This window comes from Lontra canadensis, unplaced genomic scaffold (genome assembly GCF_010015895.1).
Source record: "Lontra canadensis isolate GAN:19392208 unplaced genomic scaffold, GSC_riverotter_1.0 scaffold47, whole genome shotgun sequence".
Classification (NCBI taxonomy): domain Eukaryota; kingdom Metazoa; phylum Chordata; class Mammalia; order Carnivora; family Mustelidae; genus Lontra; species Lontra canadensis.
In genome coordinates, this window is record NW_022631041.1 from 106941 (window position 1) to 179029 (window position 72089).

The 72089-nt window shown below is 40.2% G+C and overlaps 2 protein-coding genes across 3 annotated transcripts in view; both read right to left on the reverse strand.

Moving 5' to 3' along the window:
* Window positions 1-3905, reverse strand: part of IL22RA2 (interleukin 22 receptor subunit alpha 2) — an 18935-nt gene extending 15030 nt beyond the window's left edge. Inside the window, exons 1-3 of one of the 2 annotated variants that reach the window (XM_032873008.1) lie at window positions 3550-3905; window positions 2708-2843; window positions 210-388 (exon numbers count right to left, since the gene is read on the reverse strand). In XM_032873008.1, the coding sequence (XP_032728899.1) occupies window positions 210-388; window positions 2708-2843; window positions 3550-3610 (376 nt within the window). In that variant the 5' untranslated portion in view covers window positions 3611-3905. Of the gene's footprint in view, window positions 1-209; window positions 389-2707; window positions 2978-3549 lie in introns of those variants that run through there. The other variant, XM_032873007.1, reaches the window with a different exon arrangement.
* Window positions 3906-17814: 13909 nt separating this feature from the next.
* IFNGR1 (interferon gamma receptor 1) lies at window positions 17815-39166 on the reverse strand. Its single transcript, XM_032873017.1, has 7 exons — window positions 38996-39166; window positions 28351-28465; window positions 27049-27212; window positions 25350-25519; window positions 23259-23448; window positions 20285-20409; window positions 17815-18588 (listed from the first exon to the last, which is right to left on the reverse strand). Exons 1-7 carry the CDS (start codon window positions 39078-39080, stop codon window positions 18013-18015), a joined length of 1425 nt encoding a protein of 474 aa, XP_032728908.1. The 5' UTR covers window positions 39081-39166; the 3' UTR covers window positions 17815-18012.
* Window positions 39167-72089: the final 32923 nt, after the last annotated feature.

Consider the following 72089-nt stretch of genomic DNA (forward strand, 5'->3'; position numbering starts at 1 on the left):
TACAAGCCATAAGACCGGCCAACCACTGGACCCTCAGTGCCTTGATTTCATGGGCTATAAAACAAGGTTAGTCAAAGCCATCTTCCAGGGATGTTCTGAGAATTAGGTCAAATGACGTGATGCCTAGAGTTCAGCAAAGCACAGAGCCTGCTCCGTGGGGCTACTCAGGGGCAGGAAGAGCAAATGCAAAGAAACTCCACGGAACTCACTTTCCCACCAGGGAGTGAAGCGCCGTGTCATGGTCCAGCCTGAGGGGATCCCAGCAGAGGTGGTCCTCACTCGCCCATAGTAAGGTTCCTGTATATCTGATGTTTCATTGGTAAGGTCGCAAAAGAATTCTAGAATACCCCAACAGTCCTCTTTATTTTTCCATTGTCTCTGTCCGTACCTGCAGAAGGGAAAAGACAAAGATCTGAGGGTTGATGTTGTTGTTGTTGTAGTAGTTGTTTTTCCAACTGAAGGAGTTTTCCATTTTTTCAGTCTATTAATTTTTTAGACCGGTTGGGATTTGTCCTCCAAGGTCAGTACCCCTGTGAAAGCTTCCAGGTTTTCTCCAGTATCTTTAAAAAAGTTTTTATTCTTGTTAATCAAAGCGTTATCCTGCTGAAAGATAAACTGAAGCCTGACATCTTCTGTATCGTAGCAAAAGGGCTTTGGGTTTTTTAAGAGTGAAGTTTTTCTTCTGGTATATGAACCAACTTCCATTTTTGAGTACTAGCTTCCCACATCCTTAATGCTTCTGAGGTTTCAACCCTGTGGTTTTCTTCACTTCTCATCGGTCTGCTGTTGAGTAATGTGGCCAATTCTGAGAAGTCACTACCAATTTTCATCTCAGGTATTGCTTACCCAACACATCTGCTCAATTTTTTCATTGAAAATGGAGTGGGGGTTGTAGTGAGGGAGCCCTGAAATCAGGAACTAGGAGTGAGGGAAGGGAGCCCATGAAAAAAGCCCATAAAGATGCAGATAGGTTGACTCAGCCCAAGAGTATGTGACGGTACAACGGCAGAACGGAAGATGAATGGTTCCCTTCGTTTTCCGTCACAAATCAGAGGACACAATAAATGACGGTGGGAACAGAGTAGAAATGGGAAGGTGGGGCAGAAGTCTTCCCAAAATATTTGTGGAAAGACCTGAAATCTAGCTTTCCAGCCACATAATGAGGAATACTTCCAGTGTCTGGACTTTGTAAATTTTACAGTGGCAGCAGCGGCATTTTATCAAAGGATACCGTTAGAGCAAAACCTGTTACAAGTATTGGGCACAATTTGATGTTTTTAATTGTTATTTATTGTTGATATATGGCCTTTGCTAGCTGAATTTAGCTATAGTGGCTAGTTTCTCTTGGTAATGTGATACCTCATTTTTTGTCCTATCCCAAGTGGGACAGATATTAACAGTAGACCCACATGAAAGGAATAGAATAAAGTGAGAGGCTTCAAAAATATAAATCTGCATTGTGCTCTTGAAAATATCATATAGAGAGGAATGGATCCAAGTAATCTGAATCTCATAAAGTTGAGGAGTCCTCTTTAAGAAGAAGAATTATGAGTATAAAATTCTCCCACAGGGTCCTAAAGTTTAATCTTCATTAAACAACTTCTAATCCACTGTCAACACTGGACCTCCAATAGGCCCTATTTATATTACCTAAAGGGAAAGTATAAAAAAGAACCACCAAGCCTTACATTCTATATGCTGGAATAGCTCCCATTATGCACAGATCTATTTTTAGAACAGAGAAAGCTTTATTATAAAGCTGCATACATTTTACAGTTGCTATGCAAAATATGTTGAGAAAAGCAGCAACAGTTAAAGACTGAAAGACTTCTGGAAATGGTTCTTGTGACATTAACAGGAGGTTAATTAATGGGAAATCTGACCTTGAACCTACTCGCGTCTAGAGAGACATGGATGAGGGTATGGAATAAAAACTGCTATTTCGGTCCACAGCTACATCTGACTTCTGAGCTTTGAATGAAAAATCGTGAATGTGGAACTGTAATATCTGCTGTCTCAGTATCTCTCAGTCAGCATCTCAAACTATGGAAGAGAAGGAGGAGCCCCAGTAACCCCCAGAAATGGATGAGTGGGAAAACCCACCATTAGCAAATCAGGAGCTTCTATCTCCTGGCCTCAATCCTGGAAGGGAACTGATGATATCTGAGTTTTGGCAATGATCCCCCAGAAGCAGCCCACAGAGCACAGGGAGAAGCATGCCACAGCATGTTCTAGGAGCCACTTGTTTTTGAAAAGAATTTTCTAAGTTTTCAAAAGTGACTGTTGAATTAAAAATCTCTTTTGTGCACTCATCCCCATGTGTCCCACAGCGGCTTCTTCAACTGTCAATAGCGTCAGCTTGGTTGAGTACCTACTACGTGCTAAGCACTCTGTGTCCAACATTCACTAGATAAATATGTAGAGACCCCACCATGTGCCAGGCTCCACTTGGAAGTCAGAGGCTCAGCTCCTAAGGTGTCAGTGCTACGTCTCTGAGGGGTGAAGTGTGTCCCCAACAGACTGCTCATCATCAAGACTTTTGTGTCCCCAGGCGGCATTTAAGGAGACAAGATGCTACTGTCCCTACCTCTGCTTCTTCTTAACCCCTCTGAAGCTGAAAAAAAGATCCTAACACTCCACTGTCTTCTAGAGCATATATTCCCAGTGGCCATCTTGATCCCAGCTGGAGGAAGCTCAAATTACTTACGTTTTATACTGCACAAAGTAGATACTGCTGTTGCTGGTGCAAGCCCTCCCAGGCTGCCAGTGCAAAACGTTGTGGAAATTTCGAGACTGGAAATGTACTCTCTGAGGCTTCAGAGACTCATGGGCTGACTGAGTTTCTAAAATAAAAGGAGAAGGAAAAACTTTGAACATGAACACGGGCACAGTTGTTCTTAGCAATACTTTGCAGTGTGATGCCTGCATCAGGATTTCCTAAAGGAGTTGCTGGAAGTGCAGATGGGAGAGGTGGAGCCCAGAAGTCAACTTCTGAAACTGGAGTGTGAAGATTTTTATGCACGCTCAAGTTCTAGAACAACTGTGATCCCGACTATAAAAACTCAAGCGATACCCTCCCATCCCATTGCCGAGCTCCAGAGGGAGCAAATGGCAGTGGAAAAAAAAAAAAAAAAAAAAAGCATCTTCAGTCCCTTCCATGACAGTGATAGAATGTAATGACCAAGATGAAAAGCTCACACCAAGGCCACTCATCTACCTTCCCAGGAGCCATTATATGACTGCTACAATGAGGTGAAATTTTTCCTGGGATCCATTTTGGTTCCAGGCCCTCAGCCCAGGCCTAGGTTTCTCCTTCCTCAGGATATGAAGTTTCTTGAGTGTCTCCCCTTTCGTAGCTACTTATTAAGTCCACCTGGAGTTATGCAGGCTGCAGAGAGAAACTGACTCCATGTCTGTTCTGACCATTTCATGTCAGAAGAAAGCTGAAAATTTGACAAAGCCAGGAAAAGTAGAGCCATTTTCAACAATCCCTTGAGCAGACTCGGATGACAAAGTCTTGAGCAGCTAAAAAAGAAGTGAAGTACTTACCTACAACCCCAGCCGGGAAGAAACAGATGAGGAAGCCTAGAAAGCAAGGCTTGGGCGGCATGGCTGGAGCGCGACTGGTCAGGCAACCAATGGCCCCCTCACTGAGAGTGCAGCTCTGGACAGAAGAGGAAACTGAAGAATCCTCAGGCAGGACATCCCCTCGTGGGTTTAACCATGGTTCCTTGAAGCCACTACGATTTCACTTTGTTAAGACACTATGTTGTTTATTATTCTAGGGTTATTGTAAAAGTATAAAAATCACTTCAAAGAATATTTGCCGTAAGTCACTTCAACATGGAAGCTTGTTTTTGTCGGGACTGGGATTTTGTTAGCTCCGAAAAGGCAGAACACAGAGGATTGGCAGACCGCAGGGCAGGGTAGAGCAGGAATTGTGCAAGGTACTAGATAGAAGGTGAGGGAGTAAAACAGCTCCTGAGGCCCTCAGGGAATGTAGCCCTGGGAGGCTGAGGTGCTGGCTGGCAGACTGATTCTGAGAAATGTACTCGGGAGTTACAGCTACCCGGGCTCCCGGCTGTGGTTCAAGCTGGTAGGGTGTCTGATTGATTCTTCCTTTTCCTCTCTTCTTGGAAGCTCTCTAACTTCCTGGGTATACCTCGTACGCTCCACATCCTCTGGCTCTCCACAGGGCTTCCGGGCCCTACTCATCCCTCTTCCCAGTCCATGGTGGCCCGGGGCCCCGCTCAACTAATGTTCTTCCTTTTCCATTCCCCACCTTCGTTTCCAGCCATCTGAGAAAGATTTTGAGCTGTCAAACTGCAGGAGTCCTTAAAACGTTGAATGGTGGAGGGCAATCGTGTGGCGCTACATTCTCTCTTTTTCATATCTTCTTTGAAATCTGATCGAACTAGGTCATCTGTTCTTTGCCTATGATTCATTATATTCATTTTTCTTACCGATTTTTTAAACCACATGTTTGTAGAGGCATTAAATTGTACATTAGAGCACAAGAAGAAAGTCATGATTTTTTAAATAGATTTTATTTATTTTTTTGACAGACAGAGATCACAAGTAGGCAGAGAGGCAGGCAGAGAGGGGAGGAAGCAGGCTCCCCACTGAGCAGAGACATAATTGTTTTAAGTGAGGATTTTTAGGTCAAAAAGGGAAATACCTGTAGGTCTCTTTTAAATCCTTGGTAGAAAAACCTCTGTAGTAAGTACTAGGTAGGGCTGCTAAGCAGTTCTCACTCATTCCTTCATTCAGTAGCATGCACCAGACATTTACTGCCTGGTCATTCTCAGCGGCAACGGTCCAGCAGCGGTTGAGACAGACATTGCCCCTGCCTCCCAAAGCCTACTTGTACGGGGAAGTAGACATAAGTGCCAGAGCAGTACGGAGGGGTCTGTGAAGATAATGCCAGGCTTTCCAGTGCCTCCATGCTGTGTCCAGCTTTGGAACCAGACCCCGCATCTCCTCCAGGTGGGATTTCCACTGCTTAGAAGCAAACCAAGGCTTTCAAGGAAGAATGCAACAGATCTTAGGCTCCCTTTGTACTCTCTCAGTGCTCCTTGTCCTCTAGGCTTCTCAGCAGCACATAGTTACTCACTGATATTACCCGGTGAGCTGTAGACTGCATTCACCTTGTTTTTTTTTTTTTGTTTTTATTTATTTATTTATTTTTAAGTAGACTCCGTGCCCAGCATGGAGCCCAATGCAGGGCCTGAACTCTCAACTCTGAGATCAAGACTTGAACTGAGATCAAGAGTCAGACACCCAACTGACTGAGCCACCCTGGTGCCCCACATTAACCTAGGCTTATAAGTGGGGGGAGGGAGTGATAACCTGCGCTTGAACTACTGATGTTCCCTATCTTCCACACAAATAGTTCTTGTTTCAAAGCAACCCAATTATCCCAAATTCCAGTTAAGAAAAAAAGAAAAATATTTTAATTCAAAGTTTAATAAGTAGTGCAGCAGTCAATGAAATCCATGTTTCCACTGGGTTACTGATTTTTGTAGAGCAAATAAGGGACAATTAGAGGGGAAAGGAGATCACAGAATATACTAAGTACTGAATTCTCTCAAAGATGTGTGAACTTTTGTGCTATGTCAAATTGCAGAAAACAAGCCAGTCCTGTAAGCATTCAATGAGCTCTCTAGTTGTGTGATATCATAATCTGCCTAAAAGCCAGTTCTGCCACAACACCTCAGGTAGATGAGAAGGTCAAGTTAAATTCAAAATCCTACTAATTTGAAGCAGAAGAATTTGTACAGAAATATTTCCAATGAAAATACATTTGCTTTGGGAAGTAAGAAAATTAGAGATAACAGGAGATGTCTGCTCTACTTTGCTTCAAGCATGGAATGTTGACTTCCAACTCCTCATTACCCATCTTTCCCCGGTACCCTCCTCCCCTCTAACTCATGGGCAGGAAGAGTCCATCTTGACAGTGATAAGGGCACCTCCATCATGCCGGGTCTGGAGAGAACTTGCCTAAGCCCCTGCCTTGGACAGACCTAATTCTCTTCTTTTTCCCTATGGCTTCCCACAAACCAAAAATTTACCTAATTAAGAAAATATTAATTATTTTTAAGTGTAATATGGGATTTTGGTTATCATTATTATTATTGTTATAAATATATATTGAAGTATTACAGATAACATGACATGATGTCTGGGATTTGTTTCAAGATAATCCAAGAGGTCAGGAAGAGGGTGACCAGCTGGCCACAAGCTGATAGTTATTGAAACTGGGTTTTGGGTACAGGGATACTTATTATACTTTTTACTTGTATATGTATTTGAACTTTTTTCATGACAAAAGGAAAAGGACTTTAAAAGTTTATCTACGAGATGCCATCTTTATAAAACTTTTGGTAGTTTAAGTTCCATTTTAGTGTCGGTAACAGGACCTAATAACTATGGAAGACTGTGTTAAATTCTTTTCATGCATTATTTTAGTTAATTTTCAGGACAAGCCCAGGAGGTATTATTATCCTGATATTACAGATGAAGAAAACAAGACATAAGCTCAAAGAACCTAATCAGCTTCATCACATATAGTGACAAAGCAAGGAGTGAAGTCAGGTCTGGCTGACCTAAAGGGTCTATTACAAAATCACTCTGTGTTATTCTTCACCTGTAGCATTTATTCCATAAAGGGATAGAACGACGTCAATGGGGGCGCCTGGATGGCTCAGTGGGTTAAAAGCCTCTGCCTTCGGCTCAGGTCATGATCCCAGGGTCTTGGGATCAAGCCCTGCTTCGGGCTCTCTGCTCAGTGGGGAGCCTGCTTCCTCCTCTCTCTCTGCCTGCTTCTCTGCGTACTTGTGATCTCTGTCAAATAAATAAATAAAATATTAAAAAAAAAAAGAACGATGTTAATGAAGATTTGGCCATTCATTCCTTTCATTGTTGATTCACTCAACTGAATGTTGACTGAGCATGTGCCGTTTCCCGAGGCACTGTGCTAGGCATGAAGTGATGAACAAGAGGGCAGAGCCAGTCCTGATGGCGCCAGCTTCATTTTCTTCAGCCACATCTTATAGTAAAAGGCCACATATTCCTCATGCTCCTTCATAAGTGTTTAAAAATTGCCTCAGTGGTATATATCCAAGATGGACTGGATTTCTGCTCCAGGTTCTTTCCCTCATTCTACGATTTGGTAAGCAGCAGGGCCTCTTTCTAAAGTTGACTTAACAGAGCACAATGGTAACTTGTAATCCACTCTTCTCTTCCTAGGACCTAGAGAGAACCATATACTTGTAATACCAGTAACTGGGAAATAATTTGTTCTCTCTTTTGCACCCTGCCCTCAATAACTCTGAATAATCATGACCTTTAAGCACTTCTGCACTCTGGAAATAATTGGCATGCATTTCAAAACAGTTTATGGACTAGAATCCAGAAAAAAAAAAAAAAGAACTTCATTGTTCAAGTACATGCAATCAACACATGACCAATCTGATTAAGTTTAGTTCTGACTAATTTTCGGACCATGAACACTGATACATTATTTAAAATCTCCCATTCATGTGACTGAGGGCTTCCTTAGGGTAACTTTCTGCTCTTCATGCCTGTTACTGATTTGGTTTTGACTATTCTTGACCAAGGTCTTTTACTGACCCTGAGCACCCTACTGGATATAACCAGTCATTATGCCAATTCCCCTAACATGTGCCTGGGCATTGTTCCAACTCTGGAAAGATTTCCATGGCATAACCAGAATCCACCCCGTTGCCACCCTTTCCACTGCAATCACTTGGGTCCCCCCACTACCATCTGTTGCTCGGGTTGTGGCTGTAGCCTCCTGTCCATTCTCCCTGCTGTTGACACTGTCCTCTGCATCGGCAGGACTGTTTTCTTTAAAAATATTCGATCTGAGCCTTTGCGTAGAACCTTCTAATGTCTTCACATCTCTTTCAAAATAAAAGTCAATATTTTTATACTCACCTATAAGGCTGTGGGCAATCTGGCCCCATTACCCCTAACTTCACCTCCTACACTTCTCCTAACCCATCATGCTCTGGCCCTAATGGGGGCATGCCAGTCTTATCCCCTCACTAAGATCTTTAACTCACTGTCCTCTCTGCTTGCATGCTTTCTGAGATGTTGAGACACACCTGTCACTTTCTTTCTGTGTCTACTCAGATATTACCTTACCAGTGGTTTCTTCCATGACCACCCAACATGGGTGCACTTCTCCCCCCTGGCCCACCATCTGTCTGCGTCTCCTTTGTCTGCTTAATTTTCCTGCATAAATTTTATCATCTTCTGATAGACTGTTTATTTTTTTCTTGCTTTCTATCTTCCCCACTGGAAAGAAACTCCAGGAGTGACCTCCTGACGTTCACGTGTTGTTCGCTGTTTCACTACGGGCCATGCTGGCCACATAGTTAAGTACAAAGGCATAGCTAGTGAACCAGTGAAAAGGAATGTGTATTAGCAGCTGAAAGGAATTTACAAGATTTAAGCCAGAAGAACATGAAGATGCTTCTCTGCTTCTTATAGTTGAGGGTGGGAGTCCTGATGAGATGGGACTGAGATTGTTGGATCTGCGAGGTCACTGTGTTTCTTTAGACACATACAGACAACTCAGGCTCTGTAACACCAGGTGGCACCACTGCCAACTCTCCAGCCTGACCACGTAATCTGTGTGACCCGAGATGTAGCTGCTTCTTGAGGGTTGGAGACATTTCCTTGATTAATCACCTGGGTGCTTCTCTGGGTGAAGAATGGGTGTGTGTGTGTGCGCGCGCGCGCGCAATTCTTTGACAATTTTCTAATTCGAATTCTCCTAATTAGTGTGTACAGATGTTTTATCTCTTTAAGGTAAATTTCTTAAATAAATTTAATAAATTTTTATTAAATTTAATAAATTTAATAAATAAAAATTTTTAATTTTAATTAATAAATAAAAATCTTAAATAAATTTCTCTTTAAGAAAATTATATTTTCTTTAGAAGAATGTCCATTTCATTCATGCTTTTGAATTTATTTGCATGGAGTTATACAAATTATTCGCTAACGATATCCATATTTGATTTCCCTCGTTTCTGCCATTTCTTTTATAATTTCCATTTTGAGAAATGATATTTTCTCCCTTTTCTAAAATTTTATTCTTAGTTAAGTCAGCTAGTTATTTATCTTTAAAAATTTTTCAAGGAACCAGATTTTGTGATTAGTTGTACCTCCTACTTTTTAAAAAAATTTAAAAAAAAATTTCGTGTTTCGTTTGTATCTCCTTTGCCTTTTAAAATTCCTTCCTACTGTCTTCTACTTCATTTGTTGCTTATTTTTATAAGAACTTCTGGAGTCAGATGTTTGTTTCATTTGTTTTATTCTTTTTTTTTCTGAAAGACCCAAAATTTCAATAACAAAACACCTCACTTTTGAATGGGGTTATAAAGGTTTCAGGGAACAATTATGCATGCAATCACTTATTCTGCTTTAAAAGAAAATTTATTATTGAAGTACAATTATATTTGTTCCATTCTTTATTTTACATCAATACAAGTAATTTACACTAGAAATTTACTCTGAACTATATCCCAGGGGTCTTTTGCTGTGAAGTGGGATATTTTCCTCTTTAACAATTCTGCAGTTTAGATAGCTTTTTCTGACTCATGGATAAAACTTTTTAATTCTCATTGTTTTTTCATGATTCTCAGAGAAGAAAATGTTGACTTACGCAACCATGTGCAGTTTGGAAATCCCCTCTTATTGTTTTGTTTTCTGGGAGTTGAAGGGCAGGAGGATGGATTAGTATTCATTCATTATTCACGAACAAAGATAAAATATGGCCACACAACTGCTTAGGCATAATGTCCCTTCAACAAGATGCACACTGAGCTTCTAAACAAAATTTAGAAATCCTCCCGAACCTCAGAGTAAGGAAAGTAACTCTTGCATTTTAAAGTAATGACTTTTTGTCTTATTTTACTGTAGCACTGTAACCAACATAAGTAGCTTATTAGTTTTAGAGTGTATTTCCAGCTGCACCTAAGGCTATTTCTGGAGGGAGCTGCCTGGTTATCAAAATTAAAGCAGGACTTATATTCAAAGACAAATGGAAGGAGCCTGCACTTTGGAGACAGATAAAGCTTGAGTTCGAATCCCTCAAAATAGATCTCTTTCAGTTTCATACACTTGTGATGGGTTTCCCATCCTGGTACTCAAAGGCCTGTGACTTATCCCCCCGAATGCCCAGACAAACCTAAAGGACAGACTAAGTTCATTTGATTTCTGGGATCTCTAGATTCTTTACTGAACGTATTTAAACATCCCATATTCAAAAGATACAAACTTAGGGTTATAAGTCCGGAGGATGTCACCTACAGCATGGTGACTAGAGTTCACGATACTGTACTGTATAAGTGAAAGTTGCTAAGAGAATAGATCTTAAACGTCCTTAGGACAAGAAAAAAAATTTGTAACTATGTGTGGTGATGAATGATAACTAGACTTGTTGTAGTGATTGTTATATAACATGAACAAACATTGAATCATTCTGTTGCATACCTGAAACTGATACAATGTTAAATGTCAATTTCATTTCAATTTTCTAAAATCCTATATTCCCCCAAGGCGGGGTTGGGGGGCTCCTGCAGAGGGTACTTACTTTCTCTCCACCTGTGCTCTTCTATCAGCCAAACACGACTCCAGAAGAGGTTTCTGGGCAAGGCTACAGGCTCCAGATTCCCATGTCACAGCTCTTGGCTGACTCCTTAGCCTTGAGGTGCACCTTTTCCCAGGCTCTGTGGCACCCCACCAACTTCCCTGGCTCCCCAATGCCCCAGTCCTGCCATCCTCCATGTTGTATGTACATTCTGAGTTCCTACTATGTTGTATTCCCTAGATATACCTCTTTGGTTTCTCATTTACCAAAAAACAACCACTTTCCTGTGGCCTTGTTTCCTCACTTGGAAAAAATGTATAATATCTGTCTCACCAGACAGCAAGGAGGGTCAATAAGAGAAATTTGCCAAACATCTGCCTATAGTGGAGCCATGATAAATATTCATCCTCCTTCTAGGTTTGGTGAGTTGGGACAGCTGCCATAATGTTCCCCAAACACTCAGGAAGGAGTCAAGCAGGAATCCTGCTATGCAGAAAGAGAGGATTGGCCACAGGTCTAGAGAGGGAGGGGGTCATATCGGTTTCCATGCTGGCCCTACCTGAGCGCTACAGAAATGATGGCAGCAAACAGTTCTATAGATGGTATAACACAGGTAGACTCATTGAGGTAAAAACAGTTCACTGAATTTGGGAAGCTGTTACAGGACAGGGAGGTTAATACCCTTCAAAATCAAAGAGCTGGGCTTGGGGGGGATTTTGCAGCTTGTCGAATTTTTATCATCCAACTATAATCCCACACCTTTATTTCATTTATTCCATAGATTTGATTGAGTTAGTTCTGGTTTGCAAGAATTTCTGCAATTCTGTACAAGTTTTCAAATTTTCTGGAATGTCAGAAACAGACATATTCTCTATCTCTACACACACACACACACACGCACACACACACACACACACACGCACACACACACACACACACACACTGTTGCAAAAAGAATAACACTGATATGGGCATGACTATATGGGCATGACTATATGGGCATGATATGGGCATGACTATAAGCCAGATAGGAGTGGCTGCATAGAGAATTAGACAATTCTGCGAGTCAGCAAGTGTTACTGAGAACTTGCTCCAGGTCAGGCACTGTCATAAATTCTGGTAATATACGATGGGTTAGGCAAGCTCTGGTTCACATACAGCCCACATTCTAGCATGTGTGTTGGGGGAGGCAGACAGTGAGTAGTTGCAGGACTATTTTGTCAGTGGCGATCAGTGCTGTGGAGACAACACAGGGTGCGGGGACCAAGAAAGCCAGGCAGATGCCTCTGCAGAGGGTGGGTGAGAGAAGGCTTCGCTGACCAGGTGCTATGTAGACTGAGGTCTGAGCTGGGGAGGCAGGGAGCCATGCAGACCTCAGAGAAGCACAGTTTGAGAGAGGGAGCCACAAAGTCCAGATGAAAGAGTGAGAGGCCACACAGTTGGAGGGGAGGGAGCCAGAGGCAGAGTATTTGCGATGCGGTCAGGAACACCCAGCGGGGCCAAAGGCCTTAGGAGCCATGGCAAGGATTCTGGATGCTTTCTGAGAGAAGGGGAAGCCACTGGAACATTTTAGCACAAAACATCTGAAATGAGACTAACAGTAAGATGTCAATGTTGAAGTAGTGGATTGGGAACACGAGATGGGGGAGCTCTGACACCCTATTCTTGTTCCTTGTCAGGGTCAGTGCAACACAAAGCCGTTTATCTTTTGCCTCTGAGTGGCAACACTTCCTGCGGAGAGTCCTGGTTCTGCTAGACAGCACTGCTCAGCTATGAGAATGAGAGGACATTTTGAAATGGGCAAGAAGCTGAATTAAAATACTATCCTTATGTACGTTTAAATATGAAAAAAAAATTTGCAACTCAGGATGCTACATTGTTTCTTAGATGTGGAAGATTCTTCTCCACTAGTTCCCTCTACATCCACCACCCAATTTACACTTAAATGTCACTTACTCAAGAGGCTCATTCCCAATGTCAACGAGGTCTGCTTGTTATGTGGCAACTGCACCCTGGACTTGTCCTTCACTATACTCCTCAGTTTGTTTGTAATTAAGAATGTGATGATCTGATCAGTTTCCTTCCCGCACTTGGGGAGCCGATCTTTATGAAGTCTTGTATTCGGCCCTTGCAAGGACGGCGCTAAGGGCTGCAGGAGCTCATTGCTGTCATCCTCCTGCACCGTAAACGTGAAACCGAGTGACTTGCTCCAAACCACTTGATGAATAGCAGAGCTGGGGCTCTAACACAAGTGTCTGACTTCAGAGCCCCAGATCTTAGCCAACCTCTCCCCAACACACACTTGAGACTAGGGGCTACCGGTGCAGGCCTGGCTCTCAGTAGGTAAAAAAACATTGACCAAAAGAAGACGTTTCTTAGACCAAATCCTCATTTGAAATTGATCCATGTCTGAGATTTGAATTTAGAGTGCCTTTCTAAGTCAGGCCGGGTTAGTGTCAGGGATGCCTGTTGCTCAGGCCCACACACTTCACCCTGCCCACTGTGGGTACCATGCCATTTGTGGCCTCTTCCCAGCAGGAGAGAAGGGCCATTCAACCCTCTCCTCAGTGGGGTTCTAGATTCCCTCTCCTTCCTGGAGACTCTCGTCTGGCAATCTCATGCTCACACTCCTTATTCTGAAAGAAATGGCTTTGTGTGGGATTAGTTATGTGACAAGGAGGTTCCTCTTCCTCTCCAAGCCTTAGTCTCTTCACTTATAAACACGGGTAACATGGGATTTTAGCAATGAAGTGTGCAAGTGAAGTCCTAGGCAGAGTGCCCGGTACACAGTGAGGACTCAGCCAGTAGGAGTTGTTTATGCCTCAGCTCCTAGTTACGGAGGCTTCTAGAGACTCTCAAAGCAACCCACACACTGAAGCATTATTCTTTCGTGGGGAACTCAGTGCAAGCTGGCCACCATTTTACAACCTCGTTGGCACACGTAAGTCATCAGACGTCTATTTCTTTTTTTTTTTTTAAAGATTTTATTTATTTGACAGAGATCACAAGTAGGCAGAGAGAGAGAGAGGAGGAAGCAGGCTCCCTGCTGAGCGGAGAGCCGGATGTGGGACTCGATCCCAGGACCCTGGGATCATGACCTGAGCCGAAGGCAGAGGCTTTAACCCACTGAGCCACCCAGGTGCCCCAGACGTCTATTTCTGACTTGCTTTTCCCCTAGCTGCTTAATTCCTTCTCCGCCCTTTGGTTTTTAATGAGTCTTCTTTTATTGTCTCTTAACACAGCTTAAGCATCCCAGAAAACATCCCCAACTCTAAAATCTCTTTACCACCAAGCTTGCAACAACCACTAGCAGGCAGCTGAGATTTACTGGAAAAAGCATGGGAGACAGAATCTTTTACCTCACCAGTCACTGGGTGTGTCACTAACCGTGCTGTAATGCTTTCTCATTTTAAATGGGGACAGCAATTCCTCCTCACAAGGTGCTGTAAAATGAAATGAGGTGGGGTATTTTTACAAGCAGTTCAATAATAACACATTTGTTCTTTGTTCATTCATTCATTCCTCCCTTCATTCTTGATTAGCAGTTCTAGTTTAAAGTGGGCAAGAGTCCAATTCCAGAATCTAGAGGCAGAGAAGGAGAAATGTAGAGCAAGTATCTCACCTCATAAATGAAGCTACTTAATCACCCTATAAAAGTGGAATTCGTGATCTAAGACATCCTTTCATACACTTCTCAGGTATAAATACCAGTATCTTAATGGGACACAGCCAGTAATCTTAGACACTTTAACTTGGCATGAAATGATGCAATGAGTGTTGGCTAACCAGTAATAATTTAGGAGAAAAATTAATTTAAGAAGCAGAACTGTGTCAGGAAGAAGATCCCTTTATGGGTTAACCTAAGTGGAAAATTACTCTTGGAGCCAAAAGGTGGAATTTAATTCAACTCTCACGAGGCTAAGTAATTTACTCACATTCAGCAGCAGCTTTTGACCTAAAATTTAGTAGGTATATTGCCCTAGGGAAATAGACCCTCCCAATTCATCAAAGTTTGAAGACACGGGAATAAAATACAAAGTACAATATTAGCAGCAAGGCAATATATCCTTGTTTATAGATGAGATAGTTGCATACTGGCACAGCCAACCAACTGAAAACTCAAAAGAAAGAAGTTTAGATGTTGGCTTTATAAAAAATAATCTGTAACAATAGCTTCTAGTTTTTGCTTTTTACAAACAGCCATTTAGAAACCGTAACGTCAAATATCAAGTAATAAACTTGGTAAGAAATGCCCTCCCTCTACCACTCTCATGAGGGATATAAGACTTGAAAACAGAAATATTCCCCATTCTTGTAGAACATTCAACTTTGTAAAATGTAAGATATTCCTAAACTTTGTACAGGGCCAATGCAATGCCAATACAACTCTCAAAAGCCTTCAAAACTTGGGGGAAAACTTGGTGAACATTCTTACAGTTCACCTCGAAGAACAATTGTTGAGGAGAAATATGACCAACAAGCAATGACCTAAAGTACTAAGAAGGGTCTCGGAAGTTAAAATATTCCAGTATAAAGCTCTAACAATTAAAACAGTGGACACAGGGCCACCTGGCTGGTTGGCTGACAGTGTGCAACTGTTGATCTCAGGATTCTAAGTTCGAGCCCCCTGCTGGGTGTAGAGATTTCTTAAAAATAAAATCTTTAAAAAAAGAAAGGGATTAAAAAAGAAAGATAGATAAATAAATAATAGGCTGTAAATAGAAGAAAAAACAATGGAAGTCGCAGAAGTACTGAGAATTTGGCATGATACATGTGATTTTTGAAATCAGCAAAGAATTTAGATGATTTATTTGTACTAGGGCAGCTAATTTGTCATGGTAAATATGAGTTGAATTGTATCCTCCAAGAATATATAAAGTCCTCACCCCTGCTACCTAAGAATGTGATCTTATTTGGAAATAGTGTCTTTGCAGATCTAATTAAATTAAGATGAGGTCATATTGAATTAGACTTCAGGTTTGGGCTCCAATGCAAAGACCAGTGTCTTTATGGAGACAAAAGATTTGGATAGAGACACACAGGAGAGAACACCATGTTACAAGAATCTGAGGCTGGAATGACACAGCTAAAATTCAAGGAAAGCTGAGAGTTGCCAGTTACCACTGGAGGCTAGGAATAGGCGAAGAAGGATCCGTCTAGAGCTTTCCAATATAATGTGGCCCTGCCTCAGAATGGTGAGGGTACATATTTCCATTGTTTTAAGCCATCCGAGTTTGTGCTATTTTATGGCAGCTCTAGAAACCAAAATAATAAAGCTGGATTCCTACTTTCCCACTTGCACAAAAAGAAAAAATCTAGAGGGATAGAAGAATTCAGTGTAGAAATGAAATAAATAATGATCCCCAAATAACATAAGAAAATGTGGGTAGAAGTTTGTATTTTCTAGGGAGTTTCTTTAAAATGGAAGGGAAAGATGAATAAATTGGACTTTATAAACATTTTAAACACATGCAGGGTAAGAGATAAGAAATTATAAAATAAATGTGTAACTCACAGCAGACAAAGGATACAGTCAATAAAAAAAAATAAACAGCCCCCAAAGAAATGCACAAAGATTAGGCAATCTCTTAAGTCTAAATACCTAACACATAAAACATGCTCAACTTTACTAATTATTAAAGAAATGCAAACAGAAGTATTAAAATGGCTACCTATACAGCTGGTAGAAATTAAAACAACTATTATCCTAATTAGCTAGGGCACGAAAACCATGTACACATGTGGCTATAATGTCTATTATTAGCGCAATCCTTTTGGAAAGCAGTAACTTGTCTATTTCAATTTTTCTCATATTTTTGCTTTTTCCTTTTCTAACTCGTACGCTTTTGTCTTAAAGATTTATTTTTTATAATTTTGATACAATAGATTAAATTCTGAAAAGGATATGTATTTTTATGGAATATATATACTCATATATTAGTTAAAAAAGCTGTAAAGACACTGTTCCCCAAATAAGTGAGTATACTAGTTTTACCAAAATCTCACTAGTATTTACTACAACATTTTTTCCCCACTAATAGAATAATGCAGCACCTCATTTTAATCTGTACTTTTAAGTGAAGGGAAATGTTTCTCCCTGGTTAACTTACTCACAGAAGTTATGTTTTAAAAAAATTTTTTTGGTCAATTAATTCATTTGAATCTTTAAATTACTATCCTCTTTGTAATTCCCAAGAATTCCTTGTGTAATATACAAATTAACTCTTGGCTTGCCTCTCTTTGGGGAACTCTCTCTTCACATATGCTTCTCCACCTACTCCAATGGCTTTGACCACTGTCTTTATGCTAGAGGACCCCTCAATCCTCATGCTCTCCAGAAAAATCTGCTTTTTCCCCCTTCCCAAACAGCCTGGAACAGTGTTTTATACAGGGCTAAGTATTAAAATACAGACATAAAAGGACCATTTTTAAACATTACATTATTTTTAGGACTGTTTTAAAGACTAAATATGAATAATTAGAAAATAATTTTATAGTCTTAATGCATGGAAGCGAACAAATGGATAAAAAAATACTAGGTTAACTGCCTGAGTGCTTGAATAAATGAGTACAAAATGAATTTTAAAAATACTTTATTTATAAGTCTCCACATGCAATGTTCCATAAAAAAACATACATGTTTCTATTTACATATTCTTTATTAAGTGTATTGATTTGAATTAGAATTTAAATTCAATTTGGGGAAGCTTTCAGGATTTCTTCTGAAAGTGAGCCTTTAAAAATACTATATATATAAAAAAATACTATATACATAGGGGCGCCTGGATGGCTCAGTCTGTTAAGCATCTGACTCTTGACTTCAGCTTCAGGGTCATGGGATCAAGCCCTGCATCAGATTCTGTGCTGGGTGTGGACCCTGCCTAAGATTCTCCTGCTCTCCCTCTACTTCTCATCACCCCTTACTCTTGCTCTCATGCCCTATTAAAAAAATATATATATATTTATATATATACACAAATACATACACTATATACATAGACTTCCAAAAACAAATATGCTGAGGTACAGAAAAGAAAAAAAATCTATTCTAGATCTTGGAAGTGATTGGAAAGGATCCTAGGCTATCTCACCTACTATCATAGGAAGCAGGGTTCTTAGAGTTTTCACTAACGGCCCACCTAGATAGAAAATTCCAACTGCGACAATGTTTTGTTTTTGTTTTTGTTATTTTTTTCCAAAGCCTCTGCAGTTTTCAGACCAAATATAACAGTGCCAAAGAGGCTCTTGGCACTTTATGTAAACCCAGATATTCTTCTTTGGTCAATATTGATAAAGATAAAATTTCTGAAAGGTGATCTTTCAGGAAATCAAAGCGGAAAACCTGTATGGGAAAAGCCGATCCTTCAAAGTTGGCACATCTTCGTTGATTAGGAAAACTCTTTGGAATCTGCCGTCGGTCTATAACCAATCAAGGACTCCTTACCACCTTCATCCACAAGCAGATCCACTAACACATGCGGCTTATCGTAACCAAAGGAGGTGGTAGTGTTTCTCAGCACTACGGACTCCTGTCCTTCAGTCTTTATTTCAGTTTTATTATTTGGGGGAAATTCTGAGTCAGATAAGAAGCTGTCGGATTCCACAACGCCACTATCGGAACCATTTCTGGAGTGATAGGAGTTTAAGGCGACGACACAGGGTTCAGACTGGTTACTATTTGAATGGACAGAACTCTCTCCCATTCCTGGGGTCAGAGGGCTACCAGGAGCTGTGTCAGGATTATTTTCTTCAGCAGTGACCACTTCGATTTCACTGGAAACATCTTCTCGGTGTTCTGTTTTTCCTAGGCTGTCTTCAGTGGGCATACTTACAATTGTGGCTGGAGACAACTGGTCTTCCCAGACCATCTTCTCATTTTCTGGGACAATTGGCTGGTAGGTGATGGGTGATACACATTTTGGTTCAGACCTTGCCTCTGAAGAGGCATTTTTTACCACAGACAGCTAAGGGAAGAGAAACCAAAGATTAAAAATAATAAATTATTAAACTTAAGTGCATATCCTTAAAAAGATACTGTCTAGAGGTAATTAATGGGCAATGAAATATACCACTAAATGGCAGATTTACGGTAACAATGTAACAGCATCTGGTGGTTGTCTTTTCTTGCTTTTTAATGAAAATATACTATATTAAGAGCAGGGTTTTTTTTAGAATTTTTAAAAAGCCATCCATCATCTAACTATATGTGTTCCTTTTTCTCCATCACCTCCACATGTGTATGCACGTCACATTTGTAATGGGAGTACACCTACTTATATAACATTTCACCATTTGCCTTCATAATTATAATTTTTATTAGAATTTTCACTGCCTCATACAATTTTATACTGATGATCAAAGTAATTTCTCTAACAGTGCATATTGAAGTGTTTCTAATTTTTACTATTTCTAGAACATGTTGAAGTGAATATCTTTACATATCTTTTCATTTAGGAATTTTTTTTTAAAGAATAAATTCTTAAAAGTAGGATTACTAAGTCAAAGGCTGTTGCACTATTTATGGCACTACTACACATTATACCCATTACATGTTTACCTTCCCACCAGAGCTGAATTACTTTTACCAGTATACACCAATTTGACTACTACTGATACTACTGGATATTCAGGTTCATTTTTCCTTCTCTAGTGGGTATAAAACTGCATACTGCAAGGTTGGTTTGTGCTTACCTACTTACTTATTCTTAATTAGTAAGCACAAATACTACAATTCATACATGAGTTACCTACTACTGATAGTTCTTACTCACTTTACATTAAGGTAGTGTTTTCAAAACAAATTGAAATGTGTCCTTTACATGATATAGATATTATTCCTGTCCTATTTGATTCAAATAATTACCATTCTATTAGCTGGAGATGTTCTTTTCATCATACAAAGGCTTTTAGATGTTAGACATTAAAAGGTCAAGCTTCTGGGGTGCCTGGGTGACTCAGTCAGTTAAGCATCCAACTCTTGATTTTGATCAGGTCATGATTTTGGGGTCCTGAGACTAAGCCCAGCATCAGGCTCCACATTCAGTGGAGAATCTGCTTGAGGATTTCTCTCCCCCAGCCCCTGCTCATGCTATCTCCCTCTCAAATACATAAATAAATCTTTTTAAAAAACATCAAACTTCTGGTCTCACTTGTGGCCATCTTTCCTTCTACACTCCAACCATAATGGTGCTTCTGTATTTTAGGATTTTCAAAAGCCACACTTTCTTGATGCTGGGGTTTAGCACAGACTGTCCCTTAATACCTTGATAAATGTCTGTCCCTCAAGATGCTCCAGTATCACTGTCTCTGGAAGGGCCACAATGAAATCCCACCCTCCAATGGTGGGCAAAGTCCTCACTGGCACAGATGAAAACCTTTATGTTTGAACACGGTACACCCATTGAATACTGATCTTCTTCTCCCACTAAACTTTAAGCTCCTTAACAGACTTATCCAATTATGCTCTTGTTCTATGCATAAAAAGTACATGCTGTGTAGTAAAAATTATGTGGGTTTGGATGTGTGGTAGATCAACCAATCTATGACAGATGACATGCTGCTGAACGTCATTCTACTTTAAAAAAATTAAGAAAATTATCAAAAGAGTCCAAATAAATGCTTTAGTATATATAATTAAAGAAAAATATTAAAATATGTTACCAAGGACTTGGGTAACATGATGCTTTCCTTCTTACATGGATTCATCTTCTTAGTGTAACAATATACAAATGCCAGAATAAGTACTAGAAAAAGCAGAATGGTAACAACTGGAACCCAAACAGAATCTAAAAGAAGGGAAAAAACAGCATGTTAGAATTAAGACAGAATACTGCTATATCCATGAAATAGTTATAAAGTCTTACTGCTGTTCTTTAATAGATTTGCCCACTGGGTAATTAATATGGTCAGAATCACAAAGAACCCTTGCCACAGAAGTTGGGCAAGATGAAAAAAGCTTCAGTGCACCTGTCCTAGAAAACTAAAAGGGCTCTTTCCAGCTCTGCAATTTCCTACCTTCTGCACCTACACGACACGAAGTGGCTAACACAGACTTTCATAACAACTTCCTTAAGCCTCCAACATAGGGTGTTTCCCTAGTTACACTTTTCTCTCCATTAAAAAGCAGAAGAAAGTTTAAAAAAATCCATTCCTTCAGAAATAAATTGACAATGTTTATAACTCTTAAAATCATTTAATCCCACTCCTCAGAATTTTGTTTCATTTTATATTTATTTCAAGACTGCAAATACTTGTAAAGGTCACCAGACATACACACAACACACACGGACAGGAAAGCTGCAGGAATTACATGTGTGCCCTTAAACGCAAACCAGAGATTATAATTTAGAATAGGAAAGATCTGTTTCAGAGCACATACATCTATAATCACTACAGTGTGATTAATCACTATAGCTCTAATTTTGCTTTTTATTTTCAAAGCACAATCTTCAGTATTCTATTTTCACAGTCCTCTCTTCCAAATTATCATGTTGGTGTTTAGCCTCCTTACTGGCATTTCATTACCTTTCATTTCTATTCCAAAGTTACTTTTTTGGAATAGTCACTCTGGAAATGATGACTAAATGAGCCCGTGTGTAACAGCTCTTACAGGATGCAGAAAAACATGAAGTTACTGCGACAGTAAAGATACAATCACTGTGATGAGAAGCAGGGTGTGTGGGGGCAGGGAATGCTGCTCCTGAGCCTCAGGGCTGCCACCACGTGGCCACAGAACCAGCCCAGTTTGTAATTCAGACTTGGAAGAAAAAAAAAAAATCTGGGGCATCTGCATAATTTCAAATTTTACGTATTAACTAGGATTTTATTTTTTCAAAATAACCCAATAGCGAGTTGGCATAAAATGCACTGCATTACTTTAAGTCACAAACTATTTGAAACCCTCATAATAACAGCCTAAAAGTTATTAAGTTTTAGGCATTTGGTCTAATTCTTCAGCCTAGATTCCCATTCATCCAGAAGATATTTGTAGGGACGCCTGGGTGGCTCAGTCAACAAAGCATCTGCCTTCAGCTCCGGTCATGATCCCAGTGTCCTGGGACTGAGTCCCAGTCCCTACTCAGCAGGGAGCCTGCTTGTCCTCCTGCTTGCACACTCTCTCTCTCTGGCAAATAAATAAAATCTTTAAAACAAACAAACAAACAAACAAACATAACAAAAAAAAGAAGATATCTGTATCATAAAATTTTGGGAGGCATCTGGGGGGTCCAGTCGGTTAAGGATCCGACTCTTGGTTTTAGCTCAGGTCTCGATCTCAGGGTTAGGAGATAGAGCCCTGCTTCAGGCTCCATGCTCAGCGTGGAGTCTGCTTGAGATTCTCTCTCCCTCTCTGCTACCCCTCCCATTCATGCTCTCATCTCTCTCTCTCTAAAATAAATAAATAAATCTTCAAAATAAACAAAAATAAAATATATTATAAAAACAGCCTAATTGGAAAATATACTATACACAAAGTTATCAACGCATGCTATCATAGAGAAAATCATAAGTAATCTAGAAGTCCCAAATTGGGGAACATTAAATAGAATACAAATTCTACACAATGAAATAGTCTGCAGAGATTAAAAAACAATATTAATAAAGTATATGAATTAAAATGGAAAAATATTTTAAAATATATACTTAAAGCATTACATAAAATTTTATATACTATATAATACGATCATGGCTATGTAGAAAAAGAGAACAGAATGAGGAAAAAAAAAAAAAAACACCAAATTATAACAAGATATTTGGATGGCAAAACTACAGATAATTTTGGTTTCTTTTTTTCTTTTTTTTTAAAGATTTTATTTATTTGACAGATAGAGATTACAAGTAGACAGAGAGGCAAGCAAAGAGAGAGGAGGAAGCAGGCTCCCTCCTGAGCAGAGAGCCCAATGTGGGGGCTCAATCCCAGGACCCTGGGATCATGACCCGAGCTGAAGGCAGAAGCTTTAACCCACTGAACCACCCAGGTGCCCCAATTTTGTTTTCTTCTAGACTTTTATATTTTATAAATTATCTATAATGACATTTAAATTTCGTTAAGTGCCAAGAATAGGTCAAATTTTTGTTAAGGTGCCTGCCACTTGAAAATACCAGTTCTAAAGTTCTATCATATGTACGCACCCCACCACACACACACAAAGAAAAGATAATGAAATAAAAGTATTTTTAAGTGTTATAAAAATGACCCATAACCTATCAACATTTATTTTCAGATACTAATTTCCAGTGTTTGTCCAGTTCACATCACACATGTCAATGAATATTTCTGCTATTCAGTTTTTAAACTCACCACTCCAACAGAGAACATTCTAATGGATACATAACATCTTGCTATACTGAAATAAGTTGCTTTATATCACTATGTGTAATCCTGAAATGCAGACATCTATGCATGGAATTTTAGATATTATGTTTGTTTCTTCTCTGGGTCATGACACAGCTTTCCAAATTGGTTGTTTTAGATCTCTTAATGCCTCAGAAATGAGCTTATTTTTGCTTTTGGAATTCTTTGAGAAATGCAACCACTGAATATTTTTTTAAAGAACAGAGATTTACTGAAACTCTTCTCAATTACTCTAGTTCTGTTAGCCTTCCCTATATTTAGGAAAAAACGGCAGAAACTTGCCTTCTATGTGGTTATCATCAGAAGTGGTAATACAAAGTTCATCAGACATCTCAGTTTTAACAGACCAATCTTTTGAGAACCCTTCTGCTGAAATACAGTAGTCCGAACTCAGAGAGGAACCTGGGATAATGAGGTGGCACTGAGTCTCATTGCAATCATCTTCATTCTCTACTGACATCGGATACGGAATCTGTATGGGGAAAACAACAACAATGAAAATGTATGGCTTCTTTTATTCTGCAAAAACAAAACCAGACCCCAAAAAGCACCATTTTTATCCTGATCAAACACCTGAAGGAAACCTATTGGTCAAAGTTGAAAATGTCTGCAAACAGTGTTGATATCAAATAAGAAGTCAATTTGTTATTTTAACACAGCATTATGCTACATATTCATTAAAATGTGCTTTGTAGGGATTACAGATTTAAAAACTCAAATAGCAGGAATGTTCATTGTTAGTTGTTAAAGCAACCAGTAGTCATTAGTCTTGTTCTAATAGTGCTAGAAACTTAGCTGATGAGAGATAAAAGCACCCGTAAGGAAGAATATGAAAGGGATTCTGCCAAGATCATGGCATCTCCTCGTAGTAGTACACTGAAGGGACAGAGGCAGTCTCTGACAGTTTGTCATTCATCCAACCAGCCAAAGGATATGCATCCTCTGTGCCAGGGAGTGCCTGAACACGTGAAGGTAGGACAGTGGTGCCGGACCTCAAACAACGTCCCCCAGAGCAGAAAGAAATGTGAGCCAGGAGTCCTGCAAGGGGGCTATCACACGGAACTAGGAATGATCAAACCACAGGGGTGCGAAGAGTCTATGGTGTCAGAAGAGAATTCAAAGGGGAGATGAAACGCCTGCTCAATAGAAGAATGAGCAGAAATTTGCCCAAGTTAAGAAGGTGGAGAGGACATTCTGTGAAATAGCATGGTACCTGCAGGGAACAAAGAACCAAAAGCAGCTCACCACAGCATAAATAAAACTTAGGTTGGAAAAAAAGGGGAGAGGAAGCTGAAAGGACACAAGCGGCCTAATCACAACAGTCTGGTAGGCCATGCCATGGAAGGGAATTTAGATATGATTTTGTAGCTCTTAGAGATTTGCGAAAAGATTTTAAGGAGTGAAGGAAGGGTAGATGTGTACCTGAGAAGAATGACTCTGCTAAGCATCCAGAGTGATGTTTTAAAATCTAAGTCAGATGTCGCTCTTCCTGCTAAAATCCTTCCAGAGACCTAACACCTTCATCAGCATAACGTCAAATCTCTCCAGTGCCCCAAGAGATGTGGCCCTGGTGACCTCTGACCTCATCTGTGCCTGCACTCTGCCTAGCATGCTTCTGCCAGATTCTTTGCCTAAAACACTCTCCCCATCTAGATCCATGAAGCTCACTTCCTAGAACCCTCCAGACCTGGCTCCAGTAACACCTTCCTTGCTCTGACCATACTACTGAAGATCACTACTGCCCAAACTCCACTGCCCATTCCCCTCTCTCTGCTCTGTTTTTCTCCATCCCACGAAGCACTGGAGCAGGGTCTGTACTGCTCACTGCTGTCTGCTAGTCCCAGGGACACACAGCGCATGCGCCTGACAAATACTATTTAATAAAGCAACGGCAGCGCTGCGGAGAAGGGATAGATTAGAGTCATTCCAATCCAAGTGTGGTCTGTACATCAGCGCCAGAAGGCAATATATCCCCACAGCAGAACCACTAACTTCTCTTTCAAAAACAAGGATTCCAATTATAGCTTCCTATTATTTTACATCACTACCCATGAGGAAGAAAATATTAAAATCATCTTCGTCTTACCAGTGGAGAAATAGGAATAAACAGATTTAAAATCCTAAAATAGGGCCATGCTGCTAAATGAGGCCAAGGCAAAATTTAAATGTATTCACCTGCCCAACATTAGTAATTAACTCCAACAGCAACTCCCCTCAACATTTATTTATGTGGTTTTTTTCTTACCAAAACTGAAGTCACGTAAGCCTTGCCTGAGTGTTCATAAGCATTTCACTTTAATTATACTATAGATAGAAACAACTTATACTAGCAACAGAAAAACAGAACAGAATAAAGGAAATAGAAACACCTACCTTACTTCCATTTATTCTTAAATACACAGTGTACGTAAACATGTGACAAAGATTTTCATCATATATGGGTACTGGCTCTCTTTCACTTATATTAACTAAAGGGTGAAATATGTCAATGATGATTTGGTTTTCCCTCTTTCTGATACCCACTGCAGGTGGTCCAATGTTCCCTGTGGCGGGGTGGGAGGGACACACAAAAAAAGGAGAATCAGCAGCGCCCTGGAACTTTATAGTACATTACACAAAACTGTCCAAATCAATCAGTTAACATACTCTTTCAGTTGTCCTAAGGCAGTTCCATGTTTAAACCATTCCACAAATATCTAGAAGATATTCTAAATGTCCTTAATAAAGAAATATTAAATTAATCTCAAGCAGGACATATTTTTATCTAATAGAAGCTCTCCTTTAACAGCTTAAATGCACTTCCAGTGCTAAAAGTCAACACTTAGGTCATGAATCCTGTTAAAAAACCTTCACGTAACAGAAGCTCTATTAAGTTTTTCTCCTTTTTCTGTGGGTCTGCTTATTAAAAAGAAAACCTATTTTCTAAAAAATGTTTCAGAAAAGGCATTTCAGTTACCTTTGAACACTCACTGAAACTCTCCACATCACCAATGCTTACGGATGGCTGGCATGAAAGCTCTTAATGAAAGTTTGCTAAATACACTGAATTTTTATGGTGAAAATCAAAACCAGATATTCATTCATTCAACAAATATTTATTATGTGTCACTCATGCTTGAGACTTTGTTGGTGAACTGTTTGCCTATTCTTCACGTTTTTACTGCCCACTACATGCCAGGCAGACCTATTTTTATTTGCTAATTTACCCTCAGAGCTTGGTGTACTTCCAAGCACACAGTATGCCCTTGATAAATCTGTATGGGGAAAAATCCGACATACAGATGGTGCAGTTAACAGATGACAAAGGCATGGACTCGGGCATAAAACTATTTCAAGGGCAAGCAGAGGAAGGGCCTGGAATAGGCAACTATCTGAAGAGCAGGAGAAGCCAGGCTGTGGTGGAAGAAACCACATATGGAGGCTGAACAAGGAAGGAAGTAGAGGTGGATGGCAAGGCACAAGGCCTAGAACAAAAGGGAGGAGTCAAGGGACTAACTGCTTCTTCACCCGGGAGTGAGGCTATGAGGACTACAAGGCAGGATTTCAGTCACAGAAGAACTGGCCATGATGATTTTGGAGCCTGAGGTGATAAATAAGATCAGGTATACTGTAGGAATGCGCTGCTGGCAGGAGAAAGGGCTAAAAAATCACTAGGTTGAGGGGATTATAGAAATCTAAAATTTGTTAATGTATTAAGCTGAGGCCTTCGGGACCAGGCAGAGGGTGGAAGAAGGAGAGCTGTCCTCATTGCGCATAGCTCAGCAGCAAGTGATGGAGCTGACGGGGGAGCGGTGCAAGGGGAAGGCCGGCACAGAGTCCACCTAGGCAGCACCAATCCGTGCTTGTAGGGAGTGGAACTGTAATGGTTTAGAAGGGGCAAAAGTGATGGGCACCTCATAGCCCTACTTTGTGAGGCTCAGCGAAAGAATAAGACACAGAGTCCCTAAATTCCTCCAAAAGTTTCTTGGGCATTGTGATAATTTTTAGCAAGTGCTAATAAAAGCAAACATATACAGAAGATATGTGTAAGTATTTTCCAACTTAAAATTTCAAATTTAAAAGCTCTACTCACCTTGTTTACACAGAATAAATTCTTTTGACTCTACATAGGCTGATTCTTTTTGTCCAAGCCTAGCTTTAATTCTGGCCCAGAGAGAAAGTGATGGATCATTAATTACGGAAAAGATATTACAAAAGTGCTGAGAGGTATTGCAGGCATCAATCCATATTGCTTCCCTACAACGAAGAGGAATAAAGAAGCACAATGGTAACTTTTACCGTTAATGTATAAACTCGAATCATCTCTGTTTCTACTTCACTTTTTTCATTTACAGCATGGGACTGGTAGAAAGAGCTGAACAATAGGCTGGAGAAGCCAGACAAAGTAGGAAGTCCTTACTCTGGTTAGAAGTACTAGAAATTCCTTTACAATAAAGAGGCTCAATTCAAAATACAACACTTGAACAAAGTACATTCCCCATACAATTTTTAAAAATCTGATCTTTAAATAACTCTGGATTCTATTAACATAAATAATCATTACTCGACTGCAGAATTGAACACATTGCAAAGACTCCTGACACTTGTCAGAAATATTTTGAAGATTTTTTCTTTCTACTCAACAATACATTCACTATGGAAAGTAAGAGGACATCATTTTTTTTTTAAAGATTTTGTTTTGGGAGAGAGAGAGTCGGGGTAGGAACAGTGGAAAAAGGACAAGCAAACTCCATGCTGAGCACAGAGCCCAACGTGTGGCTGGATCCCAGGACCCTGAGACCACGACCTGAGCCAAAATGAAGAGTCAGATACCCAACCAACTGAACCATCCAGGCGCCTGGCATCATTACTTTTAATACAGAATTGTAAGCTTTATTTGTCATGCCTTAAAAAAAAAAAAATCTCTAATTCCTGGGCTGCCTGGGTGGCTCCGTCAGTTCAGCATCTGACTCTTGATCTGGATGCAGGTCATGATTTCAGGGTCCTGGGATTGAGTCCCCTGTCGGGCTGCCTGCTCAGTGGGAAGTCGGCTGGAGAATTCTCTTTCTCTCCCCCTCCCTTGATTACCACCCTCCCCCTACCCGCTAGCATACACACATGCACTCTCTCAAATAAACAGATCTTTAAAAGTCTTAAAAGTTAGTGAGACTCCCCTACTTCAATTATGACAGGAAGAAGAACTAAGAGGCAGGAAGTACTCTGAAAATAATTAATTTGCCTCCTCAGCACTTCTGGAAATCTACAAGCAGTTTAAGAAGTCCTGCCACATGGGAAAGGAAAGATGATGGGAAAGGAAAGCAAACTCCACAGAGTTATGGAAAGTAAAGAGACCTAGACAAAAACAGAATAAAAAAGATGAAAGAGTAGAACTTACCCATAGGTCTTTACCTGTACAGTAAAAACAGGGGTCTGTGGCATGGTTGGGTAGTCCCAATATAGGACAGTATTAAAGTTATAGGCCTTAATGTTAATATTGGTTGGTACTGGCACTGTAAGAGATTCAAAAAGTAAAATGGACAATTGTAAGAAACCATCATTAACATTAGAAAACCTTATAAAGAGCTATGTTAGCCAAATATGTATTTTGAAGTAAAATTCAAAGGATGAATAATATAATTATTTAAATTGAGATTTATAAAAGTTAATTTTATTGGAAAATGCATAGCATTCTTATTCATTTTAAATTCCTGAGACAACACTGCGGTATGAGGGAAATACAAGTATAGTAGAGGCAATAAATCTCTTATTATGTTTTAGGAGTTTTTATAAATAAATGCACTGCCCATTGTAATAATAATCCTCAATTCATTTAATAAGCAGAATTTCCTATATCTGATACCACAGATTGCCTTACAAGGCTAGAGGAGAACTGGCTACCCCAGGGATGGTCAATTTCATTCTAAAATACCCTATAAGCTCAAAATACCCTCATAGCCCTTTGCCTGGTTTCATCACACACCTCAGCACCTTTTCTGTAACACAGGAATAGAAACCTAACTTGCCTCCAGGAGCCATCCACCTTGTCAGTTTCATTAACATTGTGCTTTCTGGGGTGTGCAGGGCTTTTTACAAAACAGTCAATATTCTTACCTTTGCTCTTTTAAACCATTTCAGAAAACGTCTACTGAGATGTGAGTCACATGAGCGAATAGGCAGAAGTCACTTTAACATCTTGTAACTAGTTATTAAAAGTAGCCATTTATGCCCCTGCTCAGGGTAAAAGGTTGTTGTCCACCATCCCTTGGAAAACAATCACACACATACATCTCCCTTTCTCTTTTTCTCCCTCCTGTCCTCCCTTCCTTCCCTTCTTTATCAATGAACACGAAGATCAAGAGTTGGCAATATGACCTCAATTTTAAGATTCAATTCTACCTGAAAACCATTACACATAATTTACAATTACAGTTAAGATAAATGAATGAATGGCAATGCGGTCAGGTACAATGGCTTCCAAACATATCATCAGCCTCAAAAACTCCGAGAGAGCCAAAAGTTTATTTATCTATTTTTTTAAAGTTCCCCAGCACAGGACGCCTGGGTGGCTTAGCTGGTTAGGCTTCCAGCTCTTGATTTCAGCTCAGGTCATGATCTTAGGGTCCTGGGATAGAGCCCAGCATTGGACTTCTGCACCCAGCAGGGAATCTGCTTGAGATTCTTTCTCTCCCTCTCAAATAAATATTTTTAAAAATATATAAGTAAAAAATAAAAATCAAAATTCCCCAGCTGATAACCATGATTACTTGGGGGTTATATAAACTGGAACTCTAATAAAAATATTCCCTGGGTTGGACATTAAAAAATGTGGGTTCTTTCCTGGTTATACAACTAGTCACTTCAGATTTCCTAATTTGACACATGAGGTGTTAATTTCATATACCTAAGGTATTTGCTTACTGTTGAAGGAAACACCTACTATATTTTTTTCCCAAAGCAAAAATTCCAATTTTCAAACCCAAACTGGTACATCCTTTTAATTTATAATTATTTTATACTTGTATTATCTTTTTAAGGCAGAACACAGATCCAGAATTACTTAGGTAAAAAATAGGGACGTGGGGACAATTATTCTACTTTTTCCTCCCCTTTCTAGTTACTTTTCTCCTTTGTATCCTTTGTATCTCCTTTATGTCCTTTGTATCAGTGGTTTTCAATAGGAGGTGATTTGTGCCTCGGAGGGGACATGTGGCACTGTCTGGAGATATTCTTGGTTCCCACAACCGGCTGGTAGTGGTAGGGTGCTGCTGGCATCTCAGAAGAGAAGCAAAGGTTGCTAAGTATTCCACAAATGTCCAGGATAGCTCTCCACATTTTGGCAGTCCAAAGTGCCAATAGCACTAAAGCTGAGGAACCCTGCTTCATACGTTCATAACTTTAGGAATGTTTTATTATTATTTAGGAGGAAAAACTAACTTAAAAACAGAATTTTTTTGATAAGCCAATATATTTCATGGCTTCCCCACAATGAATAGCTTTGGTTACTGCCCAACTATCTAACTTCTATAACCACCTACCAAAGAAATGTGATGATTCATGCCAAAAGGTTGAGATTATGAAGCTGGGAAGATGTCTCACAGATTCAAACACTACACGCATATAATACTCTTTTTCTGCAGCCAGTGTTCAGACACCTACAAGTTTTCTATTTATTCTTTCTGAAACAGCTGTTGGTACCTAGCATCTTTGGTTCTCTAAGCAATTTCCTTCCAGGTGAGCCAAAAAGCACTGGTCTGGGAAGATTTAGCCCTAATTCTTCTCTTTTGGTTTTGGTAGAGCTCCCAGGACCTTACTTAGTAAGGTATATTGGGGCCTCCTTTTTCTAGGTTTCTTTAGGTATGGTTTTGTATGGTTGCACCTCAAATTCATGAAATGACCTAGTCTCAAAGAGTTTATACTTGTGAGGAAGAAATACAAGCCCCCCCCCCCCCCCCCGCCATTTCCCTAGCTTCAAGTCAACATTAATATCAAATAACATTCACACAGGGGCACCTGTGGCTCAGTCAGTAAAGTGTCTGCCTTTGGCTCAGGTCATGATACCAAAGTCCTGGGATCGAGCCCCATGGCCCCCCTGCCCCACCCCCTGCTCACACCTGCTTGTGCATGCATGTTTCTCTCTCAAATAAATAAACCTTTATTAAAAAAAAAATAGTAATACTCACAGATAAACATTATTTTCTACCAGGTAAGAGAGGAAACCAATGCTAAGAAAACTCACAATGAATGTGAACTTCTCTCAAAAGTCATCTCTTAACTTCAGCATCTTTTGCCTCTCTGGAGGGTGATTATTTTCAAACCTCCTGGTCCTGGTTCCTTTTTGTTAAACAGTCCTCTTGGTTACTCTTTCTAGCTCAGGTCATGATCCCAGGGATCGAGCCCTTAATTGGGATCCCTGCTCAGTGGGGAGACTATCTCCTCCTCTCTCTACCTGCTATTCCTCCTGCTTGTGTGCGCTAATAAATCAATCTAAAAAAAAAAAAAAAAAGGGCAAGAAGAAACCACATGGTACCTTCAGCACTGAATGGCGACCTCCCCGGCTAGGTAGCTAAGCTCACCAGGCATGATCAATCGGACTCTTCCTGTTACCAAATGCAACAGTGTTGCTAAACTTTCTGCCTCTGGTAACCAGGACCTGCCTTCCTCCTTTCCAATAATGAGGAGTTCTTCAGGCTTTTAAGTCTCTTAAAAAAAAAAAAAAAAATCATTCCCAACAGGAGTGATGTTTTTACTGTATAGACTCAGGCTGAGATTCCTATATTTGAGGAAAAGGCATATAGAATATTAAGTAAAGTGCATTTATATTTAAGAAGAGATTACTAAATCATGGTTCTAAAACCACTAAGTAGGCTTGCACATTAGATTTGTTTCTAATGTGAATCAAATGATGTTCCCCCTAGTTTAAGTTAAAACTTGACCTGGTTAGACTAGAACTAGGGTTTAAATCACAGCTTTCAAAGTAATCAGAACAGGTCGTGGGAGGAGAAGGTCTCAGTGGATACTTACAGACTTTACCATTCTATTAAAGGAGAAACTTTGAATATATATACCAAAGGATGTAACCTGTGGTTTTAATGTTACCAGAAGAGAAACCATGTGGTTATTACACATCTGCCTTTGTCATTATTTGCCAAACTTGCAGGATAGATAAATTTTCTACTGTTTTAGAATTTTGTGACCTAAAGTGTAATTTGTTTTGTATTCAAATTAAAATAATTAAGGCTTACAGCAAACTTCTATTCAAAATAAATTTACCTTATATCAATAAAAATATATGTAGAAATAGCAAGAAAGGATTAGCTGTGGAGTTTAAGGAAAGATCCTACTAGAGTATCTCATCAAATAAAATAATCTTACAGATTTCTCCATCTCTTGAAAATGATACAGATAGTTTTCTGTAACTCACATTGTTTCAGCAATGAGTTCCATTATTTGGTGCATGCTACCTAAAATAAACATTCACTGTTTTCAAATCTGCTACTCAGAATGTTTCTAGAACACAGCCGAGGTTTAACAAAACCAAACACAGTAAGGAACAATCAGTTTTTTGTAACACTCTACAATGCAGGCAGAGAAAAAGGAGAGTTCTGGTTGCAACCAACTGTTTCCTCTTGATAAACTGGGAGAGACAGGATGTGAAAAAAAAAAAAAGAGCAAGGAAGAGGACAAAAAGACTGATGATCAGAACGTGAGATGAGGAAGCAGTGCCACAAGACAGGGCAATGGCGATGTCGCAAAAGACCAGAAAACCTCAGCCAGAAAGAACAGCTCTGCTGTTAACTGCTGGGGAAGCAAGCAACCATGGACATCTCCAGATTTCCTCAGCACGGATGATGACCAGAGCATGCGCTGCCGCATGTCCTCCAGCCCATAATTACCAAAGGCACCTGTGCCTCTACTGGAAAAGGGACAGCCACAGAACTCTTCTCTCAATTTTAATAAAATCACCTACAAAGACTGGATACATCTACCGCAGAGCAGAGCTCTGGGGTCTGGAGACACCATCCGGCAATCTGCTTACCCACTTCTCTACGGGAAGGACAAGGTGAGAGGCATAAAGATGTTAACAGTAAAGGGGCCAGCAACTGAACTGTTTTGGGGGGCTCTAAGCCATCTGACACTACAGCTCAAAAACAAATGCTCCAAATTAAAGCATCCAGACCCTTTTGGGAATGAACAACTCCAAGAAAAGCTCTACCACCTTTCCCCTAGTGAAAGATGCAGGCAGGGCCATGGGTGTTTTTGCAAAGGTTTCTTCTTCCATTGCAAACTGAGAAATGGCATGAGAAGTCCAGGGAAGAAAAGGGGGAAATACCAAACCAAGACTTCTACAATTTCTTTTTCCAAATATATTTACAATCACAATCCATACCTCCTGAATGGTTTTACAGGATTGATAAAATGGCTATTTTTCTTAACGCCTTCTAAATTTTTCTCTTAGCAAGCTGCAGTGTCTTTTTTTCTTAATGCAGTGTTATTTTTCTTAACGCTTTCTAATTTTTTCTCTCAGCAAGCTGCAGTGTCTTCTAGATTTAAGATGAATAAAGACATTTTGAGAATTATTGCACATATTTCAAATGTTCATGAAAGTTTTTTCACTGAAACACTTCAATATTTTGGGGCTTTAAATCATCCATCACATTTTGTGAGATGATACAAAAAGTCTACTTTCTACTTCTATTATTTTCTTACATCTTTACAAGAGATTCAGAGCTAAGGATTCAAATAATAATATTACTATCATAAATAATAAAGTAATAAAATTATTACTCTTCATAAAATAGTTCCTTAACTGGGTCAAAACTGTTAATATGTCTGCTGTCTTCAGAATCTATTTGGATTTTATCACTCACTCTCTCTCCTAAGTTGTGGAGCCCAGAATACAAGAGACATGAATGAAGTATTTTCCTTCCTCTTTTTTTAAAAAGAGATGGACATATCAAATAGTGTCTTATGTGGAATTTGTAACTAACTAAAAGCCCCCCAGATCTTTTACTCAAACCACCACCAAGTTAGAGCTTATCCAATAAACATCTGCTTAACCACTTTCTGACCTAAAATGTATGATTTTTATATGTGCTCCCATTAATTCATTTTATCTAGTTGGGTGTGCTTGGCATGCCAATAAACTCTAAATGGACCAGACCCACCTAGTCCCCAAGAGAAGTCCTTTCTCAAGACTAACTCCCATTTGGACTAAGTCACTGCAAGTTGAGAAATGGTTGAGAAATAGGAACTGAAAAACTAGAGTCTTTTTTAGTCTATGAAGAACAGGGAAAAGGTAGAACAAAAATTAGTTGCTGAACCTATTTTAAAATTTCTCATGCTGATCTGGATGAGCTTTTTTTTTTTAAAGGGAACACAATCTCTTCTATACAACTACAACAATTTAATATTTTAAAATGTATTTGTTAAAAGTAACAGTGAATATTATTGAATGGTAATCATTAATGTGTAAACATTTACCACAAGACAAGCAATATGGTCCACATTGTTACGCACTGTCTCAGTGAACCAACACAAACCATTCTATGAGGGAGGTGGTATCATTATACATATCTTTACCAATGAAAGACAAAGCCTTAGAGAAGCTATTTAAAAACCTGGCAATCTAAAAAGTTTTGTTGGTTTTTGTTAACCGACACAAAAACCAACACAAAAAATGATACTTAGACATCATTTTTGTGATAGTTTAACAAATTAGAAAATGACCTCCACATATTAATAGGAATTGGAAATTATCATTTTTGGATGACTTCACAAGCATCTAATTCAAGTAGTTTTGCCTGATTTATTATACTATCACAATTATACGATGACCACTGCAAAAATCTGAACAATGCATTAAAGGAAATCAGTTCTTTGGAATGGACATGACTGAAATGGGTATCAACATTCTGATTACTATGCCTTTGGATAATCTAAAATAAAGAGACTCCCTCAGTAAGAAACTTACAAATAAACTGATTCCCTCCTATCAGGAATTCATTTAATTCTGGTTCAATTCTCATTCTGATTCTCTGTCCCGTTACAATGGAACCATTCATTATTCATCCAGTCCATGCAACAACTGCACTACTGCTGCATGCTGCCAGATTTTATGCGCTCTTCACAAGGGTTAGATTTCTCTTTCTCGGGTTTTCCTCTATGTAGAACTAAAATGAGGACCTCCCAAAGTCCGTATGAATTATGGATCAGAATCAAATGGAAAAAAGAATAAAATGAAGAAGAAAATTATGATTAATAACCTGTTAAATAAATATAATTAAAATGCACTGTCTTAAGTATGTTTAATCTCTAAATATAGAATCCAAATAAAATAATGAAAAGTTTAAGAACACCCAGAGCATTTCCTTAAAGTCAGAAAAGAGACTTTCTCCACTTTATCAGTGGAGAAGGCAACTTAAGAGCCCCACGTCTATGTGTGAAAGTACAGTGTGCTCTTGGGTACTACTAACACCCAGAGTGGAAGAGCAAACAGCAGAAGGCAGGCACTGCTTCACTTAAAAATACATATACTACTTTTTACAAATATATATACTACTTTTATACACTTTTATATATATGCTATTTTTATAAAAATATACATATACTACTTTTAAAAAAATTTATACGACTTTTGTAATAGCAGTATAAAAGTAGTATATATATATACTACTTTTCATCCAGGTAAAACTGGATGAAAAGCGAAATACCTGATTATTAGACACATGAGTTTATTTTCCCTATCCATTCACTAAGAAATACTAACAAAAGCCTATCACTGTAGCACAATACATTCCCAACCACTTGGATTTTGCAGAGACTATGTTCTCCTGCCTGCTTCCCTGTTCCTACCAGGTTCCCTCATATAAGATGAACTATCAAGCATATGTGAAACCCAACGCGGTGAGAGTGAACACACTGTGTGCCTTTTAAATGTCACGCATTAGTGAGACAAGGAAGCTAGCAAAGAGCCAGGCGTAGGTTGTCCTTGAGGGTTTTCAAACTAACTTTATATTTCAAACTAACTTTAAAAGCAGAGGAAACATAACACAAACTAGAGAAATACACTGAAAAGCCTGGACAAATGTACTGAAAATAGAAGGCGGGGTGGGGGTGGGGGGGTGTCCTACTGGCACTTCTGTTTACAAAATGCCTGGAGTACAAGAGGCCATAGTAGATGTTCCCAGGAGAGCAGACAGACAATACTCCCAGAGCTGGCTTCAAGTATGTGCACACTGTGTAATCACAAGGGGCCCGACATTGTTCCAGGTGCTGGGAATACAAAAATGGAAGGTACTGTTTCTGCTTTCAAGGATCATGATTATGTAGCTAACAGTTACTAAGTGCTAGGCACCACTGTTAACTTATCACATCTCATTTTCACAACTGGTATCTCCATTAATGGATGAGAAATCGAGGCACAAGGATGCCTACCCAGTTTGTAGAGAGGTCAGTGCTACTCAGTAGGGAGCCTGGCAGTTGGGCTCCAGAATCCAAGTTCTTAACCACTCTGCAGACTGACATTACCTAAAACAAGTTAGTCATCTACAAGGGCAATTACGGTACAAGGGCAACTGTGATAAGAGCCTGGACTTTTGCACAGGCTTTTGTAAAGGTAGGGGTACCTGCCTTAGGAGGACCCTGCCTGCACTTAGAAGGGCATGGCACATGGTTTAATGCTCTACCTAAACCAGGAAACCGAGTCATCCTCTTCTCACATCCAATCACTAACTCCTGCTGACTCTGCCTTTTTTTTTTTTTTAAAGATTATTTATTTATTTATTTGACAGAGATCACAAGCAGGCAGGGAGGCAGGCAGAAAGAGAGAGAGGAGGAAGCAGGCTCACTGCTGAGTAGAGAGCCTGATGCGGGGCTTGAGCCCAGGACCCTGAGATCATGACCTGAGCCAAAGGCAGAGGCTTTAACCCACTGAGCCACCCAGGCGCCCCTGCCTCTGCTTTTAAAGGTTCTTCAAACTGTCCACTCTTCTGCATTTAAACTGCCATTTCCATTGACTCATCCCAACTTAAGCAGGGGCCTAACTGGCCTCCTTCCTTCGAGTCTATCCCCAAAGTACTGTGTAAAACGAACGGGCTTTCTAAATGGCCTAACTGATCCTACATAAAATCATTTCTTCTTCAAATAATCCATGACCGCCCACCAACTAGAGCAAGGTGTAGTGAGCATATTTATTTTACTGGCCTAGCACCTGTACTTCCTTCAGGAATATTTCTCTTCTGGAAACTCCCCTACTGCCACTCCTGCAACATGGTCCTTCCCCTGCAAGCTGGTGCCTGACCCAAGCGAGCAAATCAGAGCCTTCTCCTGGGATTTTAAGATGGCAGAAGCTGCAAGATGCAAAGCCCAAAAGCTGTCCACATCCATGATTCCTGCCACGTAGAAAAAGCTGTCCGCACCCAGAATCAGTAATAAGAAATAGTCTTTGCACTTTTGAGTTACTGGTTCAGCCTTCTCAGGCCCAGGGGGCATCTCTACTCTAACTCTTGCTTGGATTCTCTAAGCTAATAAATCCCCCAATTTGCCTAAATTAGCCAATGCTGTGTTGCTCTCCTTTGTTGTCTGTTACACATGACAAGCACTTCATTTACTGGGTTCCTAGCTCTCTATGTATCTTATCTCCCCTTAGAGCCTCACACATATATTCTACAATGAAACCCTTAGTATTCCATTAATTCAACGTGCTGTTTCACACCTCTCCCTCTGTACACACAAGTCTGTACCTCCAGCTCCAACTCTGGGGTTATCATCTTTCTCTGTGAAGTCCTTCCTGATTCCCCGGTCATACCCAGGTACCCCCCATCTTGCTTTTCCAGTAGCCTGTGCAAAAGTCCAGGCTCTTATCACAATGTACTGTAACCTGCCCTTGTAGATGACTAACTTGCTCTAGGTATTGGCAGTCTACAGAGTGGTTAAGAACTTGGACTCTGGAACCCAAATGCCAGGCTTCCTACTGAGTAGCTGTGACTTCTCTACAAACTGGGCAGACCTCCTTGTGCCTTGGTTTCTCATTCATAAATGGAGATACCGATTAGCACCTACTTTATATGGCTGTTGTGAAAATGAGACGTGATAAGGTAACAGCAGTGCCTAGCCCTTAGTAACTATTGATCATGATCCTTGAAAACAGAAACTGAGTAACTCCCATTTTTGTATTCCCAACATCTGGACCAATGTCCGTCCCAAGGAATGACTAATTATTTGTTTGCCTGCCTCTTAAGAAGCAAGCCAAAGGACAGGTGGATATGAATGCAGCACCCCTAACTGGAGCTCACAAAGGCATAATAGAGAGTTTCGGACCCAGATTTTGCCAAGGGTGCAGAAGGCGGGGCCTCTGGCAACTGCTTACTGTGGATACTGAGCAGACACTCAAGACTGTGGGGTTTCCTATGATTTAGGTTTAACGCTCTTGCAGAAGAGATTCACTGATTTCACTGGAGCTCCTAATCACCAGGGCAACCGAACTTTGGAAAACATTTATTTCCGGGGAAATCTCAGTGAGCAGGCAGAAACAACACGCTCCGAGGAACTAAGCTAAGAGATGCACAGCCTGACAAATCTGCTCCCGAATGCACGCACCGCACGGCGGACAGACTTACACGTAAGATGACCAACCACTGCCACTTAAGGATTCTCATAATGGGGGAAGAACAATTTATCTCGTAAGGATTTGGGGTTTACTCTAAGAATATTTAAGTCACGACGGCTGGCCACACTGTCCAAATCCTGACCGAGAAACTCAATTAAAAATGAATTAAAAGAACTGGAAGACCAAAAGGCTGTTTTGTTTCGGCAACAACGGGAGAGGCGAGAGAAAGGGAACCGAAGTCCGCTGACCGCCGACGCCCGGAATGGCCTCCCCGGCGGCCGCCCACGCAGACGTCCCGGGGCGTCAGGGAACCCCGCGCGAGGTCCCCGGCCAAAGCGGACGTGCGACCCCGCAGGGCCGTGCCTCCAGACCCAGGCGACTCCCTCCCTCGTACTATCCCCACCCGGCCGCCGCCCCGCCGCGAGCGACGTACCCGAAGGCAGTTCCAGATCCGCGGGGCTCATCTCAGCCCAGCTCTCGGCCTGCAAGACGAGGAGGAGCAGAAGTTGCAGAGCCATGCTGCTCGGCGGTGACTCGGGGAGCGGCCCTGAGAGAATGCGGCGTCCAGCCTACAGCCGGAGCCTCGCGTCACTTCCGGACCAGCAGACCAGCTCTCCGAGGGGCGGGTGGGCGTGCGCCTAGTGGCGGGGCCGTGGCGGGGAGGTGGGGCCAGAGCCGTGAGGCGGGGCCAGAGCCGTGAGGCGGGGCCAGGCGGGGAGGCGGGGCCAGGAGGGGAGGCGGGGACAGAGCCGAGACCAGGGCGTGATCTCGGGTCTGGGGGCTGGAGGCTGGGAACCCGGACGTGAGCTGGAAGACAGGATGCGGACTGCCAAACCCGGCGTGGGCTGGGAGGCGAGATTAGGACGGGAAGGCCGGGAGGGGCCGGGTGCAAGGCCTCAAGGCGTTAAGGGCGTGAAAGTCTGTGGTCGTGACAAGGCTCACAGGTTTATGAGGAACTTGGATCCAAAGGTTAGGTTCTTTCGATGGGGCACCACCTTCCGTGATGATTCTTCCTGTGTTCTGGGGTTGCAGAGCTTTCCTTGAAGCCACAACCGAGCCACGATCCTTACTTTAACCCTGTTCGACTTTGTCATCAAGGCGCCTGACAGTTTGGAACAGGAAGAGCCCTAAATGCCTTCTCTAATCCCTGCATTTCTATTTGCGGAAACTAAAGCTTCAGTGGTGAAACGGTTTGTGCAGCCTTCCACAGCCTACATCGAACTGGCTTGGCCAAGAAGTACTTCATCCTTGGAGGAAAAGCAACTTGTGTTATCTTTTTAGCAATTAAATATCACGAAGCGATTTATTAAGAACGTCCTCCTTCCTCCCTGACCATATTAACTCTGCATTTCTCACATTCCTCTTCAGCCAAATGGCCTCTGCCTTCCTAGGGTACTCTAGGCTGTACTCAGATAAGTATATGACTAACTACCTCAGCTGTTTCAAGTATCTTGTTATCATGGCTCTGCAGAAATTTAGAATCACAACCCAGCTTCTCACCTTACCTTACCCTGTCCTACTATTTTTTCATGGCACTTTCCTTCCCCCCATGCTCTGTTACGGGCATATCAATGTTTATTTTCTCCTCCTTCTAGAAAGTAAGCTCCATCACCCTGAAATCTTTGGCACTTGTTTGGCACTTGTTGAACAAAAGAATGCATGACTGCGCTACCTTTAAGCAAAATTTTAGAGGGAAAAAATTTAAGATGCTGTACATTCTAGAAAGGAATTATTAAAAGGATCATTTTATTTATATTAATAAATCTCTTAGCTCAGTACTTCTGAAATGTCAATGAACATATGAACCACTTGAGGATCTTGTTAAAATGCAGACTCTAACTTAATTGGTCTGATACAGTTGGGCCTTGAGACTCTGCATTTGTAATGATATACAGAGAATGCCAGTGCCCTTGGCTCTAAGACCACACTTTGAATAGGGATGCTTTACCTCTATGTAGATCAAGGTTGGGGGAATACGTTGGTATTTATGATGCCCAGTGTCTTAGTCTGTTTAGGCTGTTTTAACAAAATACCACAGACTGAGTAGCTTATAAGCAACAGAATTTCATTTCTCGAAGTCTGGAGGCTCGATGTCAAAGATCAAAGTGCCAGCATTATCAGGTGAGGGCTGTCTTCTGGGTTGGAGACTTCTAGTTGTGCTCTCACATGATGGGAGAGGGAGTGAGCTCTCTGGAGCCTCTTTTATAAGGGCACTAATCCCATTCATGAGGTTTCCATCAGGACTCAAGCATTTCCTAAAGGCCACATTTCCTAATACCATCCCCTTTGGGAGTTAGAATTTCAACATATGAGTTTTGGGGGGACACAAATATTCAAACAATAGCACTCACGATATGAAAGACACCTAGTCATTGCAAGAATGTGAGGATGAATAAGAATTGATCTTTGCTGGAGTAGGACAGAACACGATATTCAATTCAGTTCAGTAAATATTTTTTAGTGGCTATCATGGGTTGGATTACTCATGAAGTAGACTCTGCAGGGGAGATTAGCATGTAGGACAGGCTGTTGTGCGCTCTTAGGATCAACCTCTGTGAAAGAAGGGTTGAGCAGAGGGAGACACTGATTGGTGATGTCATCCTAACAAAGGCTTCAGCTGGTATGTGCTATGAAGTATGTAAACCTGGCGATTCACAGACCTGTACCCCTGGGGCTAATAACACATTATATGTTAATTTTTTATAAAAGGGCTTCAGCTGTCCCCTTGGAACTGGGATAATCTTTTAGGGGTATCATGAAATGATGTAAGTGGCTGGCCCTTCAATTCCCAACACTGATTGGTTATTGGATACAAAAAACCCCTGTAAGGGGACATGATTTGGGCTTGTCCATTTCTTTAACTGAGGCATTATCCAAATAATGCTGACAATAAGGTTTTTTTTTTTTTTTTTTTTTTTTTTTTTTTTCCCCAGCAGTACTCCTAACAACAAGGAGCGGATGGGGCTTAATCTTCTGTTCTTAAAGGGTTTTATGGGCAGAACTTCACAATCAGCATTCACAATAGTGTCTGTCCTTCTGAGGCACTTTGTTAGTCACTTGGAGACTAAGGATGTCTATTAATTTACTAAATATTATTGAGTGCCACTATGTATATATAACCCTCTTATACATTGAGATAAAGAGCTAAGTAAGACAGATATGGCCCCTGCCTGCATGGTGCTGATAGTCTATAAGGGATTAAACAAGCCTTCATCAAACTATTACATAAATAAATACTGAAATTGTGGTGATCCTCATCAAGGAGAACAATGGATTTATAAGAGAATAAACTGAAATTTAGTCTAAGTTTTAAGGAAATTCTTTCTTAAGGCAGTTATAATTATGCCATGACCTGAAGGATAAGAAGCAATTAGTCTAGACAAAATTGAGAGATTGGTGCTCACAAATTAGTAAGATTAGTAAGTAATTAGTAAGGTAGGAGGATGATCAATAAAATATATTTTAGGCTCCAGTATACAAATCTTATATAGCCACACAGAAGGCAAATGAGCAGTGGCAGTTGCGTTGGTAAAAATCTTGTGCCTAAGGGCTGGAGAATATCCCAGTATATGGTGGTTTCTTTATATCCTCTGGTGAGTTTTTAAAACCAGACCAAACCAAAGCAAACAACAAACAATGTAGAGTAAGAGATGGTTAATCCCGAAGCTAAGTAAAAGCTGAAGTGCCACTCAGAGCTAAGGCTGCATTTTGTAGGCTATACTCAACACAGGAAAGTAATAGGACAAATAAAATAACTGAAGATATTAGACCATGATCTAATGAGAACAGAGACTGTGTGTATAGTACAAACTATGCACTTTTGGCTCCTGGCTATGTGTATTTCCTTCCCTTTTTCTCTAGAGCAAAAATGTCTGCTCATTTTCCTTTAAAGGCAGCAGACTGAAAATTTTGTGGCCAAAGCATTTAGTTCTGAAATCTAATTATTCTATAAATTAGAGTTCATGCTCCCTTACCCTTTCACACTTTACCCATGCTTCTACATTGCCTCTTACTTACATTTTCACCATAGCACTTATTACCATCTAAATATATAAGTAGTGAAATTGTGCTAATTGTTACAAAAGAGAGCAATGGGGTTATTGGAGTATAAGTTCTCTCTCTCTTCCACTAGGAAGTAAGCTCCTTATATTCTTCTCCACCATATCCCCTGTACCTAGATAAGAACCTATCATTATACCAATATTTATTGAATAAATATATGAATGAACCAAGCAAGCTTGTGAATAGATGGGGGATTGTGGCAGGTACAGTTAAGTTTGTGGTTGATTAAGCTATAATTGGGCCACTGATGAGAATTGAGACATTTGTATATCATACTGTTACCAGAGGACTATTAGTTCTTGCCCTTCATACAGCCCTCTTCCAAGGAAAGCTGTCATGCTGACATCTGATCATATAATGTCATCATATCATCTGATCATATACCTCTGACTCAAAGACAGTTATCCATCAACTGCAAAGTCTTTTAGCAGATAGCTTCTCTCGGAGCATTGCCTAAGGTAGATGCCACATGCAAGATGTTGACTGGGCAGACCTTGTTCTCTACCTGACTGCTAATAACCTTGCTCAATATCCTTCTGCCTTGCTGCCTTCCCACGATAGAGACTGTCAAAGCTCAATACTCACTTTCCCAACCTTCCTGGCAGCTACACGTCATCAGATGACACAGTTCTGGTCAATAAGACTTAAGCAGAAGTGTGTGTGTGTGTGTCTGTGTGTGTGTGCGCGCACGTGCGTGCATGTGATAGCTGCAATGGAAAAACTTGCTAGACTTGACCTCCCCCAGTCTTCTTGCCTTGAATGTAGACACATGATATAGCAGTCACCTTGCAACCATGAGGCAACATGACTGAAGATAAGAAGCCCACAGCTAAAAATGAAAGAATAGAAAGATAGAAAGCTTGAGGAGTCAATGTAAGCATTGAGCAGCTGAACCAATGTCTGCAACCACCTACCTCTGGTCTCTTGTTATAAGAGAAAATTGAAGTCCTATTGATTTAGGCTACTACCAGTCTGGTTTTCTGTTAATTAACATGAAATTTTCTCTCACTCTCTGTCAGGCCAACCTAAATCTCTCTCAGAGAGCTGGAATGTACATCACAATGGCAAGGAGAATGGCTGGGGGTAAGGAGAAATTAAAAAAAAAAAAAAAAGCAACAAACTCAAGGACAGAAAGTCGAACTTCAGACTACTAAGCAAAGAAGATCCCTCACTGAGGGGAGAAAAAGAGGCCCCAGTCTGAGAGTGGCAGCAGTGGCCAGAAGCTTGCTATCAAGGCTGTGTACCCTGAACACTGCTCCCTCACTGTGGCCCCTGAGGACTAGCTCACAGCTGACTATTTCCTCTTCTGACTTTGCAGCACGTCTGCACCAAAATCAGTGTCTCTGTCCCAGTCATCTAAAAAAGCTCACTTAAGATAATTTCAAGCCATGTGTTGTCAGCTTCTTAAAGGACAGATACCATTTTCTTTTAGAAAACATTTCTCCAGATCATACAAAACACTAGCTACTTAACTGCTGTTGGAAAAACAAAACAAAACAAAACAAACCAAGTGACTTAAAGAAGCATGGAGTTTGTCCCCAGGGCCTCCTCCTACTTCCTCTTTCAGTGCTTCTTCCTCTTGAAGTGCTTTCCCTCACCTCACTAATGCCCAGTGCCTTCTTGCTGCTCTTTCCATACTAAGAGACCTCCCATGCTGAGAAATCTCTAAAACTGCCCTGGTTCGTAAAACTTGGGCTCAAGGCTTCTATCTACCTTGATCTTTGACCAACATTTAGGTAAACCATTTGATAATGCACAGACAGATATTCTTAGCTCTTTGGGGGTAAAGATGAACGAACAAGCTTACTTTAGATGTATTAGCATTTGGTATTTCTTTTTGGGTTAGCACCTTTAGATATTGTAGCATTATAACAGTTCCTAAGTAGCAAAACAATACATTTGCAACAGTGATGTTGGAGGTCTTGAGGTCTTGACAAGTACATAGGGACCACAATATTTGCTCTGGGAAAAGGAATCTTTTGAGTACCTTTCAAATTATGATATAACATCATAAAACAGTTATTTTACTAGCAGAATGGGTTTTATTTGGAAATGGAAAGGAATTGCAATTGCAAACTGTGGTGAACCAGAGACAAGTCCAGAGAGACAAAGGGAAGGGCAGCTTTTATTAGGATTTAGGAGGAAACTGGTGAGGGTTTTGAACAAAAGTTCACTGGAGAAGAACAAGAGTTCAAGGTTGTGACGGTTTCTCATTGGCTGCATGGGGTGGTCGGTACATTGTTGCTGAGCTGGGAGGGATCTTCCTTCTTCTTAAAAGCAGGACATAAAATAGCTATGTGAAAAAAGTCTTCCCTTGTCATAATAATTCTTACCTGTTTTTCTTACTGGTTCTTCAGGTTCCTAAGGGCTCTTCCTTCAGGGCTCTGTGACTCCATGTTAAATGAGGTTCCCTTTTTTATTTTCGTCATCCCAAACACAGCGCACACCTGATACTAGCTTCTGTAAACTAACATCTCATGGACTGAATTCAGACCTGTTTTTTGGTCAGCAAGAAAGTTTTATTTGCATTGGTTCTAGGCAGAGTATACATTCCTTTTAAGTTTTTAATATCTATATTGATTAATATTATCCTGTATGCCAACACAGAGTTTCTAGAGCAGAGCAGAATATTATTTACATAGAGCAAATAGTCATCCCATCTCTCCTTTGTCTTAATTCTTCTCCCCTGGAGCCATGTGATGAGAGCCAGATATCATAACAGTTTACTGTGGGGAAGAAAGCTTTTCCTGCAAAATGTATCTGCACATCCCTCCCCTTCTGAGAGATAAAGAAGGGGAATATTTATATTTATTTGAGATTGAGAGCATGAATGGGGAGGGGGGCAGGGATAGAGGGAGAGAATCTCTAGCAGACTCCCTGCTGAGCACCGAGCCTGCCACTGACACCAGGCTTTATCTCATGACCCTGAGATCAGGACCCTAAGAGCAGGACCTGAGCCAAAATCAAGAGTCAGATGCTTAACCTACTGAGCCACATAGGTTTGTATAAGAATGAGGGGGGACAAGGAAGTTATTAGCAAAAGAAAGGAAAGGATTGTTTCAGGAAAGGTTAAATTCCCTTAGGGGGAAAGACAGGGGATCTTATTAGATGGATTCTCTCTTCCTCCTTGGAGGAGAGGTGGTTGGTGGAGGATGGAGAGGGCCCGTGTGAAAGATTACCACTTCGGTACTGATCAGAAAATTGCTGACTGACTGGTAAAATTACATTTCTGGGGGAGGTTGAAACTGCAATCAGGTTAGGTATTAAGTCCCAGTTTGGTGACTGGCCTAGCATAAGCAACTCCATATTGAAACCTCTACCTCATATCATCCTTTAATTTAATTAACCTTGAATGATACCTTGCCAAGTTCTCATAATCAATAGTTTGATCAAAGAATGTATAAGTGCTATTATCCAGGCCTCTAAAAAGAGAATTGAAAGTTTGTGTAAATGAGGAACTTATAATATGATTTTTTTGGACTAGAAATTAAACCAATGAAAGGATAATTTCTTTTTACTTGTTATAAACTGAATGACAGTGTTGTCCTGCAATATTATTTTATATATATATATAGGTTGTTAAAATCACAGCCCCAAAATGGAATCATTAGTTGAATTGTCAAACCCTGCTACTGACAGAATTGCTTGGTGTTGGGAAGCAACCCTCTACACAAAGAAACCTAATGAAGGGCCCTAATTTGGTCCAAGAACATAATTTACCCCTCCCCAACATACACACACTCATATGTTAAATCCTAATCCATTTTATTGGTATTTGGAGGTGGGGCCTTTGGGAAATGATTAGGTCAGAGGAATGGACCCCTCTTGAATGAGATTAGTGCCCTTGTAGAAGAGACCCCAGAGAGGTCCCTTGCCCCTTCCATCTTGTGAGGACACAGCAAGAAGATGGCTGTCTATGGACCAGCAAGCTGGCTTTTGTCAGGCTGCTGTCTGCTGGTGGCTTGACCTGGGACTTCCCAGCCTCCCACACTGTGCAAAATAAATTTCTGTTGTTTACAAGCCCCTCAGTCTATGGTATCCTGTTATTGCAGCTGGAAGAGATGAAGACACTTCAAATTGTGTAGAGAACAATTGCATTTACATGGAAATTTATCATGTAGGAAAGCGCTAATCCTAGCTGCTCCTTAGGAGTGAGCAAGACTATTGTTGTTTCTTGAGTCAGTCCACCATCAGACATTTTGAAGAGAAACTGCATAGTGCAAGGACAGGCATGAAGCCTCCGAAGCTGGGCAACCTGGGCTCAATGTCTCCATCATCATTAATTAGCCACATGATTAGAGACATGTTCCTTAATCTCTCTGTGCCTCAATTTCATTACCTGTAAAGTGGAGATAGAATAATGTATTGCACATAGGGTTATTGTGAAGGTTCAATGAGGTCATTGTGAACAGTGCTTAGCCCTATGCCTGACAGGTAAGTGGATAAACATTAGCTGTGTATTAGTATATTCTAGATACTCCCTGCCACAGTAATTTAAAGAATAAGCTATGATTAATTCCAGACAGAACTTATTCTATGAGATAGAGGATTGTAAACACAAAAAATGCCATTACACGGGACACCTGGGTGGCTCAGTTGGTTAAAGCTTGTGACTCTTGGTTTTGGCTTGGGTCATGATCTCAGGGTCCTGGGATGCAGCCTGGTGTCTGGCATCCTGCACTCAGCATGGCATCTGCTCACAATTCTCTCCCTCTCCCTCTGTCCATCTGCTGTACAACCCCCAAACTCTAAATAAATAATAAGTAAATAAAATCTTTATAAAAAATGGCATTACATGAACACCTGGGTGGTTCAGTCTATTAAGCGTCTACCTTCTGCTCAAGTCATGATCCCAGGGTCTTAGGGTCAAGTCCTGCATTGGGCTGCTTCTTCAGCCTGCTTCTTCCTCTGCCTGCTGCTCCCCCTGCTTGTACTCTCTCTCTCTCTCTCTCTGGCAAATGAATAAAAAAAAAATTTTAAATGGCATTACAGCTTTTCGTTGTAATAGAAGTTTGTGTTAGCTGTAGTGAGAACACAGAAGGGATGTTAGTTCTATTCAAAGAGGTGGAGAGTGACCTGGTGGAGAGCGATCTTGAAACTGGTTTCTATTCTCACCTTGGGATCCAGCAACCACCAACTAGTGATGGAGAAAATAAAATAGAAAATTTTAACAGTATGTGGGGGCTGAAAGCAGGATGTCCTAGGATGTGCCACTTGGGTATGAAGACTATTTTGGATTGAAAAGCAATCAAAACCCAGCAGATTCAGGAAAATCTCTTTCCCTCCGTACAACTGCCTACAAGAATTGAGACAGACGATCTGCTCCAGGAAGAGAGCTATCACCATAAATAACTATGTCATGACATCAGCCCAGTGTGGCAGACAGGGAGGAGCCTGTTTGATTAAAGTCCTTCGTGTCCCCTTGCTTCTGAGAGGCCCAGCAAACATTTGTCTACCATCTCCTTTTTTTCATTTTCCCGGGGATTGAATTCCTTCCCTTTGAAGTCCCCGACCCCTACCTCCTTTCTCTGCTTTAGAATGACAGGCATACCTCATTTTGCCTGACTGCCTTTGGATTTTTTTTTTTTTTTTTTGAGAGAAAGAGTGCATGTGTGTGTGTGCATATGTGCGTTGGCAGGGTGGAGTGCAGAGAGAGAAAGAGAGAGAGAAACTCAACAAGCTTCGTCCTCCATGCAGAGCCCAACAAGGGACTTGATCTCATGACCCAACAAGGGACTCGATCTCAGATCACAATCTGAGCAGAAATCAAGTTAGAAGCTTCACCAACAGAGCCTCCTAGGCTTATGTCTTTGGAATTTCTATGTCTGTGTGAATGAAATGAAATTTTATTTTCTCCTGTTTATCTGTCTCATGTCAACTTGATTCTTAGTCTGGCTGGAAGGATCTTGAAGGGGACGAGAAATTCTTTCTTCCCAACAAGTATTATTTTCCTATAGACTAATAGGAAATGACTATGTCTTTGACAAAAGTGCTTAGATTTCAGCGAATGGAAATAACAAATCTGTAAGCAACATCAGCTTGCATTCCCCCTGTTTTTGCCTTTATAGCTCCAGCATATCCGGGCCCACAAACTCTGCACCTTCACCACACCCCTTTCCTTAGTCATTCGGGTCAGGTTTAAGTACATCAGCAAGTTGGTAGAATGTCATAACAAGAGTTTGCTTTTTTTTTTTTTTAATTGAGGTATAATTGATATGCAATGTTTTATTAGTTTCAGGTACACAGCATAATGATTCCATATTTGTAAATATTGTGAATAATCACCACAATAAACTAATATCTGTCACCATACCTAATTACAGATTTTTTCTTATAAGAACTTTTAAGATCTACTATCTCAGCAACTTTCAGACACAGTATTATTAACTATTGTCACGGTGCTGTATAGTATAGCCCCACGATATTTCTTTTATAGCTGAGAGTTTATACTTTTTGAACCCCTTCACACATTTCACTTCCTCTGTCCACCCCACACCCACTATAGCTACCTATCTGTTGTCTGCATCTGTGAAGGAGCTTGCTTATTAAAATTAAAATATAATAAAGCCAACACTATGCCTTAAACCAAAAGATGGAAGAACAATTTAATTATGACTTAAGTGGAGATATTAATGTATTTTTTAAAAATCACATCAAAAGAAGAATGGTTATGATGGAAACACAGAAAAATCATGGAGGTCTGGGATACAAAATTATTCAATGTGTCTCCTGTAGAATCCTGGAGAAAGAGAGGATATGGTTTCCTGATCATGCTCATATTCAGTCTCTTTGCTAGAAAAAACAGAGGTGGGAAGCCAGACTGCCTGGGTTCAAATCCTAGACCCATCTAATAGCTCTGGAACCTTGGGTAAGTTAGTATAGCTCTGTGTGCCTCATTTTCCTCATTGGTAAAATGTGGATAATAGTCATACTCACCTCAACGTGGCAGATGTGGGAATTCAGCAAATGTGTAGGACAGAGTAGCGTGGCGCTTGACACAGAGAGAGTGCCTGAGACATCACAGGCCACCTTTCTCTTTTCTTAGCATCAGCAGTTTTCATCTTTTCTATGGCCCTCCGTCCCATTACACTCTATGCTCAAGCCAACTCCATTCCGACGTTCCTGACATTAACTTTGGTTAGTGGGGTGGAAGCTGAGACACTGGCTGGTGGTGTTAGATGAAGCCACAATTTACAGATCCTCAGAGTGTACAGAAGAAACAAGCTGAAGATGGTCACATGACATGGGGGATTTGTTGACTGTCATGAAATGTTGAGGAAACTTAAACAGGTGCTGAGCCACATCTCTGATTTGCCATAGGACTAGCAACCTCTTGATGACCTTGAGCCCTGCCTGACATTGGGACTCAGAAACATAGATACTGATATGATGCGCTATAGGGAGAAGCAGTAGACCTCTGGGAGAAAATCACTCTGAGTGGGAAGTATGGCACAAGAACGCATTTATTCAGTCAGTGGCCATTCAATCAGTGGAAGTCTCATTCAATCAGTGGCCAGTCCTCATAGGACAATGACTGACCGCCCCCTGCAAGGAGGATCTCTGCTGGCAGACGACTTTTGGACTTGAACTGCAACATCAGTTCTTCTTTGGGACCCCAGTCTGCTAGCCTACCCTGCAGAGCTTACACTTGTCAGCCTCCATAATCATGTGAGCCAATTTCTTAAAATAAATCTCCTGGGGTGCCTGGGTGGCTCAGTGGCTTAAAGCCTCTGCCTTTGGCTCAGGTTGTGATCTCAGGGTCCTGGGATCGAGCGTTGGGCTCTCTGCTTAGCAGGGAGCCTGCTTCCCCCTGTCTCTCTCTCTGCCTGCCTCTCTGCCTGCTTGTGATCTCTGTCAAATAAATAAATAAAATCTTAAAAAAAAAAATCGCCCTCTGTCTGTATATACATAACATGTATATAAACATAATATATCATACATTATATATACATAAGTTGTATATACACATGTACATGAACACACACATATCATACTGGTTTCGTTTTATTGGAGAATCCTGATTTATATAATCATGCTCAGTGTTTCCCAAGCTTAGTTTGTGGTTTCATAGACCGTGCTGCTAGACTTTCTGACCTAGCTAGGAAAGTGTGAGGACCTGCTCTGAACATTATGGTTGTCTCTTGCAACATCCATATTGACCCTCCTTTGCTGCATAGCGTTCATGGGCTTTGGGTAGAGTACAGCCTACCCCTCACTCTAGGCCAACCTATTGCCCTTCTGGGGCAATATGCTTCACTCAAAAGTCCACCAATTTAAATGGAAATATCATCCCAAAAAACCCTCACAGAAACATCCAGAATAATGTTTAACCAACTATCTGAGCACTGTGGCCCAACCAACTTACTTTAGCAAATTAACCATCTCAATCATTCTGTTTGTTCTGCAAAAGTGATAAAGATGTCCATTTTTTTGACAAGGAAGACACTAAATATGAAGATAGACTGAGCACTTCCTCAGGATAATACCATCCATGGGCACATAGGTTTTTCCCACTCTCAGTTGTTGGCTTATGATATGGGCAGAACTGGGTCTTCCATTACCATTTGGGGGTACCTGTCACTGAGTGGGCTAAGGAAAGAGGTAGGGACTGGCACAAAACCAAATTTCCAGAAACAGGCCTGCAACAGTAAGAATATCCCTGACTACTTAGCCACACAGTTGAACTTGGCTCCGGCTACTTCTGGGAAGCAAAACATCCAGAAAAAGCAAATTAGTAAAATCCACTTCAGGAAGAAGATGGTGTCCAGCACAATTTTTGCACCCATACTAGGCACAGTACCTCAGGAAAACAGGAAATCGGAGGAGACATTCAGGAGGTCAATGGACCTCATTTCTGACTGAGTGAGGAGGAAGAAAAAACCTCCCCGCTCCCCAGTCCTTGGGCCTTTGTTGGTGGTGCTCAAGCTCATGGGAAATAGATTTCGAATTTATCTCTTACCTGTGCCTCAAAATTTCCAGCAACTTTGTAGTTTCATTATAAAATGCTTAATGTCATAATGATGTATTAAATTTGTTTTTGTATTTATTTTAGGAAGAGGAATGAAAATACAGAAATAGCAATCTTTTGAGGGTAAAAACGGTTCTCACTTTCTCTGTGGAAAAAACTGGGGAGGTTTTAAATCAGAGCCTGGACGTTTAAAGAGCTGATTGCAATGAGTTTCCTTTCTAGAAGGTGTTAAATTCTAATCATTACTTCAACATCACTTCAAACGATTTGTTTTCTCAACTATGTGGTTTAAAATGTGTGTGTTAATTAGTCAGCAGTGAAGAGGAGCTGGGGAGTTCGCTGTACCACAATTGTAGTTTTAAGCTCGAATAGTTGATAGAATCCTCCCACAGCTTTAGTCCAAGTTACTCTCAACAGACTCTTATCTTTAAAGTATAAAGAGTCAGAAAAATAAATGGACTGGGCATACGATCTATTTTTAAGAGATGAGGATTTGGATTTAAAAATCTGTAATCCCAGTCCAGTTTTGTGGTTATGAAATGAGATAAAGAGTAAAACATCAAAAGATGATTTAAGAGGCTAGACTTGCCAATAGCTACACGTGGCTACCAAGCCCTTGTAATGTGGCTAGTCCAAACAGAGATATGCTGTAAGAGGAAACCCGTTCTGGATGTGGAAGGCTCCATACAAGAGAGAAAAGCAAAAACTATCATTAATATTCTTCCAATATTGATTAGATGTTGAGGGATCATATTTTGGATACACTGAGTTAAATAAAATATGTTTTCGAAATAGATTGCACATATTTCTTTGTACCTTCTTACACTTACTTAATGTGGCTATTGGAAGATTTAAAATCACATACGTGGCTCATATTAAAATCTGTGGCACTACACAAGGATGTCCTTCATTTCTGCCATCTTCTCTGCATACGTGGTGTCGCCATGTTGGCCCCAGGCTCTCCTGCTTGGATCTTGCAATAGCCTGCCACCTGCCACCATGTTATTCCTCCCTCACGCTTTGAGCAGTCCTCCCTGCTCAGATCTTCCTCATTCAGTGTGTCCCTGCTGTCCTTGAGACTGATAATACCTCCGTCCTGCTATGAGGTTCCGGGTCTTCTGCTTGCTCTTCCTCCGGAAAACGATGAAGGTTTGAAATGGTCTATTATTTTAGTCCAAAAAAATCGAACTTGTTGGGAAGGATACCAGGACATCTCAGGAAGTCCAAAGACTGGGCCTTGGGAGAGGAGGCAGGGACAAGGAGAGCACCTTGGGCTACTCGAGATGGTTATTTCATTGTTTTTCTGTTTCCATGCACGTGGTTAAAGAGGCCACTCGATGGCTTCTGATTTTTACCCATGAGGTCTTTCAGCTACAGGTAGAATGACACCTGTCACAGTCTGATTCTGAAGTGGAGAGGTCTAGCTTGGGGTCCTGGTCTAGCACTGTACCTGATAATCTCTTCAATTTTTCACATTGTCATTGGCCTGAGCGTATGGGCCATTGCTCAACACGGACTCATATGACAGTAGTAACAGGAACTTGTTTGCTTTACAGTTTAGGGAGCACTTTTTAACAACCATTATATTACTGAATTTTCCCAACTGCCAGCTGTAGATAGCCCCAATATGGTTTGTTTTTGTTCTGTAGACACAGTAACAGAAGTGCAGGCCAAATGACTTTCCCAAGGTCCCGGGAGCCAGGTGATTTGGTTGACTTATCCTGAAGGCTGGGCTCTTACCCCATGTCTAGGATGCTTTGCACTCTTGAATGATTCTGACTACTCTGTTTTCTCAGGAAAACCCCCTTGGCTCTGACATTGCAGAAAGCCTATCTTTAAAAGTTGTGGAATAATTTTTTGTGCTTTATATCAAAGGAGCTTTGGAGGTGGGAGGTGGAAAGTGATGAACTGTACTAAACAGATGAGTCATTGTTTCAAGATTGAGGAAGCAAAGATTTATATCTGAGGGACTTTTCAGGAGTTTCTTGATCTTAAAAACAAATAAGTGAAGGAAGGGAGGAAAACAGACCTCAAGTTTTTATTTTCCCTTCTTCTTCTTGAGGCAAGTTCTTTTTTTTTTCTTTTTTTAAGATCTTATATATTCACTTGACAGAGAGAAGGAGCACAAGGTTGGGGGGAGCAGCAGGCAGAGGGAAGAGGAAGAAGCAGGCCCCCCTCTGAGCAAGGAGCCTGACGTGGGGCTCTATCCCAGGACCCTGGGATCATGACCCCAGCTGAAGGCAGAGACCTAACCAACTGAGCCACTCAGGTGCCCCTTGAAGCATGTTCTTATTACATTTCCCACCTGCCACACTTCTGACTAATTTCAACAATTTCTTGTTAAAAATGCCCAAAGTTGTAATTTTCTTTCCATACACACCCTTCATTGACTACCTCTCAAGAGGTGCCTGTATATATGTTTCACAAGGCAGTTTTTCCAGTCCTTTCCTACCAACACCCAGGTCTGACCTTTAACTGAATAAACCTCACTGAGGTTTATCACTTTTGTCTTCCTTTTCTGCTTGGCTGTTTTTATTCCTCTTCAGTATTCTACCCACTAACAAGAAAAAGTTCTGAAAGACGTCCTTATCAGCTGGCCTGGAAGGAAAGAGCAATGAATTTTCTCACCTGTAGACACACTGATGAGTCAAATTCATAGCATAACTCTTTTCTGTGCATGTATGTCCCTTAAACATTTTCTTGCCAGCCTTTAAATGTTATTTTGGGGGGAGGTGTACTTAGTACTATCTGTGAGAATCTGGAGAACTAGTTAGTATTAAGATCTTGCTGGGTAGAAGCTAGATAGGAACAGTGGAAGGACTGTCCCAGGCAGAGTCCCAAGTCCTCAAAGGTGAATGATGGAGACATGAGCTGGAGGCAAGGACATAGATGAATATGCTCTACCCTAAAAGCCCTGGGAGCACCATGTCCTGACCTTGTGGCTTCCAAGACCTTGGGCCTGACAGAGTAAGAATCACAGGTTCTGAACATGCACACTCCTCATCCACGTCTGCCTCAGGGTAACCTCTAGTCTCATTATAATACATCTGCATTGTGGGCCCAGAACCTCCCATTGAGAAAGGCTGCCATGATGGTTCCAATGCAAACACTATAGAGTCAAAAACTCCCCCTCCTAATCTGTGGGAGGAGTTTTTCAAATGATTGGAAGCAGCCTCCATTAGAGACCTCTCCACAGTCTTCACAGAGTCTCCCAGCTCTGAGAGACCCAATAATATCCAATCCTGAAACAACCCAGAGACTGGTTCTACCTCAGAACCTACCTGCCCTCCCACCTTGAGAGGGTATGTTCCCTTTGATAAACTGCTTTGTGCTTTCTACTTTCTTTCTGACTGTCTTTATTGGAGTGAGGATCCCCACATAAATCTCCTGGGAAATTCAAGAAAGGAGACCTCCATTCACTCTCACTCCTCACAGTCTGAACTGTCAGTGTTTTACTTGGTTGTTCGTTGCAGTGGGATGAATTCAAATCTCTACTGAGAAAATAGATTAATAGGACAATGTTATCTCTGGTCATAGTTTTATGAAGATTTCTAGGATTTTTTAAATATCCAATTTTGCCTCTTTCTGGAAGAGAACTATATATATTTTTTAAAAACTTTCAATGAATTATACACACAGAAACGCATACATAAGAAAACATTATTCATTTTTGAAAACTGAATGTACTAAGTAACCAGGACCCAGAAGAAACAAAGTGCTATAACATACCAGAATTCCCCTCATGCTCCCCGCCTGAAAGAGAGAGAGAGAGAGAAAAAAAAAAAAAGGTTTAGAAATGAGCTTAGAAATGGGAGCTTCCAAGTTGTAAAAGGTTATGTCACTACAGATTAAATCTTTGGTTAATAATGGTGTTCACTTTCCCTGATTGACTTCTTTTCCATATGTTTTAGGTATATTGGAATTTCTAAATGATCTGTCTTGGAATCACTTGTTATTACCACTCTTAGTTTTAAAATGTCATCTATAGATTGGGCAGCCAGGTGGCTCAGTAGGTTATGTGTCTGCAGTTCATGATCCTAGGGTCCTGGGATGGAGCCGGCATCGCGCTCCCTGCTCAGTGGGGAGTCTGCATCTCCCTCTGCCTCCCGCTCCCCCTACTTGTGTGCTCTCTCTCTGACAAATAAATAAATAAAAACTAATGTGCTGAGTATTCAACTTTGTATTCTACCTTATTTTGGCTTAATATTGCATTTTAGCATTTTTTCATTAATGACTACATAAATATCATTTTTAAAGACTAGGTATTCTTATCCCATAAATGAACTGTCATGTACTTACTCATTCTCCTGAGAGAATCTTTAGATTGTTTTTAATTGCCAACTAATGAATGCGACAGTTGTATTCATTAGTTGTGCATTTTCCTGCACTTTTATATTAGGTGGGTATCTAGATGTAAAATTACTTGCCAAACCATCTGAATGCTATAGAGGTACTTGATAAATATTTCCCAAAATATTTTCAGAAATACTGTAACAGTTTCACTCCTAGAAACAACATATGAGAGTGCCTTTTCTGTTGTTTATTAGCAGGGCTTCTTATATCACTAAGAAAGGTTTCTGGCTTAATAGGAAAACAAAATCGAATCCATCCAACCTTCAACTGGGGTTGAATATTTTCCCACCTATTTGTTTGCCATTTGTGTTTTTTCTGTTGCAAAATCAATACATTTCCTTTGTCTCATGGTATGATTTGTTAACCATGATTAGTGTATTTGTATTATTTCTCATTTCAGAAAAGAGGAGGTTGCTGTTTCTATTCAGAGACTGTGGGAAAGGGTCTGGCATAGGAGACAGTAAGGAACTTCCAGGGAAGGGAGGTGGCTAGACTTCATGGTGATGACATAGTTGACATTGATAGACTAAGGTTGATAATAACAAGTGATTCTAAGACGGGCATTCAGAAATCCCAAGATAGCCAAGAGAAGTGAATCAGAGGAAGTGAACATCATCTTTTTTTTTTTTAAGATTTTATTTATTTATTTGACAGAGAGAGAGATCACACGTAAGCAGAGAGAAAGGGAGAGGGGGAAACAGACTCCCCGCTGAGCAGAGAGTCCCGTACGGGGCTCGATCCCAGGACTCTGGGATCATGACCTGCGCCGAAGGCAGAGGCGTTAACCCACTGAGCCACCTAGGCACCCCATGTGAGCACTATCTTTAACCAAAGATTTAATCTATAGTGATATAACCTACATCTTGGAAGGTATCATTTCTAAACACATTCATTGCTATTTAGAATACCAAGCTGCTAGCTTAGTATTCTATTCTAACCTGACAATGTGTTCTTTCTTTCATGTTAGGCAAGCTTGGCTGCTGTTATTCTTAAAGTTTGTTACTCATTGAGGTGTCCTTCATACGCTATCCCGTGGGGGCCACACAGAGCCGGTTTTTGCACTCCAACTTCATGTACTAGAAGTTTGACACACAGCATGCTGATTGACTAAAGGAGGTTAAAGGAGTTTCTCTTTCAGATTTTATTTTTTGCTACTGGAACTCACTCCTGTTTGTTTTGATGATTCTGTACAGAGAATTCTAACTTGAAATGACTGGTTTTGAACTCCTCGCTTAAATAATTTGAATAGAAAATTCTATAGTTATATGCAAAGTTAAATTTGTCCTGCGTTCTTCTTATACCAATTCAATTTTTAAAATGTTTTATTGCAAATTTTCTTTTTTTTTTTTGTTTTATATCTGTATTAGCTCATCCAGAAACGTATGTAGTCTCTTAATCCTTATTTGTGTTTTAAACATTGGAAAGAGAGCTATATGGGCTTCAAAATTCAAGTCATAAATCTTTACCCTCTACTTTGGGCTATAAAAGAGATTTGAAATCCAATGTTTAGTAAATTGGAGCTCTTAGGATGGCTTACCTATTACTTCCAGGGTATTTGCATTAGAGAATCTAAAGAATGTTCAGACTAAAATTCAGAATTGGATCTTCCTTTCCACCCTCTCTTTCTGTCCTCTTTTTTTTCCCTCTCTTTACCTCTTTCTCTCTCTCCTCAATTCCTTCCTTCCTTCCTTCCTTCCTTCCTTCCTTCCTTCCTTCCTTCCTTCTTTTCCTTCTTTCTTTCCCATACATACTTACTATGTGCCAGTTACTTTTCTGGTGGCTAGGGATAAAGCAGTGAATAAAACCAGGGACACTCGGTGACTCAATAGGTTAAGCATCCTGCCCTTGGTTTTGCCTCAGGTCATGATCTCAGGGTCATGGAATCAAGCTCCATGTTGTGGGGGGGGTGGGGGTGGCTGCACTCAGTGGGGAGTCTGCTTCAATATTCTTTCCCTCTGCCCCGGCCCCCAACTTGGGCCCTCTCTCTCTCTCTCTCAAAAAAATAAGTAAATCTTAAAAAAAAAAAAAAAATACAGGAGCACCTGGGTGGCACAGTAGGTTAAGCATCTGCCTTCTGCTCAGGTCATGATCTCAGGGTCCTGGGATAGAGCCCCACATCAGGCTTCTGCTCAGTGGGTAGTCTGTTTCTCCCTTGCTCATGAACTCTCTCTCTTTCGCTCTTCTCTTTCTCTCTCAAATAAATAAATAAAAACCTTTTTTTTTTTTAAGAAAAAGAAACTCCTAAAAAACAAACAAACAAACAAAAATAAAAACAAATTTCATGCCCCATGGAACTTTCTTTCTAAAATCAGGTTGATTGAAGTATCATTTATTACAGTAAAGTTTGCCACTTTCAGATGTACAGTTCTATGGTTTTGACAAACCTATACAATTATGTAAATAACACCACAGTCAAGTTAAAGTATATTTTCCATCATCAAAATCAAAAGCCCTTATATAATCATACCCTCTACCCATCCCCAGCTCTAGGAAAGCAGTGATCTCTTTTCTGTCTCTACAGTTTAGCTTCTTCCTGGATGCCACATAAATGCGAACATTTGGTAGGTGGCATTTTGTGTTTGGCTTTTTTCATTCAGCGTAATGCTTTGAGATTCACCCACGCTGTTGCATGTATCAGGAATTTGTCTTTTTTATTCCTGAGTAGGACTCCATCTCATGGATGTACCACAGTGCATTTATCTGTTCACCATTTAATGGTCACTTACATTGTTTCTAGTTTGGGTTATTATGTATAAAGGTACTGTCAACCTCCACTGACAGGTTAGTTTGTATGGACACATATTGTAGTTTCTTTTGGGTAAGTACCTAAAAAATGGGACTGCCGGTCATATGTTAAGTATTTGTTTAACTTTATAAGAAACTGCCAGACTATTTTCCAAGTTGGCCAAACAATTTTGCATTCCCACCAGCCGTGAATGAGAGCTCCAGCTGCTCCTTATTCCCACCAGTGTCCTTGCCAGTAGAAGTTTCTTTGTTTGTTTTTTTTTTAATTTTACTTTAACGACTTTAATAGGTGTATGGGATTTTATTGTATTGGAAAGCACCAGTTAATCAGTGTTGGTATTTTCAGTCTCCCACACTTCCTCTTAGATTGAAAGAGACTGAATCAGTCCATCAGGTTATGACAGATAGAGGAGCCCAGTCATCTTGATTGGTGGTTCTCATTGTGGATTCTCTCATGTGGAGTTTAGGCAGAGCCTTGCTGTTCACGTACACATAGGGTTATGCTGTGTTTTAGGAGGGCATACTCATACATTGAGCTGGGGAGGTAGGTGAGAGAGGCCTCTCCTTAGTATGCTTCTGATGAGAACCAAAGAGCCAGAGGAATCCCTGAGAAAAGCTTTGTTCCAGGATGATTAATTAGGACGCGTTGCTGGTGAGGAGACCAGATACTGCGAGACAGGTTTGAAGGACACACAGTGATTCAGCCCTGAGCTAGCAGAGGTCTGAGGTAAGTGTATGTGGTATTGGTAAAGTGTGACCAAGGCAAAACAAAACAAAACCCACCAAAACAGGAATGATTAGGGATACAATAAAAAGATAAGCTAAATTAGTAGCTGATGATGGGGCTTAAGGCAAATAAACAAGTTGATGTGCTTAATGTTTCACATTTAAATGATAAGGAGAAGGAGCCCAATAGCAAAATGAAACAGCATTTCATAATGTCCCCGTCTTGCTAAACCCAATGATCAGGCAGTTCTCTAGATACATTTCACTGACTTATTAGAAAAAGAGACATAGATCAATTGACATACCAGATGTCCCTTTGTCCTTTCCTTAACCTTGAGATGCCACTCCCGGTTGAGTCTTTGGAAACACTGCCTGCTCCTCTGTTTCTCCTTTGTTGGCTTCTCCTCATCGCTGTCACCTCTGAATATTTACATCCCGAGCCTGCACCTGCTGTCCAACCAGCACTTCAAACTTAGCATATCCACAGCCAGACACCTGGTCTTTAGGATCCCCAAACCCCGTCTCTCGCTCTTATCTTCTTTTATTCCAAATGCTCAGGCCCCAAATCATGAGATCAACCTTGATTTTTCTTCCTCCTAGATCTCTATCATATTCATCAGAATATGTTTTTGGCTTTCCCTTTAAAATATACCCAGAACCTGACCATTTTGTCTCTTTCTGCTGCTACCATCATGAGCTGAGTCACCTGCTCCAGAAGCCTTATTTTCCTCACCTGTAAAAGGGGGTAATAATTAATAATAATAATAACTTTTACATAGGATTGTGTGAAGAATTGTGAGTATGTAAAGCAGTATCTTGCACATAGTAAATAACAGTTATTTATTATTTCTATAACTTACAGAGGGTATTCCTTATCAAAAAAATACATAAAGCTACATTTCAGAAAAAGTATCCCTTTTCTATAGTCTCAAAGTCAAATCTATTATTTTTAGTTGCTTCTTTAAGGATATGATTGTTTATCCTGTAATTGTGGTTTGAGGGGAAGTTGCACAACATGCTTTATTTGTGCTGACCATTTAAGAAATTTCTAAGCTGTTACGAGGCGTCATACATTTCTGAATAACCTAAAGCATGGCTTAAAAATGGGAATTTCTGGGCATTGAGAAGAGTTAGCATGTTTCTGAATTGTTGTTGAGCTGTTCTTTTTCTTTAGACTAGAAAGAGAAATACTTTAGGTCAGCAGCCCATTCCTCTGATTTCAGAGACTAGAACATGCAATTTTTCTTGTCTCCTTTGCCTCTAAAGTGAGGCCTCTGATCCTGATACTAGGCGTCTCTTTATTAAAAACTGGAGAATGGTTTTGTTATCTATTATTTGATAGAAAGACCTATAGTGGGAGAACTTTTTTTTTTTTTTAATTAGCCATGGTTGTCAAGAAACAGAGGCTATAAATGCTCCTATTCAATCTTCTTGAACCTTTCATTTCAGAAGATATGAGCCTGGTGGTGGGTATTAAGGAGGGCATGTATTGCAGGGAACACCAGGTGTGGTGCATAAACAATGAATCTTGGAACACTGAAAAAATAAAATTAAATTTAAATTTAGTTAAATTTAAATTTATTTTAAATTAATTAAAATAAAATTAAAATTTAAAAAAAGAAGATATGAGGTACAGATTTTGGAAAGATTTAAGACAGAATATAAATTTCTGTTTCTACTGCTACCATCATGCTACTAAAGAAGACTTTTTAAAAAATTACTTATTTATTTTAGAGAGAGAGTGGGGAAAGGGGGAGAGGGAGAGAGAAAACCTCAAGCAGGCTCCATGCTGACTACAGAGCCCCACTTGGCAGATCTCAGGACTCTGAGATCATGACCTAAATGAACTGAAAGCAAGACTTAGACTCTTAACCAGCTGAGCCACTTAGGCACCCCAAGATGTCTTTATTATTGACTCATTATTCCTAGGATATGAGTTGTTTTTCTGGTCATGATTTACAAAAAGTAGTAGTAGAAGAAGAATGTTCACTAACCCAGGCTTCTTCTCAGTCAGCAACCCTTACGAAAACCAACTGCTTTTAGGAGAGGCTGATTGGAATGTGGGACACAAACTAGCCACCCAAAAGGATGGTAACTGGCTATGAAGGAGCTCCAGTCTAGCTGGAGATGGCAGGGTGGGACTGTTTATTCTGACAATGCCGAGTATGCACTGTCAAATATTTGAGGGAAGAAATCATAGACTATGTTGGTTTCTTGGAAGTTCTTTTTGCGTGTGGATTTTCTCGACTGCCTATGATAATCACTATCACTATACAGTTGTCGAAATTTACTGTATCACTCACTATATGGTTGCCTCAGTGCTGGGAATTATATTGAGAGAAGATATGCCCGAACCAATTGTACTTTGGTTCAAGGTCCAAATGAACAGTTGTCATATTAGAGCTATGATTCAGATAAGAGCTCTGCCTATTCTTGTTACACATTTCTAAGGAAATCATAAAACTTTAAGCATGACACAGTTATTAGTCACTATGATTGAAAATATAATTAGAATAAGAATCAAAGAAATACAAATACTTAAATATAATTAACATTCTTTTCCTTCTTTCATAAGTATTGGTTTTTCATTCATTCTCCATTTCTTCATTGAAAAAAATACTTTGAAAATTTCTTTCTAAATCTCAATATTTTCCAGGCCCCAAACTCTCCCATGTTATGAAGTTTCAGGCTTTGAGAATTCTACCCCATCTTTGAAGCAAAATCCCTAACATTTTCTTGCAACTTTCTGACTGTTGATTTTTAAAATTCTTGCCTATTTTTCCAGCCCTCCCTCAAGGGTTACTTCTAAGATAATTTTTAGAGGTTCTTATTCTCTCTCATGGAAATTTCTTGTTTTCTTTGTTCCCATAGGAAAGTATAAGAGATTGTATCTGCCTGTGAAGAGCTTTACAGTTGCCTGGATAAAGCCTTATAGATAATGTCTAACTAATCGGGAAATATTTTCTCTCTTCCCTTAACCTCAGCTTCTGCTTTATTATTTTCCTAACATACATTGAGTAGTTCTTCCTAGCCACCTCTCTCAGAGATGGGATATACAGAAAACACAGTAATAACAAATCCTCACCTTAAAAAGTATACTTAAGCACTACTGGGGGCACCTGGGTGGCACAGTTGATTGAGTGCCTGATTCTTGACTTTGGCTCAGGTGATGATCTCAGGGTCGTGGGATCAAGCCCCCATGTTGAGCTCTGTGCTGAGTGTGGAGTCCACCTGAGATACTTTCTCCCTCTGGAGCCTCCCCACCATGTTCTCTCACTCTCAAATAAATAAATAAAATATTTTTTTTCAAGTATATATAAACACTACTTTTTGTTAAATAGTAAGATTTGAAAACATATAAAAGATAACACCATACCTACCCATTTTATCACATGAAGGCGGATGCACCATTGTATATTTCACTTAGGTATTTATTACCTTTCTCCCATCCAGTTGTGTCTGTTTTTATCAGCTTCTGTATTCTCACCATCCAGAACAGTATCTGACCCATGAAAGACGTTGAAAGATTTGAGTGAGCAAATTAATGTCTTTTCCTTCTTTTGTGCTTCCTAAAGATATTAATGGTCATGCTATATTGTATTATGTTTAAATGAGAGGTAAGAGTTTTCAAATAAAGACTTATGTACTTTAGCTATTACTCACAAAAACATATAATTATGTGGCAGATATCTTATGTTCTGAGAATTCTGCACAGGAAAACTTAATAAGTTATATTTAGTTCATATGTCATACGAATACAACATTTTTAAAAAAAAATCAGTGGTCTTTTTAAAAATTTTGACACAGAGAGAGATCACAAGTAGGCAGAGAGGCAGGCAGAGAGAGAGGGGAAAAGCAGGCTCCCCGCCAAGCAGAGAGCCCAATGCTGGGCTTGATCCCAGGACCCTGAGATCATGACCTGAGCAGAAGGTAGGGGCTTTAACCCACGGAGCCACCCAGGTGCCCCCGAATACAACATTTTGTCACAAAAAAGAAATTTGTGAAGTGCCTGAGTGGCTCAGTCAGTTGAACATCCAGCTCTTTGTTTTGGCTCAGTTCATGATCTTGTAGTTGTGAGATTGAGCCCTGTGGGATCCAGCTCTGTGCTCAGCTTGGTGTCTGCTTCAGATTATCTCTTCCTTTCCCTCCTGCTCTCTCTCTCAAATAAATAAATAAAATCTTAGAAAAAATAAATTTGTCCAAGAGTTAGAAGGTTGTATTTTAGGCCCAGGTCTTTCCTCAATTATGTCTGGACAAATTTACTTTGATCTGGACTTAGATCCATTAACAGTGTCCACCAGACTGCACTAAATATCTCCACTGTCTACACTTTGATATGTTCTCATTGTACCCTCATCATACACCTGTTTCTCCCCATTTATCACATTATATTGAACATATATCTACTTATGTATGCTTTTCCCACTAGATTTATGAAATGCAGACTCTACTTCATAAAAATAATAGCCATTTTTTTAATACTTTTAAATGTCCTATTCTACCTAATTGAATATTTTTTAAAAGATTTTATTTATTTATTTGATAGAGATCACAAGTAGGCAGAGAGGCAGGCAGAGAGAGAGAGAGGAGGAAGCAGGCTCCCTGCTGAGCAGAGAGCCTGACGTGGGGCTTGATCCCAGGACCCTGGGATCATGACCTGAGCCGAAGCAGAGGCTTTAACCTGCTGAGCCACATAGGCGCCCCCCTAATTGAATATTTTTAAGAAAACCATTCAATAGGTATATCTAATTCCATTTTGTAGAAGAGGAAATTTAAAACTTTGAAAACTTAATCAACATGTCCCAGATCTATAAACATCTGGGATTTCAACCTCTACTCTGACTCCAAAATCTCTGCTCTTAATCACCTTACAGTAGATCCTACTGCCTTCCTAAAAGATGACTACAACGTGTTGAATTCCTACCAAGTGCTGAATTCCTACCAAGCGCAAAATACCAATATATTGATTGTAAACCTGAGAACAGCCTTGCACAGTAAATATGATTATCCTCAGCCTAAATCTTATAGACCAGAAAACTGATGCTCAGAGTTGAGAAATAGTCTCCTCCTCATCCATACAACTTGTACATTCTGAATAGTCTAATACTTCTTTCTGCAAATTATCATAAGGTTAGTTTATATTTATGTCTCTCTTCATCTTCTACCCACTCATGTACCCTTTGACTTTAGCCAACTCCTTAATTGGTTGGAGTTCCTCGTATGGTTGAATGATTTTTTTTAGTTGGCTGAGTTTTGTTTTGTTTTTTTTTAACCATTGTTCCTAAAGGGTCGGAGCCCTTGATGGTCCTATGTCTATTGACTTGTTCTAGTCTTCCACAAAATTTGTTACTGAATATGGAAATCTTGATAGTTGCTCTCTAACCCCTAGTGTTTGGCAGGGGCTAAGCTGAGTTGATGTGCTCCAGGAAAGAGGCTGCATTTATAAAAGTACCTTAACTTAGAGTCATTTCACATGTGATTACATTTATACTTACCAGTCATTCTCCAGGACCCATGTATCTCCTATACAAGTTAGGCAAGTCAATCAAGTAGGGGTATCATAGGAGTCCTGCTCCAATCCCTATGTTTTCCACACCTTTGATGGTGGGTGGAACTGATTGTTATAATTTCTTTAGGGGTATGCTATTTTTTCAGTTGTTATTTCTGAAGGAAGAGGCAGTCAGCCTAAACCACTTAGTTTAGTCTTTTCTTCCATCATAGCCCTTAATCCGTGGTTGGAGAATGTGATACAACTCTGAACTAGTACTCAGGAGCTGGAGAAACCATCACAGTTTGAGTTTGCAGACTAGTTGGAGTTTGCAGACTATTTGAGACCAATTCAGGCCAATACTTCATTTTCATCTGCCTCTTCAACCTCTTGGGCCAGAGAGGAGTTCTGTTTCTATAGAGATTGGGGGTCAGCTCAGATCCAGTCTAATAATGTGTTCCAATTTCCCAGTGCTTAGTTGCCCTAGCAAAGGACCACATGCTTCTTTGTTGAAGATTTAGGAAGAAGATATATAGTGCATAATTATGGCAGTGATGAAAGGTATTCCTCAGGGGAGCTCTATAACCTCTTCATTGAAGGGACTTTTTATAACTGGCTCAGATCTGGGAGCTGGATGTGAGAGCATGATTCTTACCTGTAGCAGCTCTAGTTAGGTTCACTAGTCCTAAAGACTTGGTGTTTTTTCTTTTAAACACACAAATATAAATATATAGATACATATATCCTGCAAAATACCTTGCTGATTGCACATAGATCTGTTTTTTAAATTTATTTAAGTAGTATTGAGGTAGCAATCTTTTTTCCCATACATTTAAAACTCAATATTCCATATTCCTTCTCACTGTAGCATGACATTCATAACAAAAACTTATCAGATTTCAGTCATCTCTTCCCCCAGGATTGGACATCTTTAATGTTTTTCACTTTCTGCTCAGTGGAGGTGTCCCTGCATGCAGGCCCCGTGCCTGTGAGCCTATATGGAGGCTCCTGTAGGACTGTACACAGGAGTCACATTGCCTGTTCATGGGGTCTGCTGAATACTACTGTGTAGTCTCCTGAATGACTAGAATAGTACATTTCCACCTGTGATGCATAATCATTCTTCTTTCTCCCTGTTTTTACTTAAACTTTGTGTTTTCTGATTACCAGATTTTTGTCTATCTGATGTTTATTTGATCTATTTAAATATCACCTGGGGTTTGAGCTCATTTAGTTTTCAGGTCCACAAGGAATAGTGGCTTCTATAGATTTCGCTTCTATATACTTGTTAGCCTTTTGTATTTCCCCTTCTGTGAATTGCATCATATCCTTTGTCTGTTGTTTTGTTTCCTGTCTTGTTGATTTGTACAGATCCCTTCTCTGCTTGACTTATTTCACTCAGAGTAATCTCTTCCAGTCTCATCCATGTTGTTACAAAAGTTGGGTATTCATCCATTCTGATGGAGGCATAATAGTCCATTGTACACATGAACCATATCTTCTTTATCCATTCGTCCGTTGAAGGGTATCTTGATTCTTTCCGCAGTTTGGCAACTGTGGCCATTGTTGCTATGAACATTGGGGTATGGATGGCCCTTCTTTCACTACATCTGTATCTTTGGGGTAAATATCCAGTAGTGCAATTGCAGAGTCATAAGATAGCTCTATTTTTAATTTTTTGAGGAATCTCCACACTGTTTTCTGAAGTGCTGCACTAACTAGCATTCCCACCAACAGTGTAAGAGGGTTCACCTTTCTCCACATCCTCTCCAACACACGTTGTTTACTGTCTTGTTAATCATGGCCATTCTAACTGGTGTAAGGTGGTATCTCAATGTGGTTTTGATTTTTTTTAAAAAAAGATTTTATTTATTTATTTGACAGAGAGATCACAAGTAAGTAGAGAGGCAGGCAGAGAGAGAGGAGGAAGCAGGCTCCCTGCTGAGCAGAGAGCCCAATGCCGGGCTCGATCCCAGGACCCTGGGATCATGACCTGAGCTGAAGGCAGAGGCTTTAACCCACTGAGCCACCCAGGCACCCCTTGATGTAGTTTTGATTTGAATCTTGGATATCAGCCCTTTGTCTGTAGTGTCATTTGCAAATATCTTCTCCTATTCCGTGGGTTGCCTCTTTGTTTTGTTGACTGTTTCCTTTGCTGTGCAGAAGCTTTTGATCTTGATGAAGTCCCAAAAGTTCATTTTCGCTTTTGTTTCCTTTGCCTTTGGAGACATATCTTGAAAGAAGTTACTGTGGCCAATGTCAAAGAGGTTAGATCTCTTTACACCTTAAAGAACTGAGAAGCAATAACAGATTAAGCCAACCCCACACACAAGAAGGGAAATAATCAAGATTAGAGCAGAAATTAATGAGATAGAAACTAGAGATACAGTGGAACACATCAACGAAACTAGAAGCTGGTTTATGAATCAATAAGATCAATAAACCATTGGCCAAACTAATCCAAAAGAAAAGAGAGAGGATCCAAATTAACAAAATTAGGAATGAAAAGAGAGAGAGATCACGACTAACACCAAGGAAATAGAAACAATCGTCAGAAATTATTGTCAACAGTTATATGCCAGCCAATAAGTTAAGCAAACTAGACAAAATGCATGCATTCCTGGAAACCTATAAACTTCCAAAACTGAATAAGGAAGAAATTGACAAACTGAATAGACCAATATCTAGTAACGAGATTGAAGCAGTGATCAAAAACCTCCCAAAAACAAGAGCCCAGGACCTGAGAGATTCCCTGGAGAATTCTACCAAACATTCAAAGAAGAAATAATACCCATTTGTAGCTGTTTCAAAAAATAGAAACAGAAGGAAAACTTCCAGACTCTTTTTTTATGAAGCCAGCGTTCTCCTGATCCCAAACCAGGCAAAGACCCCACCACAAAGGAGAATTTCAGACCAATATTCCTGATGAATACGGATGCCAAGATTCTCAACAAGATCCTAGCTAATAGGATCCAACATACGTTAAAAAGATTATCCACCATGACCAGGTGGGATTTATCCATGGGAGGGATTTAACCCTGGGTGGTTCAATATTCGCAAATCAATCAATTTGATAGAACAAATCAATAAGAGAAGAGAGAAGAACCACATGGTTCTCTCAATTGATGCAGAAAAAGCATTTGACAAGATACAGCATCCATTCCTGATTAAAATGATTCAAAGTATAGGGATAGAGAGAACATTCCTCAACTTCATAAAATATATCTATGAAAAACCCACAGTGATTATCATCCTCAATGGAGAAAAACTGACAGCCTTCCCTTTGAGATCAGGAACACGACAAGGATGCCCACTCTCGCCACTGTTGTTCAACATAGCGCTAGAAGTCCTAGCAACAGCAATCAGACAACAAAAACTGCCCTTTTCAGGGGAAACAAATGTATCTTGATAAGAATGTTGAACAGGGAAAAATAAACATTAACACAAATATTTATTTCAGAAAATAAGGGGTGCTCCCTGGAGACACACAAAAAAATGTATAAATTTCTAAACAAGGAGGTTGAACTATCTAGTAAAAAACATAGAAATAAAAGAAAGGAAAGAAAAAGTATGGCCAATACAAAGTATGAAATACGGCAGGAAAATGTTCTAGTACAATAATAAGTACATTTTAAAAACTCAAACTTATTAATCTAAACTTATAGATTTTGCAGCAAAGAAGGATGTAGAAAAGTTGAAAGGAGTGAATGGAAAGAGATACACCAGGAAACCATGAACTTAAAGGAACCTGAGATAACAATTTTAGGTTAAGACAGAATTTAGGACAACAAACATCCTAAAGGTTAGAGAGACATTAATATGGGGAAAAAGGAACCTGAGATCAAGATGTGACCGCCATACATGTGCCAGTCAAATTAGTGTCAAGATATATAAAGGAACAATGGATCAATTTGGGAGAAGTGTTTAGAGCTTACGGTCTTGTTATTTGCCCAGGAAGCTAACCCTGTTGCCCTTAGCTGATTGGTGTACTGGGAAGGGGACAAAGGCTCAGCTCCTAGTTTTTGCTCTTCCAAGGGCATTTAAAGAGGGAATGCCCCCAACCTCACTTTCCTCAGCCTGGAGAGCTCTGATATGAGGTCCCATTTATTGTGTCTCCAGCTCCTATTACTCCATCTCTCAGGGGACCTTCCCCCGCCTTAGCCCAGCACTGCCCTTTCCCCAAAGCGACCTTGCTTGGGCTGTCATCTCCTGTCCCTCAGGACTGTTGGGGCAGGGCTGAAGGATAAATGATCTGGAAGCAGCTGGTCTGCTTGTGCCTGCTGCCATTTGTCCCCATGGCAACTTGTTCCTCAGCTGTCCTGATGTGACACCACAGCTCCTGACAAGTGCTGTGAACCCCAACTGGTAATGATCCAGCCAAGGATTGAAGTGCAGAGAATAGGGGCCACAGGAAATTTCTCAGCAGCCCATCCCCTGCTCTGTGGCTCTTGGTCTCTTCTGCTTCAACACGAGGATCCTGCCCCTTTTGGTGTGCCTGGGGCTTCTCCAAGTCCTTCTATTCTCATCTAGTCACTCTCTTTTCACTATGGCCTTTCAGGACTCAGTCTGGGGTAGAGCGATATTATTTTATCATTTCCCAAGGAACTAGAATTCCTTATGTGTCTTTGCTTCCTTATAGACTAGTAGCTGCTTAAGATATGTTTGTAGCAACATTGACCTTGACCTCTCCTATCTCATCTAACTCCCAGGTTCATTATGAGGAACAAGTATGTTTTTAAAAATAAAAATATAAAAACAATGCACTGTACTTCAGTTAGTATGATTTAGCACATAAACTACTTAGTAAATAACCACTAAAGAAATATAAATTTAGATGAGTGATAGAGTAGTTTGCATGCATTGTAGCATTATTTCCTAGCACTGTAGCAGTAATGCTTTGTTCAGAGAGAAGAAAGGATTACTTCAGGTGAATTTTGACCAAATTCTTGAACACACTTAGTTGTATTTTGGGATTTGTCATTTCAAAAACATTTTAACTTCTCAATTTTGACGGAACTTTGCCAATTTTTTGTGAGTGAGCTTTGTAAAATTGAATGCAGAAGTTTTGATCATGAGGCAAAAACTGTCACCCCGTTTTAAAGAAAATTCACATGCCCTTCTTGGTGATATTCTAGGAAGTAAAAGGGGAAGTGCTCTGTGGGAGTGAATTTTCTTTACCCTTGTTTTCTACCTCTGTGTGAGAATGGATCAAGTCCTCATTTATTTTGCTAGAAAAATGTACTCCATAACTTCCAAATAAGGAGTAAAGTTTTTGTCATGTACTCATCTGATACCTTAAGTCTATGGATCTAGTGTCAGTTAGGAACAAAGAATCTCTGTGTCCTATGCATTCACTAGAAAATTTAGTTTTGAGTTGACCTAGTTAACTCATGCAACAAATGCCATCCAGGGGGTGCCTGGGTGGCCCAGTCAGTTAAGCGTCTGATTCTTGGTTTCTGGTAAGGTTGTGATCCTGCCTCGGGTTCCACACACAGCTCAGAGTCTGCTTGAGTTTCTCTCTCCCTCTACCGCTCCCCCTGCCCTCTTCTCTCAAATAAATAAATAAATCTTTTTTTAAAAAGTGCCATTCAGGCACCTGATAAATGAGAGCATATCAGTTTAAATAAAATATTAACCGTTTATCCTTTGTAAGATTTCAGTTCCAGCTCTTTATCCAATTAGATCACTATAAATTAAATAATCTGGTCAGAATTAGTGTAACTCTCTATAAAATTTCCTTTACTAATGTAACTTAATATTGCTCTTTGGCATTCTTGAATATTGATAGGAGAAATGATCCTGTAAAATTAGGGTTTCTGCAACCTTTTAGAAGTGTCTGTTGCAAGGGATTAAGAATCTAGCAAAAGCTTCCATTCAGAGAGTACACTGTATGTTTTAGGTGCATGCTTTAGTGAATTTAATTATCTCTATAAACTTACTAAGTAGATATTATAATCCTCCTTGCATAGATGAGGAAACAAAGGCCAACTAAAACAACTTGTCCACAGCACACAGGACTCAAACCCAGGCCTGTTTGATCTTGAAGTCTGAGACCTTACCCATGTTTTTGCAATATTATTATGCTTCTCAGTCTCCCTAAGGCAAGGATTCCAGGGATCAGTTATCCTTATTAATTGGCAAAAGATAATCTGCAGACAGGATGAGCTACACTCTAGAGCTAAAAGTTTGCTTGAGGTGGCAAGGTACGATTAGGGTGATCTGTGGCACTTGTAAGCTCGCCTGGAAATTTCGAGACTCCTTTTATAAGGAAGCTAGAAAAAGACTGGGTTTTGCAACTAAGCACACTGTGGTCTCAAATATTCCTGACTTGGATATTAAAGAGAAACTTGATTTCCTAGGCCACATGTCTGGGACATTTAGATGACATGGAGATGCAAGAGTTAACCTTTGATTTCAGAGCTTTCAATGAACTATAGGCTAAGAACTCCCAGGATAAGCCTTGTTATTTCCCAGTGTTTCTTGACTTTAAGGAAACCTAGTATCAAATGAAACACTCAATTCTAACACACCCTCAAATATTCTTATGTGCTTCCTACTCTGTAACTTGGTAGGTATCAACCATGTTCCCTGTTGTACTTGGAGTTCTATAGGTACTTGCGAAGGGTGCCCTGATGCTAGGAGAGAAGACGGAAGGAACTTTGGCTGGGTGTACCCACACCTCAACCGGGGCATCTCCAGGGACACATAAAGAGCATGAGCTCAACTCCACTGTCCAGTGACTTGATTTCTTTTTTTTTTTAATCAAAAAACCGTTTTTTAAAAATCAGTATCCTTATCTACAAAAAGGTACTGATAATCCTACCTTGTGGTTTTCAGTAATGACTGAATGACTTCATAGGTGCAGAGCACTTACAACACTCCCTGACAAAGAATACGCACTCTGTAATTGTTGGTTATTACTATTGCTTAATTATATTTTTGCATATAATTTTGTAATAGTCAAACAGCTGAAACTAAAAAAATAAAAAAGAATTGAAAAGCATTTTCTGTATGATGGCTGAACTTTTTTATGTTTAAACTGTCTCTGTTTATTTAATTTTTATCTATGTTATGTATCATTTTCACGGTAAATGGGATCTAATTTATTCTCAAACTGCCACTTTTGAGCCAGCACACTGCCTTCCCTGAATATGAAGTGTTATCCCTGACTTTTCCCAGTAAGAA

Excerpts from the sequence above, each read along its gene's own strand:
- IFNGR1 (XM_032873017.1), bottom strand. The coding sequence starts at position 39,080 with ATGGCTCTGCAACTTCTGCTCCTCCTCGTCTTGCAGGCCGAGAGCTGG. Across the intron at positions 28,466-38,995 it reads GGATCTGGAACTGCCTTCGG|TGCCAGTACCAACCAATATT; the intron begins GTACGTCGCTCG and ends AATCTCTTACAG. Across the intron at positions 20,410-23,258 it reads TGATGATAACCACATAGAAG|ATTCTGTTTGGGTTCCAGTT; the intron begins GCAAGTTTCTGC and ends CCCTTCTTTTAG.